The sequence below is a fragment of the Lolium rigidum genome, chromosome 4 (genome assembly GCF_022539505.1).
Source record: "Lolium rigidum isolate FL_2022 chromosome 4, APGP_CSIRO_Lrig_0.1, whole genome shotgun sequence".
NCBI classification, from domain to species: domain Eukaryota; kingdom Viridiplantae; phylum Streptophyta; class Magnoliopsida; order Poales; family Poaceae; genus Lolium; species Lolium rigidum.
Window position 1 is genome coordinate 110,771,200 of NC_061511.1, and position 72,089 is coordinate 110,843,288.

The 72,089-nt window shown below is 44.2% G+C and overlaps 1 protein-coding gene and 1 long non-coding RNA gene across 3 annotated transcripts; one reads left to right on the forward strand and one right to left on the reverse strand.

Moving 5' to 3' along the window:
- Positions 1-15,453: 15,453 nt before the first annotated feature.
- Positions 15,454-16,331, reverse strand: LOC124705537. The gene is made up of 3 exons (XR_007004061.1): positions 16,221-16,331; positions 15,748-16,005; positions 15,454-15,629 (listed from the first exon to the last, which is right to left on the reverse strand). It is a non-coding gene; the product is annotated as an uncharacterized LOC124705537 (long non-coding RNA).
- A 14,066-nt stretch (positions 16,332-30,397) lies between these two features.
- On the forward strand, positions 30,398-39,586 carry LOC124650436 (ABC transporter G family member 25-like). Of its 2 annotated transcripts, XM_047189961.1 has the most exons (15): positions 30,398-30,723; positions 30,829-30,905; positions 32,453-32,707; positions 33,025-33,088; positions 33,192-33,335; positions 33,414-33,448; positions 33,849-33,922; positions 34,421-35,145; positions 35,626-35,922; positions 36,286-36,732; positions 36,809-36,957; positions 37,961-38,250; positions 38,338-38,462; positions 39,057-39,209; positions 39,289-39,586. In XM_047189961.1, exons 1-14 carry the CDS (start codon positions 30,506-30,508, stop codon positions 39,205-39,207), a joined length of 3,051 nt encoding a protein of 1,016 aa, XP_047045917.1. In that variant the 5' UTR covers positions 30,398-30,505; the 3' UTR covers positions 39,208-39,209; positions 39,289-39,586. The 2 variants fall into 2 exon arrangements, with proteins under 2 accessions (XP_047045917.1, XP_047045918.1); XM_047189962.1 differs by lacking the exons at positions 30,398-30,723; positions 30,829-30,905 and adding an exon at positions 32,017-32,085.
- The last annotated feature ends 32,503 nt before the right edge of the window (positions 39,587-72,089 follow it).

The following is a 72,089-nucleotide window of genomic DNA, read 5'->3' on the forward strand; positions in this document are numbered from 1 at the left end:
CCTCGTGATGTCCGGGATCCCATCCGGGACTTCGAACAATACTTCGAACTCCATTCCATATTCAAGTTCTACTATTACAACATCAAACCTTAAGTGTGTCACCCTACGGTTCGTGAACTATGTAGACATGGTTGAGATCTCTCTCCGACCAATAACCAATAGCGGGATCTGGAGATCCATAATGGCTCCCACATATTCAACGATGACTTAGTGATCGAATGAACCATTCACATACGATACCAATTCCCTTTGTCACGCGATATTTTACTTGTACGAGGTTTGATCATCGGTATCTCTCTATACCTTGTTCAACCTCGTCTCCTGACAAGTACTCTTTACTCGTACTGTGGTATGTAGTCTCTTATGAACTTATTCATATGCTTGCAAGTTAATTAGACGACATTCCACCGAGAGTGCCCAGAGTATATCTATCCGTCATCGGGATGGACAAATCCCACTGTTGATCCATATGCCTCAACTCATACTTTCCGGATACTTAATCCCACCTTTATAACCACCCATTTACGCAGTGGCGTTTGATGTAATCAAAGTACCTTTCCAGCATAAGTGATTTACATGATCTCATGGTCGAAAGGACTAGGTAACTATGTATCGAAAGCTTTATAGCAAATAACTTAATGACGTGATCTTATGCTACGCTTAATTGGGTGTGTCCATTACATCATTCATATAATGATATAACCTTGTTATTAATAACATCCAATGTTCATGATTATGATCAACTAATCATCTATTAATCAACAAGCTAGTTAAGAGGCTTACTAGGGACTCATTGTTGTTTACATAACACACATGTATCAATGTTTCGGTTAATACAATTATAGCATGGTATATAAACTTTTATCATAAACATAAAGATGTATAATAACCACTTTTATTATTGCCTCTTGGGCATATCTCCAACAATTAAAACTTGAAGCTTCTATCCCTAGGAAGTTGGAAGATGGTTGGGAGCCCATCATTAAGATGAAAGTCAATGATTTTGATTGTAATGCTTTATGTGATCTTGGTGCAAGTATTTTCTATTATGCCTAAGAAACTTTATGATATGCTTGACTTGCCACCTTTAGAATGTTGTTATTTGGATGTTAATCTTGCTGATAATTCTATAAAGAGACCTTTGGGAAGAATTGACAATGTTCACATTACGGTTAACAATAACCTTGTCCCCGTTGATTTTGTTGTCTTGGATATTGAATGCAATGCATTTTGTCCTATTATTTTGGGAAGACCCTTTCTTCGAACTATTGGTGCTATTATTGATATAAAAGAAGGAAATATTAAATATCAATTCCCTCTTAAGAAAGGTATGGAACACTTCCCTAGAAAGAGAATGAAGTTGCCTTTTGATTCTATTATTAGAACAAACTATGATGTTGATGCTTCTTCTCTTGATGTTACTTGATTTATACTTTCTGCGCCTAGCTGAAAGGCGTTAAAGAAAAGCACTTCTTGGAAGATAACCCATGTTTTTATTTTGCTACTGTTTTGTTGTGTCTTGGAAGTTGTTACTACTGTAGCAACCTCTCCTTATCATGTTTATTTCATTGATGTGCCAAGTAAAGTCTCTAATAGGAAGTTGATACTAGATTTGGATTTCTGCGCAGAAACAGATTTTTAGCTGTCACGAATTCGTGTTTTTCTCGCTGTAGGAAATTCGTAAAATCCTGAAAAAATTCATGCGTGATCCTCATATATGTACGCAACTTTCATTAGTTTTGAGTTTTCTGATCTGAGCAAGTTAAGTGCCTCGAAAGAATTCTTCTTTACGGACTGTTCTATTTTGACAGATTCTGCCTTTTATTTCGCATTGCCTCTTTTACTGTGTTGAGCGGATTTCTTTGCTCCATTAACTTTCAGTAGCCTTGGGTAATATCCAGAAGTGTTGGGAATGATTGTGTCCTCGCTGAACATGTGAATTTTTGATTATGCACTAACCCTCTAATGAGATTGCTTTGAGTTTGGTGTGGAGGAAGTTTTCAAGGATCAAGAGAGGAGGATGATATGATATGATCAAGAAGAGTGAAGAGTCTAAGCTTGGGGATGCCCCATGGTTCATCCCTGCATATTTCAAGAAGACTCAAGCGTCTAAGCTTGGGGATGCCCAAAGCATCCCCTTCTTCATCAACAACTTATCAGGTCACCTCTAGTGAAACTATATTTTTATTCCGTCACATCTTATGTGCTTTACTTGGAGCATCTGTGTGCTTTTATTTTCGTTTTGTTATTTTCATTCTCTGAATAAAATCGGATCCTAAACATCCTTGTGTGGGAGAGAGACACGCTCCGCTTTTTCATATTGAACACTGGTGTTCTTAGTTTTACTTTTAATGTTCATGGTGAAAGTTGAAAGTTGCTTCATTTATTGCTATTTGGTTGGAAACAGAAAATGCTTCATGTGGTAATTGGTATATTGTCTTGAATAATTTGATACTTGGCAATTGTTTTGAGCTCTCAAGTAGATCATGTTTAAGCTCTTGCATCATGTAGTTTAAATCTATTAGTGGAGAACTACCGTAGAGCTTGTTGAAATTTGGTTTGCATGATTGGTCTCTCTAAGGTCTAGATATTTTCCGGTAAAAGTGTTTGAACAACAAGGAAGACAAGTGTAGAGTCTTATAATGCTTGCAATATGTTCTTGTGTAAGTTTTTGTTGTACCGGTTCATACTTGTGTTTGCTTCAAACAACCTTGCTAGCCAAAGCCTTGTACTGAGAGGAAATGCTTCTCGTGCATCCAAAAATCTTGAGCCAAAACCTATGCCATTTGTGTCCACCATAACTACCTACTATGTGGTATTTTTCCGCCATTCCAAAGTAAATTGCTTGCGTGCTACCTTTAAAAATTTCATTCCTTGTCTTTGCAATACATAGCTCATGGGAAAGTAGCCTAAAAAACTATTGTGGTAAAGAATATGTCGTTTATGTATCTTAGTTCTTATAAGTTGCTTGTTGAGCGGTAACCATGTTTCTGGAGACGCCATCAACCTGTCACACCTTTGTTGAATATCATGTGAGTTGCTATGCATGTTCGTCTTGTCTGAAGTAAGGGAGATTTCTCATGATTAAATGGTTTGAGTATGCATATTGTTAGAGAAGAACATTGGGCCGCCAACCAAAGCCATGTATCATGGTGGAAGTTTCAGCTTGGACATTAATCCTCAGAATCTCTTATGAGAATATTATTTGTTGTTGAATGCTTAAAGCATTAAAAAAGAGGAGTCCATTATCTGTTTTCTATGTTGTCCCGGTATGGATGTCCTCAATTTGAGATCTATCAAAATCGAGAAATCAAATGCGATTTATCTCCTTGGACCTTTGTACAGGTGGCATAGAGGTACCCCTTTGTGACACTTGGTTGAAACATATGTAATGCAATGATAATCCATGGAAATCGGAGCTAACTAGGACAAGGTGCGGGCACTATTGGTATTCGATGCATGAGGCTTGCAACTTATAGGAGATTTTATGCATAACACATATGAATTATTACTACCGTTGACAAAATTGTTTCCATGTTTTCAAAATAAAAAGCTCTAGCACATGAGTAATCCCTGCTTCCCTCTGCGAAGGGCCTTTCTTTTACTTTATGTTGAGTCAGTTTACCTACTTCTTTCTATCTTAGAAGCAAACACTTGTGTCAACTGTGTGCATTGATTCTTACATGTTTACTTATTGCACTTATTATATTACTTTGTGTTGACAACTATTCATGAGATATACATGTTGAAAGTTGAAAGCAACTGCTGAAACTTAAATCTTCCTTTGTGTTGCTTCAAAACCTTCTATTAAGAATCTATTGCTTTATGAGTTAACTCTTACGCAAGACTTATTGATACTTGTCTTGAAAGTACTATTCATGAAAAGTCTTTACTATATGATTCAGTTGTTTAGTCATTATCTTTTTGTTAGCAAACTATAAACCATTGCTTTGAATCACTTCATTCATCTCATATGGTTTACAATAGTATTGATCAAGATTGTGATAGTAGCATGTCACTTCAGAAATTATCCTTGTTATCGTTTACCTACTCGAGGGCGAGTAGGAACTAAGCTTGGGGATGCTTGATACGTCTCAAACGTATCTATAATTTCTTATGTTCCATGCTACTTTTATGATGATACTCACATGTTTTATACACACTTTATGTCATTATTATGCATTTTCCGGCACTAACCTATTAACAAGATGCCGAAGCGCCAGTTCCTGTTTTCTGTTGTTTTTGGTTTCAGAAATCCTACACAGGAAATATTCTCGGAATTGGACGAAACAAAAGCCCACGGTCCTATTTTCCACGGAGCCTTCCAGAACACCGAAGAGGAGACGAAGAGGGGACGCGAGGCGGCCACACCATAGGGAGCGCGGCCCCACCTCCTGGCGCGCTGCCCTATGGGGTGGGCCCCTCGAGCGTCCCCCGACTCTGCCCCTTCGCCTATATAATCCTTCCGTCGCGAAAACCCTAGTATCGAGAGCCACGATACGAGAAAAGTTACTGAGACGCCACCGCCGTCAACCCCATCTCGGGGGGTTCTGAAGATCGCCTCTGGCACCCTGCCGGAGAGGGGAATCATCACCGGAGGGCTCTACATCACCATGCCCGCCTCCGGACTGATGCGTGAGTAATTCATCCTTGGACTACGGGTTCATAGCAGTAGCTAGATGGTTGTCTTCTCCTCTTGTGCTATCATGTTTAGATCTTGTGAGCTGCCTATCATGATCAGGATCATCTATTTGTAATGCTACATGTTGTGTTTGTTGGGATCCGATGAATATGGAATACTATGTCAAGTTGATTATTGATCTATCATATATGTGTTATTTATGTTCTTGCATGCTCTCCGTTGCTAGTAGAGGCTCTGGCCAAGTTGATACTTGTGACTCCAAGAGGGAGTATTTATGCTCGATAGTGGGTTCATGTCTCCATTGAATCTGGGAGTGACAGCAACCCCTAAGGTTGTGGATGTGCTGTTGCCACTAGGGATAAAACATCAATGCTTTGTCTAAGGATATTTGTATTGTTTACATTACGCACAGTACTTAATGCAATTGTCTATTGTTTGTAACTTAATACTGGAAGGGGTGCGGATGCTAACCTGAAGGTGGACTTTTTAGGCATAGATGCATGCTGGATGGCGGTCTATGTTCTTTGTCGTAATGCCCTAAGTAAATCCCATAGTAGTCATCATGATATGTATATGCTTCTCAATTGCCCAACTGTAATTTGTTCACCCAACATGCTATTTATCTTATTGGAGAGACACCACTAGTGAAAAGTGGACCCCGGTCCATTCTTTTACATCTGAAATACAACCTACTGCAATCATTGTTCTCTGTTGTTCTTTGCAAACAAACATCATTCTCCACACCATACATTTAATCCTTTGTTTACAGCAAGCCGGTGAGATTGACAACCTCACTGTTAAGTTGGGGCAAAGTATTTTGATTGTGTTGTGCAGGTTCCACATTGGCGCCGGAATCCATGGTGTTGCGCCGCACTACACTCCTTCACCAACACCCTTCACGTGGCCTTCATCTCCTTCACCAACAACTTGCTGCTGTACGCATCACACCTTCCTCTTGAGGTTCCCAACGGACGTGTGCTTCACGCGCCATCAGTGCTGCGTCACCTTTAGTTTTGGGCCAGGCCCTTGTCATTTTCGCAGGAATTAAGTCAGACACTTTTTAGAGTACATATTAAAGGGGGAAAGGCCTTCTAGGGTTTGGTTCGGCCACCATATGTATGGCTGGCCGAAACCCCACCTTTTCCTCCTTTAAATACCCCCATAGCCGTCACGTTTAGACTCAGATTTTGATTAGATTAAAAGTTAGCCAATTGCTGCAACTACGTGTTCTTTTGAGGCCAACGCCCAGAACAAGACCGACTATTCGGAATCCCACCATTATCAATCAAGCTTTCATCTCTATTCGCAATATTCTGATTGCATCGTTAGTTCTTACTTGTTCTCGATTTCAGGTAGGAATTAAGACCCTTACTGGTCAGGCTGATCGTGCTCCCGTAAGATCAGTAACTCCCGGAGATTGTCCTAGCGATTGCATTGGCGCACGAGCTTTGCATGTGTAGTCGGATCGTCAAGCACGAACTCCACCAACAAATCGAATTATCTTCATCTCATCGAAAGATCGGACACTTTTACCCTATCAAAAATATGGAGTAGAACAGGATGTTTGATGCAAAAAAGTTCCACCAGATATAAAAGTCCGATCTGTGCCACAGATTTCACATCAAATGGTCCAGAATACTCAATCCTTCGATCGCACGGTATGCCCAGATCTCATACAAGTGCCCCCCATCAAAAGACAGACTCAACTGGAGATGGAAAAAAAAAACGAACCTAATACTTACGTGACATAAGATGAAAAGACCCAAACGAACCTGTATTGGACGCTAAGGTAGACACAGTAGACGAAATATCACTCAGCCAGATTGCGTGGCGTGTGCGAACAGTTTTCTCAGTATTTTTTTTATCGACCAGGAAGAATCTGACCCGGACTCTGACGAGACAAACCAGATGAACTCGCCGACTTGACAATAGAAAAAAGGTTTCGAACTGCGACTCCAACGACAAACAGACTCAACAGAAAGAAATCTACACACTAGACTCAAAATCGGAAGAAAAGTAACGCAAAAAGACACACGATCAACATCTAAACTAGATGAACAGATGCAATCTAGGGCTATGGGCAGATGTTTTTGTAGGCTTTTTCTGTATAGGACGAAAACAAAAACTAATCTAGGGATAAATTTGGTGGATGCTCACCAAGTAAACCTGAAAATCCGATACCAAGATGATAAGGGGTGGTCCGATCTTCTCGTTGAGCGATGGTAGATGGTGGATCATAACTCGCGAGATGCCCTCGAACTCTCCGGCTGTTCCCCGCTGCCAGTGCAACAGATCTTCAGCCCTACACCACACGCTTGCGCACGTAGCTGCCGACCACGAAGCGGTGATGCAATCTTCTAATTCCCAGTGGAACAGCAGATCACACGAAAACTTTTAGTAGCATAAACATCAGATCGAAACGAATTGGTGCGAATAATTTCAGAGGAATGCGTATAGCAGTTCAACTAAACATATTTTTGTCTAAAATATAATCTCATCCTAATTATACAGTATTGCTGGCTATTTATTGAATAGACTAGACCATGATGGCGCGCGTTGCTGCGCCCGTCCATCTTTTCAATATAACGATAGACATTTTTCCAAATAAAATGTGGCATTAAACATGCTAGAACACATTTTTTTATTAGGAGGATAATACCAAGAAAAGTGCATCCGTGCACATATGTTAGTCACAGAATCTTTGATATCATAGTTGAAAAGATAAGAATATGTCATACCTGAATTTGAACATTTTTATTTAATGAATCTGGATCCTTACATGTAAATAACACATTCGAAATTGAATTAACCTCATGCACGCATTCCATTTTTTCCCATACTGCATGATAATTGTACTTTAATCATGCTTGCTAGTGATAGTATTTTAAATCGAATGCAAGAAACAACAGGTGTTAATAAAGGTTAATTTATAAAAGAGGCATGTTTTCAAGAGACACACCTTCACTACTGCACGATTCCAAAATTGACATGGTCAACTGAAAATGAACCGGTGACATTGAAAGAATAAAACAGTTTTTTTCAACCTATCTTTTGACATCCAGCAAGAGCTTGTCCAGCGAGGAGTATAACAAGCAGAAAACCCCATGCCTTGTAGAGTAAAATTAGTACACAATTAAGCGACATTTGGATTGATGAATGCAAATCTCAAGTGTCCTGTTCGACATATTCACCCAGTTTGGAGAACGAGCACCTACCTGTGCCTGTTCATGTGCTTGTACATGAGTCCCTCCATCATCCCTCCTCAATTGAATTCTGGGTTGCTCCATGGTGGATGCGGCATCAACCCCTAGTCAAGAGTTCAACCGTTCCTGGCATGGTAGGCGTTGAAGACCAACATATAGCCAACAGAAGACATCCAGAGGAGAAAACGAACACGAATAGCACGAAGAGAAAACCTAGGCAAGAAAAATGGATGCCACATGAACCTTTTAGCTACTGATTTAGCCTTGGTTCACAATATTTTTGAACTGTGGATAGCACTGGATTGAACAGAACAAAACCAAGAGCTATTTAGTCGTTAGTACAAAGACCTTTTCAAAGCAAACAATCTGCAAATGATGTAGATGGAGCTCACGCATAATAAGCATGATGATTGTATCTGCATTGCATACCTCCTATAGTCATCGGAAAAGTAGATGTTGACCACTTGAGTAACCAAAAATATAATAGCTAATCAAAGGCATGTGAGATTGTGAGTGTGCAAAAAAGTGCTGGTAAATGGACAAACATACATGTTCCCTATTGCATTCACAAAAAGTACTTAGAGAATCACTATTGCAAAAATATAATCTAGATAACATATGCACATGTGGCTGGGATTTAGTAGCTTCTCAATCTCAATGTAACAAGCCATAAAAATTACTGGTCTTGGCTCGCTTATGGACAGAACAGAATGTGACACCAAGGCGCCCCCACTACAATCTGATTACCTCTGCGCATTATACTGTACTGTTCATGTAATCTGTTGCATACAACAAACATAGCATGAAAGATACATATACATAATCTAACCAATCATACGTAAATACACATGGATACTAAAGCATGAAAACATAAGGCATGGCACTCCAAGCAGAATGAAAGATACATATACATAATCTAACCAATAACACGTAAATACACATGGATACTAAAGCATGAAAACATAAGGCATGACACTCCAAGCAGAATAACTTGGCCGACAGCTATAAGGAGCCAGGTCAAGATATCCCCAATCCAATATATCAGCCCAGCCTCCAAGTCCTAGATTTTTCTGAATGAATTGAGCGGAGCCAGGTCAAGATATCCCCAATCCAAAAAAAAAATCGACAACGAGCATATATTAATATCGAAGATACCAATTACACCCAGCATCTGCAACAACGCATTGACCTAGCGGTCTTACGGATGCACACAGTAAAAAAAGAATTACATGAAAAAAGAAAAGTCACACTACGGTAGTTTAAACATTGAAACAATAGCACTAACACCACCAAGACAGCACCATAAGTTCAACTTCTTCAAAAGAGGCGCCTCCAATGTCGTCGCCCGATTAAAGATCCGGGTTTTCACCCTGAAGAAGGTCCTCACTCTCAAAACAATGTCTTCAACAAGGCCATTGCCAGGCACAAGCAATTAAGACCAGACCTTGGATTTTCACCCTGAAAGATAAGACTTTGGTCTTCTCCTGTGCAGTCATCCCCACTTGCATGCCGCTGCTCCAAGTGACGAAACACCAAGCCAACTCCTCCTCCCCCCAAAGAACGGATCCTCCATTGCTAGTCCTCAGATCTCGGCCTTCATGACATTCTTAGCACCATGGAATGAGAACATGCCCCATGATATTAACAGCCAGCAGAGCTTCGAAGCGCTCCCTCTGAAACCAAACGGCCAGAGTAAAACATGGGTGCGCACGACCGAGTCCCAGCCGATCCAGCAGTCTCCAGGCGTGAATCGCCCATGGAAGATCGCCGGTGGGGCCTCCAGGAACCCGTCAATCTAGCCAAATCAATGGGGACACAGCTCTAGCAGATCAACATCTTGCCACAAAAAGGAATCCTAGGACCGCCGCCTTTATTCAGGTCGCGGCCCCACGCTGGCGACCATCCCGGGCCGACCAAGGTTGCCGCCGGATACACCAAGCACAGATCGCGTTGTCCGAAGACATCGCACACGCCTGGGCACCGCCGCAGCCGAACGCCAGCCCACCACCGGCGACATTAGCCGTCGCTGGCTTCCATGCCTCTCCACCTCGCCGCCGGAACGCGATGACAGATCGAAAGATCCAGCACCACCATCCCCAGGCCGACCCTCTCCGGCGAAGAAGAGAGCCGCCTCCACCGTCGAACCCAAGGCTGCTGCCCCGGGCGACCTCGTGTCGCGGAAGAAGCCCGAGAGCATCTCCACGCACCGGTGAGAGGCTGGGGGAAAATGGCGCAGACCATGGGCCTGGCCGCCGCCCACCACTAGCCCCTGTCGGCGTGCTGCAGGGGGAGCCGACGGGAGGAAGGGGCCGCAGCGCAGAACACCGCCACCGCCCATCACCATCCGCGCCGCCCGCTCGCAGGGTCGAGGAGGAGGGGTCCCGTCCGCCGTCCGCCGCGCTTCAACGAGGAAGGGCCCCCGCCGCCGCCACGCCCCACGGTCTTTGCCCCGGCGGCGCTACCGGCGGCGGCGGCGGTGGCAACGATGGTTAGGGTTGGGAGGGGTGCGGGAGAGAAAGGTACGTGGAGCCTCCTGATCACGAGCACGCGAAACAACCTCCCATATCCCCAATCCAATATATCAGCACAACCTCCAAGTCCAAGATTTTCCTGAACGAATTGACCGGAGCCAGCATGACACAACATGGGAGACCGGAGAGATAACAAATTACAGTAGAACAGCTAAGAGAAGGACGTGAACCCTAGCTCCTCGAGGATCTGCAGCCGGAGGGGAGAACAAGGCGACAATGCATGCACGAACACTTGAACTAAAAAATAGATGTAGGCAGTGCAGACTTAACGTACATCCAACTTGAGCACCCTACCTCAAAAAAAAAAACTTGAGCACCCGGCGAGTGGCACACTTTAGTCACCATTAGTGGCTTCCACCAACTGACTCTTCACTGCTGGTTCCAACACACCGGCGGATCGGCTTCAGTCAGTCACGACGCACCATTGAACACCTGCAGCGCCCCTCCTCATCTCTCTCCCGCAAGAAATAGAATAAAAACGGCAAGCTGCAGCCTGCAGGAGTTCGTACCTACCGGCTACCGTCACTGTTTCTTCGGGAGTGGGACCGAGTCATCGTTTCTTCGGTCCATCGCTGCCTTACTCGTCGGCGGCGCGGAACCTACACGAAACGATTGTTTATCTGGTTTTTGAATTGCTAATCGAGCACACCGCTCGATAAAAACCTACACGAAACGAGAAGATGGAAGGAGCCTGTTTTTCTTATCTTGACCGGTACGTGAGGAAACCTGCCTAGGCCCGTTTGACAGTTTCGGGGCCCAACAAACCCGGTGCAACCTAACTCAACGTCGGGAGTAGCAGCCCTGTAAACGAAAGCTGGCCTTTTTAACGACCGATCGATGAAACAGCCTGCTAATTGATAGTTCGGGAATGCTGGCTGGCTACACACCGTTAGATGTCGAGATCGAACGGCCAAAAACGTGAAAACGCTGTGATGACTCCTAGCTAGTTCCATTTTACTGTTACTTAACTAGACCATGATAGCGCGCGTTGCCACGCCCGTCCAGTTTGGTGGGATTTGTTCTAATAATATAGCAGCAGAAACATGAATGTTGAGATGTTGTGTGTTCTTTACCGCCTTTTAGGGTTATCAAGGTCTCAATCTTTCAATCTCAGTATATATAGAGAAGTGAAGTGTCAACATGAAGATGCAATCCCAAGGAAATAAATTTGTTGTTTGTGTGTCAATATGCTCATAACAAAGATGGAAAGTACAAAGAGTACTCACGAAAACATTATCTCCTTTTATCACTTGGCATATAAATTCACCTAAAACAATTTTACAATTTTAGTATTGTTAAGTTATCGCTTGAAATGGATCTTGATTATGTCAAACACATAGTTTGGGGGCTGGAGCATTGAAACACAAGTTGGAACTCTTCACTTGAACAAATTATGGTTTTTTAGACAGGAAATACAAGCTGTATTTAACCCTTCTTGCATGCGAGTGGTAAATGCATAAACATATGGTCCATTTGTATTACTGAAGCAAATAATTGAACTCCTAAAAAATCCATGTTAGCATGCACAATTTTTAAGTCTGATCACAATCATTGGTATAAGTACAGTTAAGGGGTATGGGACTTGGGAAGAAGGGTAGGGAGGCTAACAATTGACGCTCACGACCTCACATCCACTTACAGTTGTGTTCTGGGTCATTTTCACAACATGAGCTCATAGACATTTGGTTTTGCATGTGTCCTAACTCTTTGTGTGATGCCACCAATGTGCTCCACTTTAAAAGCTACCCCCTGCTTTGTTTGCCCTGGTGGCTAGTCCATTTTGTCAATATCACAGCGAAGAAATGTCCATTCAATAGCTCAAGATACGACCTGTGCAACACAAATCATAACAGTTATTTTATAGAAATTTCCTTGCAAAGAAAAGAGTATAAGAGCTGATCAAGGCCACAATTGAGATTTCTACTATTATCACAACAAGTCAACAATCATCCCAATACGACACTCTAGTGCTCTCTGTTGCATTGACAATGACAAAATGGATTATTTTGTCACCAACAAAACAAAACAGTAAAAAATATGCACACCTGATAAAACCCATTGCTGTACCATAACTGAGAAGAGCAGAAATGTAGAAATATCTTGTCGCTAACAAAGGATTTGAAAGATACATGAAAGAAATGTAGAAACCCATTGCTGTTGGATCTACGGAACTGTCCACCAAGCATTGTTAATATAGCAGGAAGACAATTCAACTAAAAAAAACTAATTATGCAAGTATAGATGAATTCTTAGACCCGAGAACCATAATTTCTTCTGTTAATACACCTAAAAACTATGAGCGTACTAAAGTATCATGTGCAACCTACATGATGTATTATAATTTCCCTACAAATACTTGCATGGAAGTGTGTCGTGTTCTTGTACGTTACACAATTATCGGGTACATCGAATAATTGTAGAATCACCATCCATAACACTTAACTTATCAAAGTAAGTTCCAAATACCTCTATTTTCATTGGCATGTCATCTTATCAAACATTCTTATATTTCCTAATCACTTCATCACGCCTTGCAAACAAATTCCAGTTTTTTCTGCAACAAAAGGCTGTCTCATGGTGTAATGGTGAAGATAACTTATTTTGTTCCTGAAGATAGAGATATTTTTCCTCAAATGCAAACTTGTTATTACATTCAACAATAGTACCGAAGATATATGGAACATATATGTGCGTTCTTTGTTTATAAAAGAATATTATGTGATGCATAGGCTTCTCTCCCGGTCGAGTATCTTCCTGTCTCTGTCCCTAACTCTCTTTGTCACTTTGTAAGGCAAGAATACTTATAAGATCCAGGTTGATTAAGATTATTTATCACTATGCAAGGCACAAATACTTATAACAAGATGTAGTTCATAGATCGTATCTAAGAAAACAGAGAAGATAAATAAGACTGAAATTTAAGACGGTCTGCCTTTAAATTTGAGGCCAAGTGATCATTCCCTTCAAGATCTTTCAAACATACATTCGGCACAAACTTGGTAAGCCAAATTACTGCATCAAGATCTATTTCACAATCAAAGCAAAACTTACTAACAACTTTTCAGATACCATTTAACTATAAAATTTAATAACCAAAGCATGTGTTTCCTAGTTCGTACAAGGAAAATTAGCCACAAATTCAGCAATGAAATGAAGGAGCAACATGGCTGGCAATTTTGGATCCACCTTGCAACCTGTATTTGGTCATTCGGGATGAGGAGCCAAGCATTTGACGGACTCCTTGGGTGATGAGATGGCAACGGGAAGGAGTGACATGGCTGGAAGGTTTGCATCATGTATCTGGTCGCTGAGGTTGCAGAGGATGAGAAGCATGACAATGGACGTAGCATTGGGGTGTGTATTCGGAGCACTCGGGGGAAGATGGGGAGCATGTGGTTGTGGGTTGTCGGCGGAGCACTCAGGGGAAGATGGGGAGCATGTGGTTGTGGGTTGCCGGCGGTGCAAATAGGGTTTGTTGTCCGCTGCCGGGAACATCGATGCGAAGGGGAAATGGAAAGGAGAGCCAGACGGGTGGGGAGAAATTGTAAGGGGCCAGGCTCACCTCCGCTAGAGGCTAACGACTTCCTGACCATCGTCGACATGGTGGCGAAGCTAGCCCTCCCAATCAGCACCTGGAATCCTGGCATGAGATCAATCTTGGTGACCGAGGCGGAGATACCGTCATGGCGGCACAAATCTGTGCATGTAGGTAGTGAGCCGGTGGTCGATATTTCGTTTAAACGAATTAGCATGAATGGAAACGCATCCGCGCCGACGACTTATATGGAGGCAGATAAAGTGTAACACATCTCCACTCCGTAGTTACGGGAGGAACAAAGTCAAGTTTCATCGCCATTATTTCACCTCCACCAACCTGAGGGTGCACCAAAACAGAAGCTGCTAGGCGAGCCCTTCACGGTGTGCCGAGCGGCAGGCCCACTAAACGAGAAGCTGCCCCTCGTGGCCGTACAATCCACTGCGTTTTGGCTTGGTTCACCAAAAGTCATCGAGGTAGAATTTCAGAGTAGATTCCCTTGTATATTGGCTGGCCGTGGAGCGGGGATATAGTGCGGTGAAAACGACCTAGCGCGTGCACGGGATGATAAGAAGATCTGGTGTGTTAAACAGCTTGATCCGATGGTCCAGGATGTAAAATCGCTGTTGTGGCTCCTAGCTATGTGAGTTTTACTTGTCTATTGATTAAAAAAGAACAAATAATAAAAGTATATAGCTAGGTTACTAATAAGAATAGGTGTTGAAGCTAATAAAATCACTGGTTAATCTGCAGAGGTGAGCTCTATACAATTGTCATGTTGATGTGGAAAGTAACCTCCACTCCGGTACACATCTAGCATAATTCAAAATCACCATATGCATTGGTAAGCTCACACATCCTACTACTCTCGTTTTCCACCACTCCACCAGAATGATCATGCAAGTAATTAGAAGGAAGTCCTCTTTAATGTTAGTGCATACCCCAAAGGACACTCAACAAAAAGGCAGCGCAAGTAGCCATCATAAAAGAAAAACAACGTGTTTTGCAGGAAATCCAAGGGTAAATTCAATTCATAGGGTCATCTGCCTGCAAGACAATTTGGTAGGCCTTCCAAACAATGGGAAGAACAATAGTAGAATAGAAATTGAATACACCGAGAGGCTCAAGATTCTACAGGATAGGTTTATTAATCATACAAATTAAACCAAACAACACCAAAGCATGAATCGTCCAACTGAAAGCACGAAAAGATTTCTAAGGGATGTGCACATCTAAACTTCTTGGGCAAGTCTAGTAAACCAGGATGAGCAATACATGTGTAACAGAAACTCCTTCTACAAATAATATGCTCAGATGGCCCAATCAAATTAATAACCAATACATGTGTAACATAAATTCCTTCCACAAATGATATGCTCAGATAGCCCAATCAAATATAGCAATGCCAAGATGAAAACAAGAAAAAATGTCTATTTCTATAATAGCAATTAGGCATAAGACTAAACTTACAGTGCTAGGACGATCTAGAGCATTGGCCATTGGGTTGTAGGATCAAACATCGAAGGCTTCAAATGGCTGTGGTGGCTCCTATGTTGTTGGGGTATATTTTCTCTTGATGTCCAGGACTGAATAACTCCATTTAGTATCATAAATTCCGAATGCAACAGATGATATGGAATAAGAACCATACTAACTCAACAGCAACAAAGATCATTGGTTGTTTGCACGGCGCATCATATCTTCCTTCCATCAAGCAGCTGAAACAAATATATGTGTCAAAGTTGTGTGCATAAGGAGAACTGTTCTGAGTGTTGCATATTATCCTGCAAAACATGACATGTGCTATATCCAGGAAAGCAATGAAACATATCTTACCTTGTCACTCCTCTTCTCCAATGCACTACATCACTTTTTTTAAGGAACTTGAGAAATCTGTATCCTTTGGATTTCCTAGTCACATGATATATGCCATATTACTTTCAATGTGTGACACATCCATAAAAGAGGAAAACATCTAATCAGCTCAAACCCAAAATATGGTCAAAACAGATAGGTTAGCACTTCAGGTAACACTTCCATCCTGGAGAATACATCATTCTGTGCACTTTGTTGGTTTCATAGGATAGGACATACCTGCAACTCAACGGAAGAAATAGCAGGTCATCAAAAAATCTTGAACTATAAATAAGCAATACTACTGGAATGTTCAATGTTATGTAAATTCTTCCTAAAATTATTTTAAAAGCGACCCTGTTTTAAATTGGAGACAATCTTTGTATTTGTGTGAGCGTAGGGGCCCATAGATTTAAGAGTGGCAACATAACTTTCATGCAAACAACTCAAGTTACCTTCCTCCAACTCAAGTATGTTGCAGCAATAACGTTGGATATCATGCTTGCAGGGGTGGGAAATTCTTGACTTTTATTTACTGATACTTTTTGCTGAATGCCTTAAGGAATAATCACCCCGGAACAATAAGCGAAGGAGAAGAAATTAATATTTAATACCGTCGGAACTAATTTCTAGTAGCACAACATCAATGTGTATTTCATGGCTACCTTGATCGTTCTTCTTATCAAATTCCTCAAAAAAGCATATGACTCTATTAGAAAAACCAGTGCACCTAACTCAAGTGTATATCCCTTTAAACTGCTGCTGCAGAGAGTCGAACAACCACAAGTTCAATTTCTAGTTGTGTACACAGCTCTGTGGCGTGTTTTCTCAAGATACCTGCAATAGAACAGTTAGGATTGCTCTAAAAGGAACTGATAAAATATATACTCCCTCCTTTTCATACTTCAATATAAGAAACAATCGTACACACATAAAACCAGTATCATATGTGCCACAAAAAGAACCCTCACAAAAAATACCATATAAAAAAATTTGCACCGTCGTTGTTCCAGATTAGTTGCTCAGTATTGACAGTACGTACATAGTCTTCAGCTAAATATATCAATTTGCGATCTGAGAGGAAGTCCATCAGATCTCCAACCCAGCAGGGTATTTGGATCCAAGCAACAAAAGACTTGGCCAGGACTTGAATAAAAGGTTTATATAGTAAATCTTAATACTGGCAACCAATTTAGAGCACGAGGAGAAAGAAGCACGTGGATTACCAGCCGATTGGAACCGTGGCATGGGACAACTCCTTTCTCCTCAATTCCGAATCACCAGTAATACAAATAATCCCCAAATCAGTAAGGAATCATAAGCCTACGCATCGAGGAAGCCCTTGTAGCCAGCGCACCATCCTCTGTACGCCGACGCCAGAGAAGAAGGGCACGAACGTCGGCACCTGAAAACAAGGGCACAAACTCTGCAGTGGGTATCTATATCCAGACAAAATCGCGAAACCAGAAATAATTCCGCGGTGGTTGCCTCGCCTTCAGTTTCTTGGCAGGCGCCAATCGCACATGGAGGAGGGATGGGAAACGACGGACAATGGGAAAAATAATATGGAAAGGAAAGAAATGTCATCCGTGTGTTCGTTTTTTTATGTTTTTTTAGGGGACGTGTGTTCCTTTTTTTTATGTGAGGCCTCCGGTGCGGAAGAAAGAGGCCATGATCCGTATGAAGTTTTGTGGCCCAATTAACCAGAATTCGCCTAATTTAACTTCCGGAGTAGCAGCCCTGAGACGATAGGCCGGCCCATTTAACGCTAATCGATGAAGGAAACGAGGTTAGCGATGCCGCGGGAATACATGGACGATCTGAAGCGTTGGGTGGTTGGATCCAACGGAAGAGGGCTTCAAATGGCTGTGATTGCCCCTAGCTAGTTCCATTATACTGTTAACTAATGTCCATGAACACCGCAGTCGTTCACGCCAAGTCGGTTGGCTTATGGACCTTATCTTTATGTGGGCCTCGGGTCAAACAGTCGCGCCAATGCACAAGTGCAGGTGCACGTGCATGAACTGCCGGCCCAATTCTTGGCCTCCTCTTGGCTGCTATCCATCGATTCCATAGGCAGTGAAGAACCCAATGAATGAATTACGTGAATACATGTGCTCATACCACATGGCTGGGCCCCATATTGGTTACGTACATGCATGCTGAATTTGCACTTCTTGGACAGTATATATGCATGAGCGTCACTGCACCAAGTATAACATACATATCTCGTGCTAGTACTTTCAAGAATCAATCTCCGGCCGCCTTTTTATTTGTTGGTTGCCTTCCATCTGTTGGTCGCCTTCCTCCCTCTCCTCCCGCTGGCGCCATTTCGATAAATCTCAAATCTAGTCAAATAATAATACAAAGATTAAGGTTGTATATTATTCTCAGATATCAAAGTATTATTTTCAGCCAGAAAGGAATTAACCTGGTAAGAATCATCAGTTGGACTTGATATTTCCTTCCAGCTCAAACATGTAGAATCACCATATTGCATGATTATATCCTCATCAGTTCTAATTAGGAGAGCAAAAATAAATTTTAAAAGTTTCTCGATTCCTCATTATCAGTTCTAGAAAATAGAGTATGCTTTGCATTTTTTTGTTCTCAAGTATATTATATTGACATGGAACAAGTTGGCTACTCTTAATTTTGCTCTCAAACATGAACTTGCTATGACCATTGCACTTGATCAAATCCATTGATCTGTTGAATAGAGCAGTAGAACTGCTACTATAATCCCGTAGCACTTTTGCCGCCCCTAAGAGCAAGAGATATTTCCTTTTGGTGGAGGGACTGTCTCAAATCCTTGGACATCTACAAGAACTTGGTCTCCTGTTCTTTACAGAATGGTCGGTCTATCATGTTTTGGACTGATAAATGGGGGCCAGAGATATTGGCACATAAATGGCAGTTTCTTTTCACCTTTGCTAAGAATGTGTCTCTTTCGGTTTGGGATGTTATAAATTCTTTTGACATGGCTGAGTTATTTCATCTGCCCTTATCAGTACAAGCTATGACTGAATATAATGCTCTACTTCACTTGGTGCACACAACACAACTATCCCAGGATAAGGACAGCTGGAATGTTAGTGATAATGGACCAGGCTATAAAGTTTCCTCAGCATATAGATCTTTAACCAAACATGATCCTGTTATTCCAGCCTTCAGATGGCTTTGGAAAAGTTGCTGCCAAGATAAACATCGAGTGTTTTTTTGGCTATTGATCCACAATCGTTTAAACACAAGAGCACTCTTGCAAAGGAAGAATTTCTATATGACTGACTATACATGCATCATGTGTAATCAAGCAGTTACTGAGACCGAGACGATCATCTGTTTTTTACTTGCCCATTTGCGCAACATTGTTGGCAGTATATGTGCCCTCACTGGAATCTTGCTCAAGTTACTATGCCAAATGATATTCAGAATTATATACAGAGTATCAAAGCACATATTCGGCAGCCTTTTTTCATGGAAATTATAATTCTCATTTGCTGGTCGATTTGGACGACGCGAAATGATGGCATTTTCAAAGGATTGACTCCTAGTCTCTACAGAACCAGGCGAAAACTAAAGGATGAACTGTCTCTCCTTATTCACAAGGCCAAGAGGAAGTCCTATGCGGGACTGCAGGTTTGGGTAGAAAACTTTGTATAGTTCTGTAGGAGCTTTTTTTCCCTTTTATCTCAGTGCTTTTCTCTAGCACTGTTTGTACAGCTCTTTATTTTAATAAAATATAAAAATATGCAGTGAGGAAACTCACTGTTCAGCTTCAAAAAAAAAATAATCCCGTAGCACACAAAGAACAAGTTAGTTTTCAGTAATAGCAAACTCTGAAATCTTTGTTTATGGCATGTCCTGGCCCCTGACACTATCGTATGTCTATGTATGTCACACAAACAACAAGTCAGTTTTCAGTTTACAGTCAAGTTCTGAAGAAATTGTGTGTGTCCCGTCCTGATCAACGATTAATTGTGTCATGATGCCATTGTTTCTTCACACCGAAGAGCGATCTGAATCCTTGGAAACGACCACACCGAACATCATTTAGAAGGAGGTCTTTAGCACTAGAAGTCGGTGCACCAAAGTTGGAACGAGATCCTCTGACGTAGAATGAAAAACTGCCGAGGGAAGTAGTTGGTTATCGTTCGCTCATCTCCCATCTGACGGCAGCAACTCGAAGCGGTGGAGAAACCGGCTCCGGCTGAGGAAAAGACGCGAGAGAAGGAATTCGCTAGAACCTGGAAGCTAGACATGCTCTTCTCGTCAATGCGCTGCAATTCTAAGCAACATTTGGCATTCAGTTTATCCCAGAATTCAAATACACTAATGTCCAAATTCAGTTAAAGATGAGCGCGGGTTGTGCAGCCTACTTCGTCCGTGGAGCTGAGTGTGCAAGCGGCATTTCCACCGGGACGACGCATTTCGAACAGTCAAAAGATCTGTTCGCGTCCGTAGTCTAAATGGTCAAAATTGACTGTGCGTCCGTTTGTGCCGGGTACCCAGCGGCACGACGCATTTTTTTGAGTTTTGCTTTTTTTCAACATAAAACATAATTTACATAGTGAAGAACGGAAAATATAAAATATAAAACAACACGAAGCCTGCGTCTACTCCTCCTCGTCGTCGAGCATGCCGAAATCCGGTATCTGCCACGACTAGTTGGCAACCGGCAGAACATACGCCGGTGCCGCCGGCGGTGGAGGTGGAGGTGGAGGTGGAGCAGCCCACGGATTGAACGACGGAGGTGGAGGCGGCGGTTGCGGGGCCGAGTTCTGGAGCGCCCGTTGTAGAGCCTCTTCCTCCGTGAGGTTCGGCGGCATGATGGCGGCGGCATATCAGGAGAGCGGTGGCTGCACCGGTCGATCGACCTCCGAGATGAGGACGCCAAGCATGTCGATCTTGTCGTCGGTCATCGTCGGCGGGAAGTTGAACTTCTGGCCCTTCGCAATGGCCGCCTGCCAGTCGTGGTAGACGCAGGCGAGAAAGTCGTCTGAGTCGTCCTTGGCCTCCTCTTTGTGGTAGGCTAGCACGTCGTAGTCCTTGTCGTCGTCGTCCGGTGGAGAAGCCGGTGGCTGCCATGTTCGACGACGAGGCAGCGGTTGTCGCTCAAACGGGAAGTCCCGGTTGCCGAGGTAGCCTGCCTTCCTCCTCGGCCTCGCGCCTGCCGTGCCAGTTGTTGGAGTTGATGGCGAAGGCGGGATCAACGCGGAGGTCCGGCGGCAGGTACCGCCGCCTGCGCCGGATCTCGGCGCTCCTCTCTGGCTCCCGCAGAGGCAGGGGTGGGACAGGCACCCGGAGGTGGCTGAGCCGCCAGCCTCCACCAGGCAGTGCACGTCCCGCCAGGTGTGACACGGTGTCCGGCTCTGGTGAATGAGTCATTCCACCTCGATGGGCAGCTGCATCCTGTTCGTCCGCTCCGCCTTCTTGGTGGCGCTGCCAGATACCTCGGAGTCGTGGTTCTTCTTTCACATGGTTATGCGGTGGCGTGCGGCGGTGAGGGTGGGAGTGGAGGCGTGGTGGTGTGGGCAATGGTATAACGACGCCGATCGACTTTTAAAAGCCGGACGCGCGCGGGACACGATGCCATTAATAACGGTGCAGAAATCCAGCCGTCGCACGCTAGTCCTGGTGCGAAAGGACGTGACGCCATTGATGGCAAAGACCGCGGCGCAGACGCGGAAGCGATGGCCGTGGAAGCGATACGATCGATACGGCTCGCTGCGAGGCGGACCCGTTGGAAAAGCGAGCGGTCACTTTGCGCGTCCGCGTAGGGTCCGCCGCGACGCATCCGAAACGCAAATATGCGTCGCGTTTGCATCTTCGCGGATGACTCAGTCACTCTACGTCACTTCGCTAGACCTATTTCTTAATATACTTTAGCACCGCGCGACCGTTTGCGTCGCCCCATTGAACATACCTAGTGGCGACGGCGAACAGGGGGAGTCCGGGGAATGAGATGTTCTTTCGGTTGCCTCTTCTTTGAACTGGGCTTGGGGACGGCTGTGTCTCTATGTTTCGACCGCGCTTCAAGTTGTTGCCGTCAGATGGGGAGATGAGCGGCTGAGAACCAGCTACTTCCCTCTGCGTCGGAGGATCTCGTTCCACAAAGTTGTGTAGCTTCCTTAAAGATTTTTTTGTACTACATTTTATATTGTTTGCATTTTATATTTAAGGCACCGTGGCAACGTACGGGCATTCAACTAGTTTATTTTATATTGTGTGATTGTATGAATAATCAAAATACTATATGAATAATTTATGCTATTGATATGTTGTTTTAAAATATTATAAAATAGAACAAAAGTTTTTGGGGCTGCCGTTTAGAGGCGTCGGTGTGGAAACAACATCTTCAAATGGGGGATGTAGTGCCGGCGCCCCTCCATAAGGCTTTTTTTTTCGAAATGGGGAGTATGACCCCGGCTTCTGCATCATGATGATGCACACGGCCTTTTATTAATAGAGTATCATAACAAGGTTAATACAATTCAGGCATCGCCTAGGATTGATACAAGAATCAACCAGCGAAAGAAAACAAGAGAAAACGGACTACACTTCATTGTAACCGTCTAGTGTGACGCCAGCCAGCCTGGCACAAGATATCCTGAGCGACCATCTGGAGCCGTGTGCATCCAGTAGCCATAGCATCCCGCTGTCCTTCCGGTGACAGAAGAGCCCACAACTGGACCCAGTGTGACACCATATGGATAACCTGCAAAAAGTGAAAGGAAGGTTTCTTGTTAAAAATAATATCATTCCTTGTCCTCCAGATAGACCAACATAAGGCAGAGACCCCAATACGGATGAAAGCCTTTGATTGTCTATCAACTCCATGCAACCAATTACCAAACATATTGGTAATATTGGATGGAGGTGGGAGAGCAAAAGTAAAATTGATCGTACGCCAAAGAATTTTAGCTAAAGGACAAGTGATGAACAAATGCTCAATAGTCTCTTGTTCGCCACAAAAAACGCATTTTGTACAACCGTTCCATCTTCTTTTGGTTAAATTATCCTTAGTAAGTAGAACTTTATTGCTTAAGAACCACATAAAATTTTTTATCTTTAGGGGAACTTTAACTTTCCAAAGGTATTTTCGTAAGAAAGGGGTATGGTCATTCATGAGATCCTCATACATAGATTTCACGGTAAACACACCATTTGTTGTCAATTTCCAAACAAATTGATCTTTCTCATCGGATAAATTAATCCTCATAAGTTTCCTGCATAATTGTAACCATAGAGACCATTTATTTCCCAATAACAACCTTCTGAAACTGATATTCATGGGTGTTTGGGCTAACACATGAGCTACTGTTACATTCTTATGATGCACAATACTATATAAGGATGGATATTGTTGAGCTAATGGTGTATTTCCTAACCATGTATCTTCCCAAAAACGGATATGAGTGCCATTACCGATCTTAAAAAAACCTCTGTTAAAAAAATCCTCTTTAACCCTCATCAATCCCTTCCAAAAGGGAGAGTCTGTAGGTTTAGCTTGTACCTCTGATAGTGTCTTTTGTCTTAGGTATTTGTTGTGCAGCAGTTCTTGCCATACCCCATCCTCGCTAAGAAGTTTATAAAGCCACTTACTCAATAAACATCTATTTTTCAATTCAATGACCTCGATACCAAGACCCCCTTGATCCTTAGGTCCGCAAACGATATTCCACTTGGTGAGCCTATATTTTCTTTTGTTTTCCTCAGATTGCCAGAAGAAACGAGACCTATAAAAATCCAGTCTTTTCCTTACCCCAACGGGTATTTCTAGGAAAGACAACATGAACATCGGTAAGCTAGTTAACACTGAATTGATAAGGACTAGTCTGTCACCATAGGACAATAAACGGCCCTTCCAAGCATCCCAATTTGCTCTCAAATCGGGTCTCCACTGGATACCAATCAGATATTCTAAGCTTTCTAAAGTGTATAGGAATACCTAAATATTTAAAAGGTAAGGACCCGACGTCACATCCAAAGATCCGTTTATACTTGGTCCACTTCCTCCTTTGCCTTCCCAAAACAAAAGATCTCGCTCTTATGGAAATTGATTTTAAGCCCGGATAACTCTTCGAAAAGGCATAGAATCAGTTTCATATTTACTGCTTTTTGTAAATCATGTTCCAGGAAAAGGATAGTGTCATCCGCGTACTGTAGGATAGAGATCCCCCCTTCGACAAGGTGAGGAATGAGTCCACCTACTTGACCGTCATTTTTTGCTCTCTCAATTAAGATAGCAAGCATGTCCGCCACAATATTAAATAGAATAGGTGACAAAGGATCACCTTGTCTCAGCCCTTTTTTAGTTTGGAAATAATGACCAATGTCATCATTTACCTTAACTCCTACACTACCCCCTTGGACAAATTGATTGATCATCCTACACCATTCGAGGGCAAACCCCTTCATCCTCAAAGTCTGTTGTAAAAATGACCATTTCACTTTATCGTATGCCTTTTCGAAATCAATCTTGAATAAAACCCCATCTAATTTCTTATTATGTAACTCATGAATAGTTTCATGTAGAATGACCACCCCTTCTAAAATATTTCTGCCAGGCATGAAAGCGGATTGAGTTGGTCTTATAACTCGTGGTGCAATTCCCGTAATCCGATTTGTACCAGCTTTGGTAAAGATTTTGAAACACACATTCAGAAGACATATAGGTCTATATTGTTGTATTTGCACTGCATCCTCTTTCTTTGGTAATAAAGTTATGACGCCGAAATTCAATTTGTAGAGAGGCAAATCCCTAATACTAAATTGATTGAACAGCGCCATCAAATCATCTTTTATTACTTCCCAAAATTTCTGATAAAACTCAGCTGGGAAGCCATCAGGTCCTGGCGCTTTGTTACCCTCCATCATAAAAAGTGCATCATGAACCTCCTCCTCAGAGAAAGAAGCAGTCAAGATCGCATTCTCGACAGTCGATATCTGAGGAATATCTTGCACCTCTTCCTCAACCAAGGAGACGTTATTAGATACCGGAGCCCCAAAAAGTTTTTTATAAAACTCCGTAATGTATACTTTCAAATTATCTTCCCCAACAATAGTTCCCTCCTGTTGTTCTAATTGAAAAATTTCTTTCTCCTGTGCTTCCCATTTGCAATCAAATGAAAGTATCTCGTATTGCTCCCCCCTTCCTGTATATGCTTAACCTTAGCTCGCTGCGCCCACTTAGCCTCCTCCTCTCTTCGCAATCTATTCAGTTTCTCATTTGCATCTTTAAGCGATTCTCTCTCAACCGTCGACAAACTGTTTGATTCGGCCTTCAAATCTAACCCATCGATAATACCTATTAACCTATCCCTTTCTTTTTTATATTTCCCACTTTGGTTCTTTGCCCATCCTTTAAGGAATCTTCTTATATGCCTCAATTTATTCAACCATACATCCATTGGATTTAATCCCACTAGTACCGACTTCCACTCCTTTGCAATCATATCAAAGAATCCTTCTTGTCGCAGCCAATGCAACTCAAAGGAGAACTTTGGTTTATTACCCAAGTGTGCTTTCACCCCTGAGTCGATAAGAATCGGAGTATGGTCAGATTCCGCTCTTGTCAATGCCCGCACAGTGACAAGGGGGAATTTTTGTTCCCAAGAAATAGAAGCCAGCACTCTATCCAATTTCTCATAGGTTGGTACCTCCCTACGATTTGCCCACGTAAACTGTCTTCCGGAAAGCACAATTTCCCGCAGGTTCAAATGCTCAATAATGGCATTAAAAACAAAAGGCCAACGAGCGTTAAAATTATCATTATTCTTTTCATCACGTTTTCGAATGATGTTGAAATCACCACCTACCAACATAGGTAATGTTTCAGTCTCACAAATACGTACAAGTTCCGCTAAAAACTCAGCCTCATGCGCATCTTGGGCAGACCCATAGACAGGCACAAGTATCCATTCAAAACCATCTCTTTTACACTTAATATGCAATTTCACACAAAAATCTCCAGTACTCACTTTGAGCACTTCGAGCGTGTCCGAATTAATACCAACTAAAATGCCCCCAGAACGACCATGTGGTGGCAAACAAAACCAAGAGAAGCTATATCCCGCAGCCAACTGATTTAAAAAAGGAATAGAGAAATTAGACCTTCCAGTCTCCAATAAGGCTACAAAATCTAATTTGTGTTCCCTAATTGCCTCTTTTACAAACAGGTGCTTAGCAGTATCCCCAAAACCCCCAGGATTCCAGTTTATACCTTTAATATTCTGCATTATGAAAATTGCCTTTTAATTCTTCTCCTTGTACTTTTACGGATATTGGTAGTATCATAGACTTTCCTTACCCTAGACCTCTTTTCCTTAATCACCGGATCTAGATGTTCCAAATGATCATCTAAATCCAGTGGGATGCAATCATCCTCCACCAGGTCACTACATAAAGTAGAGACTTTAGACATAACAAGATTTGATGGATCATCCTCCTTATTTATATATTCATCTATATTTTTTTGCAGCATAGTTAATATCCGTTCCTCTTCTAACAGTTTAATACCTCTAATGGATTTTACTACCTCTCCTTCAGAATGACCTAAAGAAATCCCCAACCGTTCCGCCTTATGCATAATCTCATCATCTGGCATATTGACAATAGAAAGTTTAGAAGATAGAGACTTACCTACACCCGAGGCATCCCTCGACTGTGCAATCCTCATAGCCTTGTTCATTTGAAGCATATCTCCATCGGGCTGCCCAGCCAGCCTAGTACTAGACCTCACCCCAATAGAAGGCTTCGGAATCCCACCAAAAGCAATGACCTCCTCCGTAGTGGGTCGAACTGCCGAGATGTGGACAGAATTATCAATAAGTTCTAAACTCACACTAGATTTCACCTTCTCAGAACAGGATACAGTAGAATCTAAGGGCTTACCAACATGTACTGAAGATGAGGCAACCCCCATCGCTTCTTTCGTGGCACCTAAGCCAACCCCCTTAGCCATTGCAAAAACGTCGGCAGTAGTACGTCCCTTAGACTGTTCCAACGAACCCCCTGATCCCACTCCTACATTGTCACAAATATGCATATCATGTACAGAATCAGAAGACCAATTAAGATCAAAACGCTGCGAAACACCGAAGTTTAGATCATTTAAATTATTTGCCAAACACTCACCATCAGGCACACCAAGGACCCTAGCAAAATGCTGCACAGCCAATCCATCATGCATGGCGCCAATCATTGGCGTCTGATTGACCTCGCGAGACGCGCGCAGCTCTGGCTGGCTAACCGCCACCGCCTGGATCTTCTGCGGCGCGATGTGCTTCACCGCAACCGGCGAAGTGCTTCGTCCAGGCGCAGACAATCCCGCCTCGGCCACCGCACGCCCACTTGCCACCGTCTGCAGCGAACCAGCCAACGGCTTGGCAGCCAACGGCTTGGCAGCAGCATGCGGCGAACCAGCAGCTCCGCTCGTCTCCCGGGGTGTGGCGACAGCAGCGGCAGCAGCAAGCTGTCGGCCAGCTGGCGGCTCACCACTGGCACCATGCGTGCCAGACGCAACAGCAGGCCGATCCTGCCCAATGGCAGGTTGTCTGCTCAGTGCACTGCTCCCTGTACACAGCAATCCCGGAGTAGCAACTCTGTTCAGCATATCTACATCGGAAAACGTGCAAAGCTTGTCATTTTGTGCCAAAGAATTGGAATTAGATGTATGTAATAAAAAAGGGACAGAACAGCTCGATTTTTTTACCACACTCTGGTTACCTGGAGAGACACACTTAACCTCCACAGACCCAAACTGAATATCCTCTAGAAAATCACCTTGTTCTTGCATAACATCTCCTCCTTTATTAGAATTTGAGCCAACTTGATCATTACCTTTAGATGCCCCTTCTAAGCCCTTATCCCTACCATCCATGTCCATATCATGTGCTTCTCCATTCTTCTCTTCACCTTGATTATCTCCATTATTTCCATCAGAGCCATTATTTGCCTCCACCATAGTAACCTCATGAGACTCAACCTCAAGCTCAACTTCAAAATGTAGCTTATAAAAACCTCTCCTTATGAACATGTCACTATCTGCAGGAATCAGCCTATGATCAAGACACCCAATCTTGGTTCTTAGCACTTTATTCTTGCGAGTATAAGCCATATCCACGTCTAGAGTTTTTCCAAATAAAGTTCCCACTCCCCATAGAGTTAAATAGTCCGATCTAACATCCGATGGCAACCCTGAAACACGAACCCAAACCTCTGGAAGCATGTGTAAGGGCTCCTCCACAGAGGACCATGAGTCAAAAGCCAGACAAGCCTCCTTGTCAGTGCAAATGTATGTGCCAAAATTCTTCAATCGTTGGACCTCTAACTTACTGGGAAGTTTAACTCTATAAATGTTATCCTTAAAATGAAAAACCTCCCAAACAAACTTTTCCGAAGGAACAATCTTCTTAAGCTGTTCAATAATTTCTGGAATGGTCAAAGTAATACCTTCAACAGTTACCTTTGCCAGTTTTGGATTTTCTGCCTTAGCCTTGAATACCCCACAAGCAAGCTCAAAAAACATAAGCCCCTCATTTGCATAACCATGAAGGATAGCAGTTGGTTTAGGAGCATTTAAAAGATGACAGGCAGATGTGATATGATGAATAGACTCACAAATATCGCAGAAAGGAGTAGGGCAATCATCAATATAATGCCCTGGCTTCTTGCACCGAAAGCAACCAGCCTTCTCCTCCTTTTTCTTCTTAGATGCACCTTGACCGTCACTCTCTTTGTCAATAGCCTCAGGCCCAGAAGGTTGGGGAGCACTCTGTGCCGTCCCCAATGGTAGTGTCACCGATGACATAGGTTCCGCAACCGGATCCTCAACCACACTAGTAACCCCAGCCGCCGGTTCAGAAGGGTGCACCGCCAAGATAGGTTGATCAGCCACCACCTCCTTGGGTTTTGTAGCAGCTGTCACAGCCGCCACCACCGCCTCAACAGTCTGCTGCAAGAGAGCGGCGTCAATACCTCCACGAACAGCACCATCCGAGACCTGCCCCCTACTCTGATTTGCCATGGCGCCACCCCGTCCATTGTTCCACCGATTCTGATTACCTCCATATCGCGAATTCTCTCTGTTTCCACCATAATTCGAACCAGCCGAGCCGCTTGATTCACCTTGCACAAAGTTTCGATTTCCCCCGCCGACACCAAAACCATGGCCCTGCTGACCACGCCCCGTGCCATAGCCAGAGTAATCACGACCAGCACCTTGAGCAAATCTCCCTCTCGGACCATAGTCTGACCGATTGTTGCCGTAGCCACCACGGCCAGCGCCATAGCTAGCCCGACCGGCAGCATAGTTGCCACGCCCGCCGCCGAAGCCGTGGTCACCACGGCCTCCACCAAAATCGCCGCGGCCACCACCGAACTCCCCACGGCCGCCGTAGTTTCCACGACCACCTCCAAAACCTCCGCGCCCCGCGTTGAAACCACCTCGCCCAGGGTTGAACCCACCCCGGCCTCCGTCTCCACTCATGGCGATCTCGACAGTACGACGCCGGATGACCGGAGCCGCCGCCGAACTTTTCTTCCAGGTTAAGCCAAGAAATTTGCGAAAGGCAAATCCGATCGACGCCTCGCCCACCTTGGCTACCCTCGGGACACGATCGCCTTCCAAACGAACGCGAGGTTGATTTGCCTGCCTAAACTTTGGGCCCAAACAGCGCCCGAGTCTCTGTGTCCCGGCCCGCAACCGAGCCTGGTCCACAGTCAACGTTTTTGAAATTTCCGTCAACCCCGGATCACGGTTCCCTGACATGGACGCCGGCGACCAACGCCGCCGATGAACCATCGTCCAACCTCCATCGTCATCGTCCACAAAGACTGACGGCTCGAGCACCGGCAATTTTATGTGATCCAACGATCTAACTTTCTTGACCAGAACCGGAGAGGATGAAAGATCCGTACCTGCGCTTGAAGAGAAGAAGATCGCCGCTCTGGTAGCTAGACGCTGAGCATCCCGCCGCCGTAACCTCTTCATATGCCTCTGGTTAAGCTCAGCAGTATCTTCGGAAAGATCTGCATTTTGCGACGGCGAAGGAGTACGGCAAAGGTAGGATGCCAGACTAACTCCTTCTCTGACCGGCGATTCCTCATCTCCAGATGCGCCAAACTCCTCGTCGTCACTCTCGTCACCTTCTTCGCCCGATTGCAACGCCCAGAAACAACTCCCGAAGGATCGCTCCGATGAATAGCCCGCAACCTCCACAGGCACGACCGAAGAGAGGGCCGACGGCCTCTCCTCCGGCTCCTTGGATGTCGCCGGACCACACCGCAGCGCTCCTGAAGACTATGCCGATGACTCTATAAGGCTATGCCGATGACTCTATCGACGCCTATTTAGAGGGCATCGGTGAAGATGGTGTAAGAAGCCAGAGCTGCGCTGAAAAAGAGTCAAATGTCGACGCTGTAGACAAAGTTGTAGACACTTGAGCAGCCGCCAGCCCAGCTAGTCAGCTACCCACCCACCCCTGGGCCCCGGTGTGCGTCGCTTTGTTCAGCTTGAGCGCAGGGCCAGGTCGGGTCAACCGCAGCGGCGTCATTAGTGACAGAAACTTGGCACCGAACACGCGCGCTCGTTCGCGCTCTGACCATGTCCATTGCCTCCAACAAAAGCCAGGTCTTTCAAGTAAGTAATCCCCTCCCGGCAACAGCCAACAGCTGACTAATAACATATGGCCGTGTGATCTTTCTCAACGAAGCCTCGACGAAGCTGATCAGCTCCATGCCGTCCAACCCGCTCCCCGCCGCGCTGCTCCTCCTCCTCGTCCTCGCCCTGCTCCCGGCCGGCGGACGATGTCAGCCGGGCGATGGCAACATCGGCGCGCTGCCGCCGTCGCCCGCCACCCAGTCCAAGGAGATGCTCGCCGCCAGGATTGCCACCGTCAGCAGCGAGCTCACCGGCGAGGTGCAGAGCAAGTACGGCTTCTGCATGTCCAACGTGTATGTCATCTCGCCCTCCGCTGCCCGCTCGGCGTGCTTGTTTCTGTTTATTTTGCAGCTTCGGTGTGCTGTTTCGTGAGCTGAAAGAAAAGAGGGATTTTGCAGGGATAATGATCTCAACCAGACGTTCAACTTCAACTCGGACCCGAGCTTCATCTCGGACTGCATGGAGCAAACCAAAGGTACAGATAACACAGATGACAACACAAGTCCACCGGCAATTTTCTCTTGCGCTACAGTTTTCTTTATGAACAAAGTTGCTACCTAGCTTTAGAACCTGGAGGAAGACAACACAAGTCTCCTAGCTTCTAGGTCAAATGGTCAATCCTTGGTTGAGCATCGTTGTTCCGTGCTCTCACATACAGTGGTAAATCACATGTCCCGTCTCTAGGTGGGGTGGTACTCCCTCTGTTTTTATTTTATTTTATTCGCATTCCAGGCTTACTTAGGCTTTCGTCCCGCTATATCAATATAGTAACTACATGATACAACAAGTATAGGGGTGGAGCACAGAGAAGACCAAAAGAAACAACACAGAAAGAATAGAAGAAACAAATGCCATCGACGAGAACGAACACGACCTGCAACCGCTGCGACGAAGTCCCACCATTCTCCTAGCACACCGAAGCGTCGCATTCCAAGCAACATATTCAAAAAGAAACATGACGCCGACGCTGCTGCTGCCCAGACTAATCCTAAGGTTTCCCTCGATATGCGGAGGGGGTTGGGGAGGAGGTACACCCGATGCCCTTCATGAAGGCAGGGCGGTACGCAAGCGTCACCGCGTCGGTGCCAGACATGCCAACAAGGATTTTTCCCGACCACCAAACCGACCACCCCGGATGATCTGAAGTGCTCCACCTAACCTATCGGCCACCAGCAGATGCCATCACGGTCTTGGAGCCATTCTCGCCGTCTCATTGTGCTCATCGACGTAGGGCCTAGAAGATGAAAAGGGAGGCAACACGTCGAGGGTAGCAACATCGCACCTGTCCGGGAGGGAATTACCTCCACCGCCTTCACGGTAGCCAACCAAACATGGTAACAAGGAAAACTAGGCTCTTACTGGCACGATGGGGCCCACACTGGCCCGCAAAGTCCTCGCCGCCCAACCACCGCCGTCTAGGGTTTTGTCAAATTTAACTAAAAATGTTCCCCACAATTGGTGCCAAACACACACAATACAAAAATGCCAAACGCGCTGACGCCTGTCAACCCATTCGACGGCGCCGGCGCCCTCCGGAGCCGGGGTCGGGTCGTGCGGAGGCTCGAGTCCAAGCCGTCCCACCCCACTCTCCCTTCGCCTGCCGCGCCATGGTCGTGATGAAGAGCAGGGCAGGCCAGGGCTCCTCGCATGCCGCGGTAAACTTGATCCATCTCCGCGTTTTTGGTCCGGGGAAATTCCGCGGAGATACCGTAGCTTCGTCGAGTCATTTCTTGTTTTGTGGGTGGAAGCGATGGTAGATCAATGCGTCCGTAGAGTCCATAGATCAATGCGATCGGAAATCCTCTTGTCTACTTGTCATGATGTTTCAGTGAACCCTGATGCTTTCTGTAAGAACTAGAGCTAGAGTTGAAGTACATGCCTACATAAGTACTCCCTCTGTTCCTTTTTAATTGACTCGGATTTAGTACAAATTTGTACTAAATTCGAGTCAATTAAAAAAGAACGGAGGGAGTACATATTAGTTTTGTGAAGAAAATTCCTCATAATTTGTCATGTATGCAGGGCAAATGGTTACAATGCTGTGCAGCAAAGCTGAAATGGAGCTATATCTCAGCAGCTTGGGGAGCAAGCGGGTTGGAAGGATTAGTAGGAACTGCAACCAGAGCTCATGGGCAACTGGTTGCCAATCTGGCTGGGCTTGCTCAACGCTGGATCCCAATGTCACCTCAGTTGCTAAATCAGTTCCACTCAGAGCAGAGAGTTGCAGGCCATGCTGCCCAGGTTTCTTCTGTCCTCTTGGCCTGACCTGCATGATGCGTAAGTGTATCTTTCCAAACAAATTACCCCCAAGAGACTATATTAAATTTCTATAAAATCAATAGCATTATATTCCCTGTATGTGCAATCGTTTTCAAAATTTGCTAAAAAGTCTGAATGCCAAATACGCGAAGAGTTCTTGAAATTGTCTAATTTAAAACGTTTAGCAGTACCTGATAGAAAGGTTTTCGGAACTTGTTAACTTTTCTCAAGATTAAATATCCTTTATAGTCCTTGGTCCTCCTTTTTCCTTGGTGGTATTCAGTATTCACAGTGTAACTATTTACTTGCTCTAAATTTATTCTTCCTTTTTCCAGCTTGCCCTTTGGGTGCTTATTGTCCTCTTGGGACACTCAATGAAACCAGCAACCTTTGTGACCCGTAAGAGTAAATTTACACTTTTCGTGCTTCATTTACCATGTAAAAACTCTTCACAAGAATTTCATAGCACATGACTGTTTCTTTGTTTTCGAATATATGTCAGGTATTCTTACCAAATAACTCCTGGATCCAACAGTACATGCGGCAGTGCAGATTCTTGGGCTGATGTGATTACTACTGATGATGTCTTCTGCCCTCCAGGGAACCACTGTCCAAGCACTGTGCAGAAATTGAACTGTAGCAAGGGGTACTATCTTAGCCTTTTCTTTTTCTGATTTGTTGTTCTGTCTGTAATGATTATTCATCACAGACTTTGTATTTTCAGGTCCTATTGCAGGAAAGGTTCCACTGATGAAAGTGGTATGCATCTCTTATTTTCAGAACTACCTCCCTTGCGAAGCATGAATCAGAAATAGTACTACTTATCGAATAACTGGTGCTTTCTAGCTCAATTTCCGTACGATTTGTCAAGACCCTGACATGATTGTAACACTTCAGTTTTTTCTTCTGGAGTTGAACAATCCTTCAAATCTTAACCACTAGTTTTAATGCCTGCTAAAGATAATATTCCAGAACTTTCAATGCTTAACATACCTTCTAAGCTGAAAGGTAACATCCTAAAGAAGTTGTTTTGGTCAAAGTAGGGGGCTAGGTCAAAGTACCTACAGGCACGTATGTTGGAATGTTTAATAACAAGCTGCACAAGTTTAAAGTAGCAATCATCTACACTTTATCTCAGTAATTTCATATAATGTTGCAGATTGTATCTGGAAAAGCAGATGTAAGGAAAATTCAACAAAAGAAGATCTCGCTTTGTTTGGTGGTATGTTGATTGTAAGTATCCTAGTTTCTCTCAGATGTCAGTTCGTAGAAAACCACACAACTTAAATGGGAGCATCTAAATTATTATCAATATCAATCTACTTAGAGCATGTTAAGTTTCATACACCAACTGGTAGAACCAAAAATCCGAACTGATGGAGAAGGTCCGGGAATCCACATATACTAAAATACCCCCCATCACGTGTGACTCGATAAGGCCTAAATGTGGCAGAAAGGGGGCCGATTTAGTACCATGTGAATCCACTACTAAATTGCGAAGTAGGCAATTTTTTTAAATCTAAATTGCGAAGCAGATACTTGAATCCAAGACCTCTGCTCTGATACCATATTTAGTTTGATGGACCAACTGGTAGAACCAAAAGTCTGAACTTATGGAGAAGTTTGGGCAATCCACATACACTCCAACAAAGCCTACCATCTTGTCAACAGTGTTTAATACTGTAATAGTTTTTCAAAAAGGTTAATTTAGCTGTGATATGTTTTTTGCAGGTTATCTTATGTGTTGTTTTACTAGTGGTGTACAACTGCTCTGATCAGATCATTGCAATTCGAGCTAAAGTGTCAGCAAAATCTCGTAAAAGGGCTGCCAAAATTGCACAAGAATCCGCAACAGCACGTGGCAGATGGAAATTAGCAAAAGAACTTGTACTAAGACATGAGGTGGAGATGTATGAGTCTTCTGATACACCTGAGCAATTAGCTACATCTTCGGATGGAATACTGCATGCCAATAAAGGTAACGGTAAGAGGTCCAAAAATCGCAAAAAACTGAATGTTCGCACTGAAAGATTCCGGCGTGCATATAGTCAGATTGACAAGGAAAAAACTCTGCAGTTAGACAAAGACAAATTAACACTCTCTGGAATAGTGTCTAGAGCTGCTGCAAATAGACCACAAAGGCCAATGCTTGAGGTGGCTTTCAAAGGTCTGACGTTATCCATTGGAAAAAAAAAACTTCTGCAATGTGTTACTGGAAAACTTTCACCAGGTAGGATAACTGCCATTATGGGTCCTTCTGGAGCAGGAAAGACCACATTTCTCAACGCTGTGTTAGGTAAAACATCGGGTTATAAGAAGGATGGATTGGTCCTTGTAAATGGAAAATCTGGATCGATGCAGTCTTATAAGAAGATAATTGGTTTTGTGCCACAAGATGATATTGTCCATGGGAACCTGACGGTTGAGGAAAATCTGTGGTTCAGTGGATGCTGCAGGTAGATACATATCAAAGACGACTTCTTTGCTTTTCTAATGGGTTTACTCTAACTGTTTCAATGAGAAATTTTATGAAAATCAGTGACATAGCATTGCAACAGTTCATATACAAAGAATTATCGAGGTTCAGAATTAAAAAATATTATTCTTCATGGCTTCTTCAAATACTATATTGATTTTTTTCCAAATATAGTGCTCCAATGTGATTATTAAAAGTGGTAGATCATTATTTTAATTTCTTTTTTAGATATTGCCTACTTCAGTTGCATGAATTAACCTTATCTCTTATAGTATGTCTTAAGTTATGTGCCTAGATGACTTCTACTCTTCTAGTAGCTGCGGCATATGTTCTTTGCTATGCATGCCAGAAACAAAAGTATATCATATAGTTGATTTCAGCAATTCTTTTGATGATATCCTTATTGCATTTCGCGAGGCAGACATTATCCTCTAACCAACACTATTCTTTTGTGTAACAGGTTAAGCAAAGGCATGTCAAAAGCTGATAAGGTTCTTGTTCTTGAACGAGTTATAGGGTCACTAGGGCTCCAAGAAATCAGAAATTCCCTTGTTGGGACAGTTGAAAAGCGGGGTATTTCTGGTGGACAAAGGAAGCGTGTAAATGTTGGAATTGAAATGGTTATGGAACCATCTCTTCTGATATTAGATGAGCCAACAACAGGCTTAGATAGTGCTTCCTCTCAGCAACTTCTAAGAGCTCTTCGTCATGAAGCATCCCAAGGCGTGAATGTTTGCGCAGTGATTCACCAACCAAGGTTTCCCTGTAAACTTTGAATTCATCATTCGTTTATTTCCTGTCAGAAAGAATCCTTCTTGTGTAATCTTGAGTTGAAATGACTTAACTCATCTGCAAACTATTCGTGCAAATTTTGTAACAAACATGGACTGGTCGACCAGTACACTGCATTATATTGTCCAGGGTCACCTATTAGTTGTGGTTATAGAATTTGATGAAAATAAATTCATTGACGTGCAAAATGATCAGCTTTAATGCATATAACATGTCGTAGAAACAGGACTAATCAGGCAGTCCTGACTGAAATAATCATCAGTACACGCTCTTTTTTTACTTTATTAAATATGAATTTGGATCTAACATGTATTACCATTTTATACAGCTATACTTTGTTCAATATGTTTGATGACTTCGTTCTTTTGGCAAGAGGTGGCCTTATTGCTTACCATGGGCCTATATGTGAAATTGAAAATTACTTCTCAGGCCTGGGGATCAAGGTTCCTGACCGTGAGAATCCTCCAGATTATTATATTGACATCTTAGAGGGAATAGTAAAGACAAAAATGAGAGGACGTGTCACTCCTAAACAGTTGCCACTTCTTTGGATTCTACATAATGGATATGAAGTTCCAGAAGATATGCAGAAGGACCTTGAGGAAATCAATATGATGCATGAGTTATATACTGTTGGATCAATTACTAGAGAAGATTCTTCTGTACAACAGATAGATAATAAAGATTCTGTGCACCAAAATGTCAGGCACACAAACGATTTGCTGGATAGGAAAACACCCGGTGTACTTGCACAATACAAGTACTATTTAGGGAGGTAAATTGATTCCTTAATTTCTCTTACTTGCTATGGTGAACCAGTTCATAACTCCATTGCGAAATTATGTTTTCAGGGTAGCTAAGCAACGCCTGCGTGAAGCTGTGCAACAGGCTGTTGATTACCTAATATTGGGTATTGCTGGCGTATGCATTGGAACCATCACAAAAGTTAACGATGATACACTTGGTGTAGCTTCTTATGGGTATACCATAATTGCAGTTTGTAAGTCAGTATCCTGTGTTATTTTTTACAAATGTCATGATTTCTAAACCATAAAGCAGCAACAGAAAAAAGATAGAAGAAGAAATATTATGTTCCTCATCTTATTAGATTGCAAAATATTGAGAACCACCTCTTTGGTAGGTTGGTGGGGTTGTGGGGTTCCACCCACCAGATTCAAATCCTGGTGCTCACATTTGCACACACACACACACATGGTGTGTTCAGTAGGACTTTAGTGAGACTCATTGACTTACCGCGGCCTCCATCAGTTCTAGCATGTGGTTAGGAGTATGGTTATATGGACGTACGTGTGTGGTGGTGTATGCATCATCCATGCAATCACACATAATAGATTGCAAAAATATCATTGCTCTTAGACAGTAATCCCTCCGTTAACTAATATAAGATGTTTTGGCAAAGTTTGCCAAACGTCTTATATTAGTAAACAGAGGAAGTATCTAGTAATGTGATGTAAAAAACCAATATTTATTGGTAACACTTGGCTTGACCATACACTACCTATCATTTCTATAAGGCTTATATAATATATAGAAAAGTGCTTCCTGTGCCATCTTTGCTGGGATATTAACTTGAGGCGATTGAACAAAGTATGAAAGTTTAATTTGCTCTGAGTAAAACCAATACTGCGTTCTTGGTCAGCACAGAGGAACCATGTTCCATAAATGGATTTTCTTATCTCTGTAGACGTTGCTTCTTTCTAACCTCTATGTGTATGTCTTTTTGTTGTTGTGTTAAATTATAAAGTAGCAATAGATACACCTGACAGCCTTGCACATGTTCGATGAAAAGGAAAATTAAAGAGAATCATACGTTAACTTTTCAATATTACTAGAAGTTTGACTAATATATATTTACCTCAGGATTTTCGTCCCTTAAAATGAAGCTACAATGGGACTGTTCCTTAGATGTTTTTGTTTGAAATGATACTGTTCTAAAAACTTGCAATAGCGTTCTTGTTGACAATAATTTGCTTTTTGTACAGCACTGCTGTGCCAGCTTGCAGCACTGCGATCATTTTCACCAGAAAGATTGCAATACTGGAGAGAGAGAGAATCTGGCATGAGTTCTCTAGCTTACTTCCTTGCAAGAGATACAATTGATCATTTCAACACCGTGGTTAAACCTATTGTCTTCCTCTCAACATTCTATTTCTTCAACAATCCACGGTCTACACTTCGAGACAATTATTTGGTTCTGCTTGCATTAGTTTACTGTGTAACTGGCATAGGTTATACTCTGTCGATTTGGTTTGAGCTAGGATTAGCTCAGTTGGTAAGTAGGCCATCGTCAAAACTTTGTCATGATATTAAAAGTCCAATTAGATGAGATGATTTGGCTTAATGAACTTCGTTCTTGCAGTGTTCTGCATTGCTACCTGTGGTATTGGTCCTGGTTGGCACTGATAAAAAAATTCCACAATTTATTAAAGGATTGTGCTATCCCAAGTGGACACTAGAAGCTTTCATTATAGCTGGAGCAAAGAAGTTAGTAGTTCTCCTTAATTTTTTAATTTCCATTTTCCTTAATGAGCACTTATTAATGGTAAAGGACGAGTTTTTTTTCATTTAATTAAGATTCTCTGCAGAACAAGCTAGGTTATATGAACTCCTAAAAAGTGGCTACACATTGTTTATTTATTCATATAGATGAAAAATATCCAACACTTCATAATAGCTTGAAAATGCTAAAAGCTGTTTGGCACAGTGAGAAAATATAAAATTCTCACATGCGAGTTGTTGCAGTCAAATTGTCAGTCCTGTATATCCTGAAAATTTGTAAAAAATCCTCTTAGTTCTTATTTACTTTATAAATATCAATGTTGATATAGAGGAAATCCTTTTAGCAATATTTTTAGATAATCTATCTGAGTGATAAATTACTAAATTTCATCATAATATCACGAAGTTATGCAGATTCCTCAGTCGGTTGCCCGGTATCAATTTTAGCTTAGCGGTCCGAAAGCTGTATAAGTGTGTCTTCAAGTTTGGCATCTCCAGTGAAAATCGAACTTCTGATAGTCGATAGATCAAACTTGGCTGCTTTTACCCTTTTTCCTAACCCACACTATTACCCTTTAGATATTCTGGCGTATGGCTGATTACTCGATGTGGAGCACTGCTAAAAGGTGGATATGATATCAATTTTTTTGCTCTTTGCATCGGCATTATGATGCTTAATGGGGTACTCTTCCGGTTTGTTGCTCTACTTAGTCTGTTGAAGCTAAAATAGATGTAAGTATGCATATAAATAGGTTTTTGTCAACTTCCTTCTGCTTTTAATTTTACTGACCAAGTTACATAATCTGGATAGGTGTATTACGAAGGTCTTGTCGTCTTGTGGGCTAAAAGAACTATCGGCTGTTCACAAGTTTCAACGGTTGTGGAATTTGCATATATTTTGTCACATTGGTAGTACATATTTAGAATATCTTGTCCATAAGCTCGTTAGACTAGAATATCAACCTTTGTTTTTGGTGAAAACACATCGGTCTACTATACTTAAACTTGTGATTTGCACTATTAGTACTCAACTATACTTAAACTTGTGATTTGCACTATTAGTACTCAACTATACTTAAACTTGTGATTTGCACTATTAGTACTCAACTGCCACTATGAAAGGACGAGATGTCGCCTAGAGAGGGGGTGGGGGCATGATGCTATCCTGAATTTGTGGGACCAAAAAAACTCACAAATACGAGCGATGCATAAAAAGGAACACATTCGTACCCCCAGGGGATTTGACCAAGATTTGAAATCAAGCCAAAGGTGGTTCGAAAAAGGCAATCAAAAAACATGGATTGTTCATCATTTTCTACATAGCTAGGAAAAATACCAGACATGCCACACCAATGTTTTCGAGAAGAACCCTTCAAGTAGTTTGGCACCATGTTGAACTTCGTCCAGCTTAATTTCCTTCTACATGTGAGTTTGGTACTACTACACAAGAACCATGTCAAACTTTTGAATCATGGTCCAGTTTTATGTATATATTTGCAACTTTTCATGCACGCATGAAAACTTTGCAAAATATGTGCATTTTGGGTTGTTGCACATAAATGTGTTTTTACTTGTCTTCCACCAAATTTTCATTCGTGGGGAAACATGACAAGATGGCCATTTCCAAGGTTTCAAAAATTATCTCAATGTGCATTCATATACAATTTTCTTGGGCTAAATCCGCTTAAATGCAATTTTGAACAGTGGGTGGATGAAGTACAATTCAAACAAATAATTGAAAAAATACAACGGTGTGTGACCTGAATTTGTGGAGCCATGGTACAATGTGTAATGGCCAAACGCACGCACCGCATCCTTTACATTGACACGCTCGGCCCGACCATTGTCTTGTCTTTGGTATGCGTCAGATCGCCTATATCCGTGTGGCCGCTGTACAGGGTGAAGATCTGGGCGCATGGCCCGCCGCCGTCCTCAAAAGTGGACTGCAGGAGGGATGTCGTGAAGATGTCTGCCGATGCTTCTAGCAGCATATCGCCGGGCGCTGTCGTGTTTGAGGAGCTCACGTCGTTTCTGGAGGTGCCGGGGCCATACCTGGTTGGCGCTAGATCGACTAAGGAGCTGCGTTTCTACATTCGCATATGCAAGCAGATGTAGCTACTGTTACTTTGTGTAGTTGAAAAAACTATCAATTCATCATGAGGAATGATAAATTTCGCTGCAAAGTACTCTAATAGATTAGAGTGGTCGTACTGCTGCTAATTTTTTTATGGGGTCTTTGTTTCATATTTGTTCCAAACTGTTTGTAGTACTTTTACTTAATAATAATGCAGCCTGGAAGTGAATACTCCTTTTTTTGCGAATTGGAAGTGAATACTCGAACTATATGTAATTGTAACCCCTCCATCTGATTTAGTATAAAACTATGTGCACTTCCAAATCATTTCTTCTAAATTTTTTAGATGTCCTTTCACTTACTACAAAAAACAAAGAAGCACTATAAGGTGCTTAATGCACAATCCCAAAGAGTTCATCACGCAGTCATTCATCATGCAGTTTAACTAACTAATAATCAGATGATCTCAATTTTTGTGTATGTAGTTGTGCCTATTGTAACGGCCCAGGTAGATACCCCTATTAGATTTGTTTGTTCTTTTTTCTTTATGCATCATCATGGCATATGCACCATATCATCCATGCTTTACAAAATAAAATTTATTTTATAAACCCTAGCTATTTTGTTTTCCTCTCGTATGGTTTTATTAACAAAACCTCATCTTTCCTTTTCTTTTTGCAAAACCCTAAAGCCAAACCCTGGGCTCTCTCCCTCTCTCTCTCCAGCCTACCTCCTTCTTCCTTCCCCACTGGCGGCCTAGCTCTTCCAGCCCCCGGCAGCACTTTTTCTTCCCTCCCCCTCTGGCCCGAGTCAGCCCATCCCACTCCCTTGACCCATATCGTTTCGACGAAGGAGAGGCTCTCTTTGCTTGTCCTCTTCCTCGCACGCAAAGAGCGTGCCCCCTTCCCCCCTCCCCTGTCGTTGTCCACCACCGCACCATCCTTCCCCCATGTGAGCCCTCTCCCCTCCTCTGGTTAAAGCAGCCATGCACCCCGCGTGCGAACCCTATCTCATCCTCGCACACACCTCCCCTTCTCTTTCCTATTTCTTCATCCTCACGAAAGAGGCAAAAACCCCACAGCACCGTGAGCTCCTCGCCGCCGCCCGACCATCTCCGTCCACCCCAGGCAGCGCCGCCACTGCCAATCGACGCGCCTTGAACTGCTATACATCCTCGTGCAAAGAATCGAAGAGGGAGGCCCTCAATCGAGCGGAAGATCGCCCTTTCTTCTTCGTCCCCGGCAGAGAAAAACCGTCGTTCCGGCGACCACCGACCTCCTTCGGCCAAACCATCTACATCTCGAGTTTCAGTGTGAGCAGACGCTTATCCTCAACCTTGTCCCGCCACTATCTCCCACTCTAGAGGTTTCCCCTTGTTGATACCGACGCCATGTCTGCAGGTTCCTCGACGCTGGTGACGCTCCGGTAGCCCCCATGTTCTGCGCTGCCTGTTTTTGTCGAGCTCGACCAGGCGCTTCGAACACACACGCTTGCCCGTTTTGGTTCCATCTCCTTCGACGGGAGCTTCATCGACATGCCATCGTCCGCGGTGTCCGTCACCCTCTTCCTTTCTCCGGCGCCCTTTCCTCTTCTCCGTCGGCGTCGAGTCCGCCAACAGCAACCCCGGTGAGCGCCGCACCCTACCCCAACCTCCTCCGCTTGTCTCTGCCGCCGCACACCACCGTTTTCTGACCGCCGTCGGCGAGTTCTCCCCGTGTGCGCAGTGCCTCTTTCAGTTTCGTCAGATAGGAGATTCAGCGGAAGCTTCGCCACGCCGGCCGTCCCACGTAGGCGTCGTGGGCCCCACCATCAGCCTCTCGGGCTAGGCAACCCCGCAGTGCGAAAAACGTCCCAGATTCAGTTTCGGTTGCTTTTGCAGATAGGCCCCCGGTTGCACTTCTATTTCTTGAACCCGCTTTATTTCTATCTGCAGGAACTTTGTGACCAGCCCCTGCATCTCTGGAGATCTAACCCGGGCCCCTTCTGCCTCGTCATCAACCTAGTCAGCACCCCGACCCACATGTCAGCGCCTGTGGCTACATCCTTGTGGGTATGAAACGTTCTTCCCCGTTTTTGTTTTTCAGGAAATTCCAGAAAATGTGATAAACTTGCATAAATCATATCTTTTGAACCGTAAATCAAAATACAAAGTATTTTATATGAAATTTGCTCAGAAAAATGCACTGAACATGAATATGCCATCCATGCATTTGTTTTCATTTCGTATCATGTTGTGTCGTGCTAGTTTGCATTATCACCTAATATGTAACATATGGAATATGTGGGATATTATATAAATGTTGTCCCGGTTCCATTTAACTTTGAGTAGCACACCCCTGCCATGTCTTTCCATGCTAATCAACATTTAATATTACCGGTAGAAAAACAATGCGAACCTAATAATTGTTTATTCGAGGTTCTGATCCCGCTTTATAAATATGGATAAGTTGCATTGCACCATCGTTGTCATGTCATGCATATCATCTTGAGCATGCCGACTCTTTATCCGTAGTAGTAAGATTTGCATCCGTTGATTGTCCAGCATTTGCTTCTTCCCGGATACGCGAAGTGGTGTTGTGAGATACGACAAGTCCTCCGGATGTTCCTCGACAATCTTTAACATGCAAGCATTTCCTAAACTCTTGTCTCTGCAGGAGCCGCTCACCTATTTTATTTTTGCCTTCTCTCTTATGCTAGCCTTGATTGCGTTCTTGTCATGTGTCATATCCACTTGTTACCTCAAGCAGCCCATATTGCCACCACCACCCACCTACAGATGTTGTTTGGTTATCGGGTCTGCCTTGCGAGTCGTAGTACATGCGAGTGCTGTTTATATCTCGTTACCGTTATCGTTATCTTATCGGGTTATCTGTTGGGGAATAATGACACATGGTTTATGGATATATTTGTTGGAGATACACATGCTTTACTTAAGTGTTAACAGCTAAAATTGTAAGCAGAGGCATCAGTGAGCCCCTTTGCGAAAGCATCGGAACTTTGACTCGCTAATGTCCCCTCGGACCCGAGTTTTTGTTATCTGTTCCGAGATTGAGCTCTCTACCCGTACGTGGGGACGATTATCGGGACCCCCCTCACCCATTACCTTTCCTCGAGTATGTTTATTGGGAGCCACAACCTTGGTTTTATTTGCTCATATGCACGATATGCATGATTTACTTCATGTTGCCTTCGGGTGTTTATATTCTGTTCTGTACTGCATAATTGCTAGACGAGTTATCTAGTGCTTGGCCGTTGTGCCCGCACTACAAGAAAAGTTCTGATAGACAACGTCCCAAAATCGTCCACTAAGGGCCATTTTTCGTCGCCTATGGGCCTAACCCGACGATATGGGTTCTGTTGTCGAAACTGCGTCAGGCAAAGTCCTACGACGTTTTTTTCGGTCCGTCGCGCTCGGGCGCCTTCCGCCACGGAAAATCGGACCGTTGCAGAAGTGTTTCCGGGAGCCCGTTGACTGCCGACGTCATGCAACCGACACGTGGCGTACGCCGTTAATCGGCGCTAACGCCGTTAACCGGCTGAAACACCGTGGTAGATGGTAGGCCCACACGAGGCCTGCCACGCCTTAAGCGGGCCGGCCCATTCAGGTTGCGGGCCGGGCCAGCTGACTTAGTTTGACCGGTCAACTATATAGCTAGGCTGGCCCATTAGTTACGTGGGCCGGGCCTAACCTCTAAGGTTGACTGGTCAAAATTTAAATGGGCCGGCCCACTAAGCATGTGGGCCGGGCCGAATGCACTAGTTTGACCGGTCAACATGCAAAAGGGCCGGCCCACAAGACATGTGGGGCACACTTTCCTGTTATCGGGCCGGCCCATTTAACAAGTGGGGTCCACCATAACGCAAGTGGGCCGGCCCAAGAAGTTATTGGGCCGGCCCAATTAGCATGTGGGTCCTACATGTTTTGTTCACATTTTATATCCTTTTGATGCATTTTCCGGAACTAACCTATTGACGAGATGCCGAAGTGCCAGTTCCTGTTTTCTGCTGTTTTTGGTTTCAGAAATCCTAGTAAGGAAATATTCTCGAAATTGGACGAAATCAACGCCCAGTATCTTATTTTTCCACGAAGCTTCCAGAACACCGGAGAGAGACCAGAGGAGAGCCAGGGGCCCCACACGCCAGGGAGGCGCGGCCAAGGGGTGGGGCGCCCCCCCTATTGTGTGGCCCCACCAGGGCCCCTCCGAGGCTGCCCTTCCGCCTACTTAAGGACTCCGTCGCGAAAACCCTAGAGGAATAAGCCACGATACGAGAAAAGTTCCAGAGCCGCCGCCATCGCGAAGCCAAGATTCGGGGGACAGAAGTCTCTGTTCCGACACGCCGCCGGGACGGGGAAGTGCCCCCGGAAGGCATCTCCATCGACACCACCGCCATCTCCATCGACGCTGCTGTCTCCTATGATGAGGAGGGAGTAGTTCTCCCTCGAGGCTAAGGGCTGTACCGGTAGCTATGTGGTTCATCTCTCTCTCCCATGTGATCTTTATGTGATCATGAGCTTTGTGATCTAGTTGAATATCATCTATGTGCTACACTAGTGATGTTATTAAAGTAGTCTATTCCTCCTTCATGATGTAATGGTGACAGTGTGTGCATCGTGTAGTTCTTGGCGTAGGTTATGATTGTGATCTCTTGTAGATTATGAAGTTAACTATTGCTATGATAGTATTGATGTGATCTATTCCCCCTTTCATAGTGTAATGGTGACAGTGTGTGCGCTATGTTAGTTCTCGGTCTAAATTGCAATGATCTATTATGCACTCTAAGGTTATTTAAACATGAACATCGAATGTTGTGGAGCTTGTTAACTCCGGCATTGAGGTGCTCTTGTAGCCCTACACAATGAATGGTGTTTGTCATCCAACAAGAGAGTGTAGAGAAAGTAGTATTTGTTTATTCAGTTATGTGATCAATGTTGAGAGTATCCACTAGTGAAAGTATGATCCCTAGGCCTTGCTTCCGAATAGAAAGTTACACCACAGAGAATTGCTTCCCACGCCAGCAAGCTATTTTCTGGCACCGCTTGTTTACTGTTTTACTGCATCTTTACTTCCTGCAATATTACCACCATGATGAGGATATATTCATGAAATATGATGATTCTACATGTTTGAGCTGGAAGGAAATACTAAGCCAAATTGATGATTATTATCAGGTGAATTTATTCCTAGTCGAAAATAGTACTTTGATATCCGAGAATAATATACTATCTAAATCATTGTATTATTATTTGCCTAGATTTAAGGTCTATCGAAATGGCGCCAGCGGGAGGAGAGGGAGGAAGGCGACCAACATAGAAGACGGCCAAAAGATAAAAAATCACATGCTTTTGAAAAGAAGAACTGCAACAAAGAAAAGAAGAAGTCCAAGTGCTGATTCAGTAAGCATGTACGTGCATGTTCTTATGCATATAAGATTCATGTGTGTCATGGACGTGGGACCTAGCCATGTGGTTCACTAGTATGCAATCAAGGAAGGAAAACATCAACGTGGAGCCAGCCATGGACATGTGATGGACTAGCGACTCAAGACTGGCAGGAGATTGCACGTCTGCTATCAGGATTTATCATATGGGCTTTGGCCTTTCGTTGTCATGCCAGAATAGAAGGTCACAGGTTAGCCCAGCACGGCCGAACGCGCGACGCTTGCCTGCCCGGACGCCTTAATAAATAGATAGTCAGATTGTAGTATTAGGGTTAGACAATGTTTTAGACAAAAATATGTTTAGTTGAATTGCTATACGCAGTCCTCTGAAATTATACTCTCCAATTCGTATCGATTCGGAGTTTTACTGAAAGTATTTGTGTGATCTGCTGTTCCACTGGGAATTAGAAGATTGCAACTTACCGCTTCGTGGTCGGCGGCTACGTGCGCAAGCGTGTGATGTTGCGAATATTCATAGGGTTGAAGATCTGTTGCACTGGCAGCGGGGGAACAACCGGAGAGTTCGAGAGCATCTCGCGAGTTATCATCCACCATCTACCATCGCTCAACGAGAAGATCGGGCCACCCCTTATCATCTTGGTATCAGAGCCAGGTTTACTCGGTGAGCATCCACCAAATTTATCTCTAGATTAGTTTTTGTTTTCGTCCTATACAGAAAAAGCCCCACAAAAATATTGTCATAGCCCTAGATTGCATCTGTTCGTCTAGTTCTAGTCGCTGATCGTACGTAATCTTCTTTTGCGTTGCTTTTGTTCCGATGTTCCGATCTGTTCGTTGCTGTGTCTAGATTTTTATCTTTGCGTCTACTTCTGGGTCGTCGGAGTCCTATTGGAAATCAATCTACAGCTGCTGCTGTGTCGTGCGTGCTCCAAAAGCAAAGAAAAAAAAATCTGCCTGGTAACGTGAAGTGCTTGGACTTGTTCTTTCAGTTTTCGATCTCCGCGTTTGGTCTATGCCTTAGTTCCTTCACGTGGTGTACTGCAGAAGTTGAAATCATAGTTCGGTCGGCCCTCCAAATATTTCTGTACCGAGTCAGTCACTGTCTGAGTCTTTCCTTTGATAAACTTAGGTATCATGTGGTATCAGTTTTCTGGGTTGCTCACGGCGAGGTTTTGTTGATCGATCGCATCTAGATCGGTTTGCATCGGAGAAGGTTGGCTTTGGATCGGAGGAGATTGGCTCTCGGTCAAAGGAGGAAGATTGGAGCTGTTTGGGCGAGGTTTTGCCATTGTTTCGGGTAGTTTCTGCGGGCAGAATCGCGAATTTTCGAGTTTGGAATCGCGAGGAAGAAGAAGATTTCCGTCAGGAGACCAGCACTGCCGGCCTTGACACACCGGCACTGCCGGCCTCGGAACACCGGCACTGCCGGCCTCGCAGATTTTGACAGTTTTCTCTGCCGCGGCAGGATTTCTGCCAGTTTCTCTGCCGCGACAGGAATTTTCTGCCGTGAGCCTGTTTTTGCTGTTTTCTGCTGATTGTTTGTTTCGCGCACAGCTATGGTTTCTTCACGTTTTGGTGGCATTGAAGATAGGAAGGATGATATCTATCATGATTACCTTCGTATTGTGACGGGTTTGCACTTCGATGCATCTACCATCAAGTGGAGGTTGGCTAGTTCTGCGACACCGACGGAATATCAACTTTGGGAATCACACATTGAAGGTGGATTTGCGAGATGCAAGGAGTTTGATAGTTCTTTTGGTGGCCAGACGGAGTTTGCTATTGCATACTGGCGTGTTGATGATGTTGTGGCTGGTTGGTACCGTAATGCTCTTATAGTTCAGGGTATCATTGGTCTACGGTCTAGTTGGGCAGATTTCAAGCAGTTTCTGCGTCATAACTTTCATTTCGCGAGCTTGAGTAAGCCGGTGGTGTGCTCTAACACTACCGTGGAGGAGGATGTTCCAGTGTCGACAGTCATTGAGGAGAGGAAACCTGGCTCTGATACCAAGATGATAAGGGGTGGCCCGATCTTCTCAGCAAGCGACGGGTGGTGATGAACACACGATGGTAGCATCGGATGGAATCAATGATGATGAGGAGGATAACTTGTATGACGCCGACGAAGTCTCTCGATTGATTCGTGATGCCAATGCAACAGCTCTCAACCCTGCAAGATATTCGCAACTCCACACACTTGCGCACGTAGCCGCCGACCACGAAGCGGTAGATTGCAATCTTCTAATCCCAATGGAACAGCAGATCACACAAACTTTCAGTAGCATAAAACTCCAGATCGCAACGAATTGGAGAGTTGGGGAACAATAGTTTTGCTTAGCAAACAACTATGAACTAGGGTTTATCTTAAACGTGGTCTAAAGCAGCTAGGGGGTCGTCCAAGGCACTTATATAGGCGTCCGGGACGAGTTCTGGTCGAAAAGATACAAGAATAACCGACCCAGAATAGATCTGGTCGAGACAGACTCGGACTGGTCCGGTCTGGAATCCGGTCAACCGGGCTGTGGACCGGGCGGGCCGGTCTGTGGTCCGGTCAACCGGGCGGCAACCGGAAACTTCGCAACTTTCCGGTTTTTGCCCGGTACGATAAATCTCATCCGGTTGGCGGCCGGTTGGCGACCGGTCGACCGGGCCAGGGACCGGGCGGTCCGGTCTGGGGGCCGGTCTGACCGGGTTCTGGACCGGCCTGGACGTCGTCTTCTCCTCTCGCGCATGCCTCCCGCTCCTCCCTCGCGCGTCCATGAGATATCTTCATGTCCAGCTCCATGTCCAGCTTCACGGCCATCTTGACATCCGTCTTCATGTCCAGCTGCTCCTCTCCTCGTGTGATGCTCGTCTCCTCTTGATACCTGATGATACATAAGTAATAGGACTTAGGCAGTATAAAGTTCTCATCAATCAAAGTATCGTTTAGAAACAAGTTCACCTGTTGTTTAAGTAGCTTCGCACGAGCTCTTGTAATTGGTCCAATCCAAACTTCATTGGACTTGAGCTTCACAGACGAGGTTCATCTTCATTTGTCAATGACGGAGGTAGTGGTGAAGTAGGGATGTCCTCATCATCTCCCCCTTCAAAAGGCGTCGACCTCGACGCTCCAAGGTCTTCTCCGTCATATGGTGTCAAATCAGCAACATTGAAAGAATTACCGATACCAAACTCATCAACTCGGAAGATCTATCGAGTATGCATTATCATTGATCTTGGCAAGCACTTTGTAAGGACCAGCACCACGAGGCTTCAACTTAGACTTCCGCAGCTTCGGGAACCTATCCTTGCGAAAATGTACCCAGACCATATCACCAGGCTTGAACAACATCTCTTTGCGCTTCTTGTTCATCCTTGCAGCATTGCTCTTGCCTTTCTTTTCTATCAACTCTTTAGTCTTCACATGGATCTTACGCACAAAATCTGCCCTCTTGGATGTCTCCATATTAACTCTCTCATGTATGGGCAAAGGCAACAAGTCAAGTGGAGTAATGGGTTTGAAACCATACACCACCTCAAAAGGACACAGCTCCGTGGTAGAGTGTACCGCCCTGTTGTAAGCAAACTCCACATGCGGCAAACACTCTTCCCACTCCTTCAGGTTCTTCTTGATCATGGATCTCAACAGTTGTGACAAGGTTCGATTCACCACTTCAGTTTGACCATCAGTTTGAGGATGACAAGTAGTACTGAACAGTAGCTTTGTCCCCAGCTTTCCCCAAAGTGTCTTCCAGAAGTAGCTCATGAACTTCACATCACGATCGAAACAATAGTCTTCGGGACTCCATGTAGTCGAACAATCTCCCTGAAAAACAGGTTAGCAATATGCGACGCATCGTCGCTTTTGTGGCAGGCAATAAAGTGTGACATTTTAGAAAATCTGTCCACTACCACAAATATAGAATAATGGCCTCTCTTAGTACGCGGCAAACCCAACACAAAATCCATACTAATATCCTCCCAAGGTGTAGTAGGTGCCGGTAACGGAGTATACAAACCGTGAGGCTTCAGCTTGGACTTGGACTTGTTGCAAGTAATGCACCTCTTCACATACCTGTCCACGTCCCGCCTCATCTTTGGCCAATAAAAGTGATCAGCGAGCATGAGTAGCGTCTTCTCATGCCCAAAGTGACCCATCAAACCTCCAGCATGAGATTCTTGCAATAAGAGCAAACGCACAGACGATTCTGGAACACATAGTTTGTTAGCTCTAAACAAGAACCCATCGTGTATGTGATATTTTTCCCATGCTTTACCAATAACACACAAGCGGTATGGTTCAGCAAAATCATGATCATTCGCATATAAATCACATAGCACCTCTAATCCAGGAATTTTAACATCAAGATGAGTTAACAGCATAGTCTTCCTAGATAAAGCATCAGCAACAATATTATCTTTTCCCTTCTTATGCTTAATAATGTACGGAAAAGACTCAATAAACTCAACCCACCTAGCAAGACGCCTATGCAAAGTAGATTGGGCTTTCAGATATTTCAAAGCTTCATGATCAGAATGTATGATAAATTCTTTTGGCCATAAATAATGTTGCCAAACCTCAAGAACTCTAATTAAAGCATACAATTCTTTATCATATATTGGATAGTTCAACTTAGCACCAGGATAATTTCTCAGAAAAATATGCAATTGGGCGACCCTCTTGCATCAACACACCACCAATTCCAATACCACTAGCATCACATTCAATCTCAAATTGCTTATTGAAATCAGGAAGTGCAAGCAACGGTGCAGAAGTTAACAATCGTTTCAGTTCATCAAATGCATGATCTTGGCCTCTTGGGCTGCGCCCCACTCAAAGACAACACCCTTTTTAGTTAACTCATTCAAAGGTGCCGCAATAGTACTAAAGTTGGGCACAAATCTTCTATAAAACCCAGCTAGACCATGAAAACTTCTAACTTGACTCACATTCATGGGAGTAGGCCAATTTTGAATAGCTTCAATTTTAGACACATCTACTTCTACTCCATGCTTAGAGACAACATAACCCGAAATATGACCTTATCTTTGCAAAATGTGCACTTCTCAAGATTACCATAGAGTTTACTATCACGCAACACTTGCAAAACATGTCGAATATGTATAATATGATCAGATTCATTGCGGCTGTAAATTAATATGTCATCAAAATACACAACCACAAACTTGCCAATAAAATCACGCAAAACATGGTTCATCAGTCTCATGAAAGTGCTAGGTGCATTAGTTAAACCAAAAGGCATTACTAACCACTCATATAAACCAAATTTTGTTTTAAAGGCGGTTTTCCACTCATCCCCTTCTTTCATCCTAATTTGATGATAACCACTACGCAAATCAATTTTAGTGAAAACAGCAGCACCACTCAATTCATCTAGCATATCCTCTAAACGGGGAATAGGATGACAATATCGAATAGTAATGTTGTTTATCGCTCGACAATCTACGCACATACGCCATGTACCATCTTTCTTAGGAACAAGAATAACGAGGAACAGACACAAGGACTAAGGCTTATGCGGATATAACCTTTGTCGAGTAGCGCTTGTACTTGCTTCCGTATCTCCTTCGTCTCTTCGGGATTCGTTCTATATGGCGCCCTATTGGGCAGCGATGCTCCGGGGATCAAGTCAATTTGATGCTCAATACCTCGCAATGGTGGAAGTCCTGCGGGTACCTCTTCCGGAAACACGTCGCTGAATTCCTGCAAAACATTAGAAACACCAAGAGGAAGAGGGGTCATGTCGTTAGAAACCAAAACCGTACCCTTGTACATGAGCACAATAGGCATGGCTGTAGGATCCTCACAAAATTCTCTCATGTCTTGTTTGGTGGCTAATGAGACTAAGGAATTCACTCTCTCACTTTTCGTTATATCACTCACGGCATTACAATTCTCTCTCCTATCTATGGATGCATCCTCCAAGTTTACTTCAATCTTCTGACGAGACTCATTGACAATTTGCTGTGGTGACATAGGCTGTAAGTTAATTTTCTTTCCCTTGAACTCCAAGTGATATGTATTGGCGCGGCCATTGTGTTGCACAGAACGGTCATAGAGCCATGGCCGGCCCAACAGTAGATGGCAAACCGTCATAGGAACCACATCAAAGTCAATGGAATCCTTATACGGTCCAATCTCAAAATCAACTCGCACCATGTGGCTCACCTTCATCTCACCATTATTGCTCAACCACTGAATATAATATGGATGCGGGTGCGGTAGATACTTCGGTTTCAGCTTGGCACATAACTCTTTGCTTGCTAAATTGCGACAACTTCCGCCATCAATAATAACCTTGCAAGCTTTATCAGGACCAACTAGTGCCTTTGTTTGGAACAAATTACAGCGCTGTGTAGATGCACTTGACTGCACATTAAGAACACGCTGCGAGACAACAATAGTTTGAGCTTCAGAAGGAAAAGCATCATAACCATCGCTATCATAATCATCCTCATCGGGAGCATTTGGATCAACATCATCTCCAGTTTCATACTCATTGTCCTCATTAATTATCATAACTTTGCGATTAGGACAATCCTTCTTGAAGTGACCCTTGCCACCACATGTATGACAAACCATATCACGGTTGCGCGCTGTCGACATATTAGAACTAGTTCCACTTGCTGCAGGGACGGGCTTCTTTGTGTTAGACACATTGGAGACCGGCTTGCTAGACGAAGTAGGGACATCCGTGGGGCGCGATGATGGCACCATGGAGGGCGGCGCGCGGGGTGTGTAGCGCCCAGCGCCTGTAGTACGGCCCTTCATTTGCAGTTCTTCAGCCAACTGTGACTCAGCTTCTCTTGCATGATGTAGTAGCTCATTCATAGTAGCGTAGCTGTGATGACGCACAATTCCCTTGATATTAAACCGCAGACCATTCAGAAAACGCTGTAGTGTCATCTCAAGAGACTCACGGACACGAGCACGCTGCATAAGCATCTCCATCTCCATGTAGTAAGCATCAACCGTCAACACACCTTGCTTCAATTGGGTCAACTTGTCAAAGACGGAACGCAAGTAATTGGTAGGCACAAAACGAGCTCTCATTGCCGCCTTCATAGCACGCCAAGTGATAATAGGCAGCTCACCATCTTCTTCGCGAGCACTCACAAGTCCATCCCACCAACGCAATGCATAGCCATCAAACTCGGAGGAAGCAAGTTTGATCTTCCTATCTTCAGTATAGTCAGGATGTAAACGCCATAATCTCTCAATCTTCAGCTCCCATGTAAGATATTCTTCAATATCAGTACCTCCTTCAAATCTGGGAATTGAGAACTTGGGTTTACCCAAACCATCGTCTTGTTGTTGTAGAACACGTTGGGCTCCGACGGGGACAAAACCACGACCACGGAACGCATCACCAACGCCACGTCCAAGACCACGACCAACACCACGCCTTTGAGCATTAGCAGCGTCAGCATTGTCACCTTGCACACTGCCATCTTCATCAGGTGGTGGTTGTTGTTGTTGCACCATTGTACGTATTTCTCCAACGGCGTTTGTCAAAGCTTGTATGGATGCTTGAAGAGTCGTCACCGATGTCTGAACCGTATTAACCGCTGTAGTAGCCTCATAGACCTTCAAGTGAACACCCTGAATTTCCTTGTCCAACACGTCACTAGCAACACAGATTTCACGTTGCATATGATCACGAAGACCCTCATATTCACGCCAAGTAACTGGTGTATCGTCGGGCTTTGTCTGCATCACGTCAAACTCAGAAGAAGACATGATTAGTAGGTTAGTGCACTAAAAAAAATCTTTGGTGGTACTCTCACAACTCACTCAAAACTGATAAGAAAGGTAAATCTTACCGCTCCAAAGTGAATTAGTATTGCTTAGCAACTTGGATTGACGGACTAGTGCACGGATGTAGCAAAGCGAATATCAAGGGTATAAGAACAATCACACGACAAAGCAGGATATATGTGGGGCTGTAGGTAGGCTACCTATTTGCACCAATAACAAGCTCTCGCGCTGACCGTAGACAACCAATGATACTCACACAAGGCGATATAATGGGGCAATGCAACTATATGTGGGAAAAGTTGCAATGCACTAGAGAGACGCTAGCAAAGCTCAACGAGATAGGCACAAGATTGCTCAACTACGGGTGCAGTAAAGTAAACTTAGGCCTTCACTTGATTCAACTAGCACTTCACTTTTCTTTTTGGATTTTTCTTTTTGTATAACACACGCAGCTATATAGCTCTTTTTGCTTATTTTCAATTTTCTCTTTTTTTTTGATATATGACACAACTCCTTGATAACACGGCCAACAGAAATATGCAAAGCACCGATAACCTAACGAGCAGCCTGTCGAGCGGTAAAACTAGTCTCTTCTGGGGAAGTTCCTAGTCACTTATATCGATAGGCTGTGTCTATGGTTGGGAACAAGCACACTGTACGCTATGTGGACTCAGAGTAACAAAAACTGACACACTATGATAAACTAGATGACAGAGAAAACACAAACCCTAACAATTCTACTAGAAGAAAGATAAAGATACGCAAAAACAACTACAAAAAGCAACTAAAACTCGAAATTAGTGCAATCTAAGGCTATGGCAAACCCTAACCCTAACTTTTTATGGCTTTTTCTGGATAGGAAACACTCACAACTCAACTATGGGGTGGATTGTGCATGGCTTACCGAGGAAAACTGGAAATCTGATACCAAGATGATAAGGGGTGGCCCGATCTTCTCAGCAAGCGACGGGTGGTGATGAACACACGATGGTAGCAGCGGATGGAATCAATCGAGAGACTTCGTCGGCGTCATACAAGTTTAGACTAAAGATTAGGGTTTTTCCCCATTGCGTGTGTTCACGTGTATCATCCCTCCGGGGGTACGGCGCTGCCGTTTATCTATTATATCCGCTGCGAAGGTTCTTGTGTTCATCAAGGATTGTCTAGCTCTTGGTTTGAGGCGGTCGTTCATCGATCCGTTGCTTGCTGGATTCGTTCCCTTTTCTCCAGGATGCGTTCATTGCGTTGTTGGGAGGATTCTCTACCCCAGGTTCTCGCTGTGAAAGGTCGGGCATCAACCGTAGGTGGATCCGCTGGGATCCACCGTATCATGTGGTATCAGTTTTCTGGGTTGCTCACAGCGAGGTTTTGTTGATCGATCGCATCTAGATCGGTTTGCATCGGAGAAGGTTGGCTCTGGATCGGAGGATATTGGCTCTCGGTCAAAGGAGGAAGATTGGAGCTGTTTGGGCGAGGTTTTGCCATTGTTTCGGGTAGTTTCTGCGGCCAGAATCGCGAATTTTCGAGTTTGGAATCGCGAGGAAGAAGAAGATTTCCGTCAGTAGACCGGCACTGCCGGCCTTGACACACCGGCACTGCCGGCCATACCGGCACTGCCGGCCTCGGAACACCGGCACTGCCGGCCTCGCAGATTTTGACAGTTTTCTCTGCCGCGGCAGGATTTCTGCCAGTTTCTCTGCCGCGACAGGAATTTTCTGCCGTGAGCCTGTTTTTGCTGTTTTCTGCTGATTGTTTGTTTCGCGCACAGCTATGGTTTCTTCACGTTTTGGTGGCATTGAAGATAGGAAGGATGATATCTATCATGATTACCTTCGTATTGTGACGGGTTTGCACTTCGATGCATCTACCATCAAGTGGAGGTTGGCTAGTTCTGCGACACCGACGGAATATCAACTTTGGGAATCACACATTGAAGGTGGATTTGCGAGATGCAAGGAGTTTGATAGTTCTTTTGGTGGCCGGACGGAGTTTGCTATTGCATACCGGCGTGTTGATGATGTTGTGGCTAGTTGGTACCGTAATGCTCTTATAGTTCGGGGTATCATTGGTCTACGGTCTAGTTGGGCAGATTTCAAGCGGTTTCATGCGTCATAACTTTCATTTTGCGAGCTTGAGTAAGCCGGTGGTGTGCTCTAACACTACCGTGGAGGAGGATGTTCCGGTGTCGACAGTCATTGAGGAGAGGAAACCTGGCTCTGATACCAAGAGCGCTACTGTGACTGTTGAGGAGGACGTACCATTGAGCGGGCTGAATATGCAACTCAAGAAGGTACAAGATGATGCTTGCAAGACAGTTCACAAGGTTCAGCGGTGGAGTTTGTTTCAGACTCAGTGCTTTATCAAGGGCAAGGCTTGCAAGTTGATGATTGATGGTGGTAGCTGTACTAATGGCATTAGCAAGGCGATGGTGGCAGCATTGGGGTTGTCTACATGGCGTCTTCCCGAACCTAAACGTCTTGAGTGGTTGAATAGCTGTGGTATGCTAAAGATTACTCACAAGGTGCGTGTGCCATTTACGGTTGGTGATTATATTGATGAGATCGAGTGCGATGTGTTGCCATTGGAGGTGTGTGGATTGCTACCGGGCGTCCTTGGCGGTATGATCGCAATGTGACACATGCTTGGGCGAGCAAATACATATTCTTTTATGCATGGTGGCAAACAGCGGACTTTGAAGCCTATGGGTGATGATCATATCAAGTCCGATGTGGAGTTAGTGGTGCGTAAAGAGAAGTTGCACAAGCCTAAAGTGCAGCAAGAGGTGCATGATGTTCCGAGCATTGATGTTGGTGATGTTTCAGCCAAGCCTGTAGATGACAAGCCAGTTCTTGTTGGTGACAAGCCGGATGAAGCTACACTTGTTGTTGATGTGGATGTTGCAGCATGTGCTACAGTTCCAGTTTGTGTTGATGCTAGTATGCAGACTGATGATGTTTGTGCTGATGGTGTTTCAGTACATGTGGCGCAGATGCGCGTGGGAGGCGAGCGCGTCAGTGGAGACAGTGGGCAGCGGCACTACCGTGCTAGGAGTACTGCAGTCCAGTTTTCCGCGACACCGCGGATGCATCGAGGCAAGGATGGACGTGTGAGACATCTATGTGGTCCAGGAATTACACATCTTGTGCAGGGTCATGTGCAGCGACACAAGGGTCCATCAAAACCTCGCAAGAAGAAGGAATTGGCGCCGAAGTCCAAGCTCATGTGGAGAAGAAAGGAGGCGCCAAGTGCTGTATCAAGTCAAGCGGGCCGCGAGGGAGGATGTGGTGTGGAAGGCAAGCAAGACTTGAAGACGGCGAGGACGTGTCATGTTCATATCACGTCACCTTTTCCAGAAGACCCTCACGCGTTGGGGACAACGCTTCTTGAAGGGGGGGAGGATGATATGGGCACGGAGGCCTATGTGGATCCCCGATTCAGGACTCCACTAGCTTATTTATCCTAGTTTATGTAATGGTCATATGTGGGCCAATTAGGGTTTTTAATAAATTGAGTCAGTTTGGTTTGGGCCTGTCCAAACCAAGGTAGAGAGGCCCACTAGGGGCTGGCCGGCCACTCCATCCCTCATATAAGGTGGAGGCACGGCTAGGGTTGAGACAGACAAGTTTAGACTAAAGATTAGGGTTTTTCCCCATTGCGTGTGTTCACGTGTATCATCCCTCCGGGGGTACGGCGCTGCCGTTTATCTATTATATCCGCTGCGAAGGTTCTTGTGTTCATCAAGGATTGTCTAGCTCTTGGTTTGAGGCGGTCGTTCATCGATCCGTTGCTTGCTGGATTCGTTCCCTCTTCTCCAGGCTGCGTTCATTGCGTTGTTGGGAGGATTCTCTACCCCAGGTTCTCCCTGTGAAAGATCGGGCATCAACCGTACGTGGATCCGCTGGGATCCACCGTATCACACCATCTATACCACCTGTGTTTTACTATCTCTTCGCCGAACTAGTGCGCCTATACATCTGACAAGTGTATTAGGTGTGTTGGGGACACAAGAGACTTCTTGTATTGTGATTGCAGGGTTGCTTGAGAGGGATATCTTTGACCTCTTCCTCCATGAGTTCGATAAACCTTGGGTGATCCACTTAAGGGAAAACTTGCTGCTGTTCTACAAACCTCTGCTCTTGGAGGCCCAACACTGTCTACAAGAATAGAAGCACACGTAGACATCAAGTTATTTTCTGGCGCCATTGCCGGGGAGGAAAGGTAAAAGGCACTCACACTCCGGTCCCAGGTAACTAAGTTATTTTCTGGTGCCGTTGTAAGTGCTCGAAGCTATTTCCTTTAGATCCTGCAATTGCATCTTTTTGTTTCTTGTTCACTAGTTAGGCATAATGGAAAGCAACTATGAGCTTTTTAAGCTATTTCCTGAGTTAAGACATGGATTGTTTGCTGCGAAAATTAAAAAACCTATGGAATCTTATTTGCATGCTAGTAGCAATGATATTAGTATGAACGCTTTGAACACCATTGTTGCTAATGATATGGAAAATTCTAAGCTTGGGGAAGCTGATTTTGATGAGCATGACATTTTTAGTCCCCCAAGCATTGAGGAGAAAATTTTCTTTGATGATACTTTGCCTCCTATTTATGATGATTATAATGATAGTGGTCTTTTGGTGCCGCCTACTATGGAGAGTAAATTTTATTATGATTATAGTATGCCTCCTACACTTGATGAGAATAATAATGACTAGTTAAATACCCGTGCGTTGCTACGGTATTTGTAGGTTAAATTGACAACATTTAGCAGCTGAATATCTTTCTTTACAAGTCACTCTTGGCCTCGTGCGGAACCGATCACCGTCAATTAAGGTAAAAATTATCGGTACGTATTGGCAAACGTTGTGTGCATTAAGTTTAACCCCTTCTCGAAAAATATACATTGACAATAATGATAATATGTAATTTAGTAACCAAATATATTATATGCAACGTCCCTTAAGTAACTTTCCACATCACTCTAGTGAACACACTTTGAAGACATTTTGCCGACATCCGGTGGAAACACTTTTACATACCGTTCGCACCTCGTCGACGTGCCAGGTGCCCATGTACTCCCTACTTGCCAAAAATGTTGTGCATATGAGTTTTTCAAAAATTTAAGATATGCAATGTTTGACAAAGGATCTAGAATAAAATATCAATATCTAGAATACGAAACCAATACCATTAGATTTATCGTGATTTATATTTTTATATTTTATATATATTTTGTATCGTATATATAGATAATTTCCTCAATAAATTTGATCAAAGTTTCCATCGATTTAACTTTTTTTAAAAATCAAATGAAGGAGTTAGTAGTCTATTAAATAACTAAGGCATATTTGTATGATGGATTATTGATTTCTTAGGAGTGCGTATATAAATTCTTACGTTTGGACAATACAGAGCAAAGCATGCATTCTTCAGTAGTGCTGATGACCGGATCAGCGATTCTTGAAGTTTGCGCCACCATCGCTGCCCGTCATGCAGACCAAAAGGTAGTCTCCGTGTAATTATCGATGATGAAGAAGAGATTAGATTAGCTACATGCCTACCCACATGCCAATTCTCGTACGATGATGTTGAGTTGTTTACCAGTCGATACTGCGTGCGAACCATCTACAAACGAGGCGACGATGTAGGAGCCGAGGCAGAGGCCCCTGTCGAGCGAAGCCCAGCCAGCGCGCAGTGCGTACGTGAGCGCACCAGCGAGAGGGGCCGCTGAGGCTGTCGATCACCGGTCACCGTACCCCCCGCTGGCCTGGCGGAGGCCGTCGAGGAAGGCGGTGCCTGACAGCCGGTGGATTTGGGCGGAATAAATATGGAGGGTGCTGAGCGTCCCCCGGGGGATTTGATCCCCCGATCCCTCGGGTCACCCGCCGCACGATTGAGGCAATCAGAAGCGTTACTGCTGGTCAACGTTCCAACCCAAAAAATAAAAAGGGAAAACAAAACACACCCACGAGGGGATCGTCGTCCTCGACTCCCGTCGCCCGTATCGGAAGCAGAGCTGCCCATGGTCCATACATCGTGGCCTCGCCGGAGAACCCGACGCCGGAGAGCCTCGCCATGTCGTCCCCGTAGAATCACCGCCGTGGCCTCGCAGGAATAGCTCCTCACCGCTCTGGCTTCCCCATCCTTGCACGCAGCCACGCACGCGTCGCTCCTCCGCTGACAAGGGCCATCGCCGGAGAACCTGACTATGCAGCAGCAGCTTGCACCAACGGCGACAGTCGACGGTAGCAGCGCCGGTGTGCCTTAGCAGCCCCGATGTGCCTTTGTAGCAACGTCGGCAGCTGGTGGCAGCAACACCGCCGTGCCATGGTAGCAACGACGGCGCCCCTCGTAGCAAGGCCGGCCACCCTTGGTAGCAAACCAGTCCGCCGCCGGCCAACCCTTGTAGCAAACCAGTCCGCCGCCGGCCTCCCCTTGTAGCAACGTCGGTTGCCCTTCGTAGCAACGCCGTTCGTCCTTCGTACGAACGCCGGCCGCCCTTCGTAGCAAAAGGCCGGTCGCTCCCTGTAGAAAACCAGTCCTTCGATGGCAGCAACCCCATCCTCTGCCGCGAGCAACCGCGAACGCCGCTGGCAGCAAAGCCCACCTCCCACCGCCGACCTCTGCAGCATGTTCCATGGCGGCGACAGCCTGCGCGAGCTATGCGAGGGGGAGCGGGTGAGCCCGGAGATGGGGCACGCCGGCGCGAAGATTGAGAGGAAGCAGCGACCTGGTCCAGCGATTCCCGGCGGGCGACATCGGCAGTAGCAACCTGGTCCAGCGATTCCCGGCGGGCGACATCGGCAGCAACGACCTGGTCCCCAGTCGATGGCTTCCGCGCCAACCAGGCCGTCTCGCGCCTCGCAGCGACAGGGAGCCCAGCTCGATGCGGGCGAGCTCGTGTAGGCAATACACGCGAGCTCTAGGTGGGATACATGCCATATCAGGCGGTGAAGTGGGGGAGTTTCGGGAGGTTGGGGCAGAGGAGCTCCAGGAGCGGGAGGTGCATATGGGCATGCGGAGAAGCGAATTGGGGAAGATTGGAAGAAGAGACGTGGGAGAGGAAGATAAGGTGGGGCTAGGGGGACACGCGTCGCTGCGCGGAGGCGGACGATGGAAGAGCGCGATCCCCCGGGGGAAAGGAAGCATTTTCCAATAAATATTGATGGATTAGTTAGCCAGATTGATTTTTTTTTCTGCGGAACAGATGAAACGTGCACGGCCAGGTTTTCTATTCACGTGGAGGTGAGCCGATCTGACTCACGAGAGAATCGCGTCAGGAGCCGATCTTATCGGTCGAAGTTTGGGACGTACCATCACCAACCATCACCTCCTATTGCAATTTAATAGTAAAGATAGCTACTTTGTTGAATTTGCTCCCACTGCATCTAATAAAATTGATTATGCTTATGTGGAGAGTAATAATTTTATGCATGTGGCTCATGATAAGAATGTTTCATGTGATAGTTATATTGTTGAGTTTGTTCATGATGCTACTGAAAGTTATAATGAGAGAGGGAAACATGGTTATATGCATCTTAATAATATTAAGTTTCCCCTCTTTATGTTGAGAATTTTGAAGTTACTCGTATTTTATCTTCCTATGCTTGTCACTTTGTTCTTCATGAATTTATTTGTGTACAAGATTCCTTTTCATAGGAAGTGGGTTAGACTTAAATGTGTTTTGAATTTGTTTCTTGATGCTCTCTTTTGCTTCAACACTTATTTCTTGCGAGCATCATTAAAATTACTGAGCCCATCTTAATGGCTATAAAGAAAACACTTCTTGGGAGATAACCCATGTCTTTATTTTACTACAGCACTTTTGTTTTATATTTGAGTCTTGGAAGTTGTTACTACTGTAGCAACCTCTCCTTATATTTATTTTATTGCATTGTTGTTCCAAGTAAAGTCTTTGATAGTAGGGTTGATACTAGATTTGGATTACTGCGTAGAAACAGATTTCTTACTGTCACGAAATTGAGCAGCCCCGTCTGTAGGTAACTCAGAAAATTCTGCCAATTTACGTGCGTGATCCTCAGATATGTACGCAACTTTCATTCAATTTGAGCTTTTTCATCTGAGCCTGTTAAGTGCCCCAGAAAAATTCGTCTTTACGGACTGTTCTGTTTTGACAGATTCTGCCTTTTATTTCGCATTGCCTCTTTTGCTATGTTGAATGGATTTCTTTGTTCCATTAACTTTCAGTAACTTTGGGCAATGTCCAGAAGTGTTAAGAATGATTGTGTCATCTCTGAACATGTGAATTTTTGATTATGCACTAACCCTCTAATGAGTTTGTTTTGAGTTTGGTGTGGAGGAAGTTTTCAAGGGTCAAGAGAGGAGGATGATATACTATGATCAAGAAGAGTGAAAAGTCTAAGCTTGAGGATGCCCCCGTGGTTCATCCCTGCATATTTCAAGAAGACTCAAGCATCTAAGCTTGGGGATGCCCAAGACATCCCCTTCTTCATCGACAACTTATCAGGTCACCTCTAGTGAAACTATATTTTTATTCCGTCACATCTTATGTACTTTACTTGGAGCGTCTGTGTGCTTTTATTTTCGTTTTGTTATTTTCATTCTCTGAATAAATTCATGCTTGTGGGGGAGAGAGACACGCTCCGCTTTTTCATATGAACACTAGTGTTCTTCGCTCTTACTTTTAATGTTCAATGGCAAAAGTTGGAAGCTAGTGCACTTATTGTTATTTGGTTGGAAATGGAAAATGGTTCATGTGGTAATTGGTATATTATCTTGGATAATTTGATACTTGGCAATTGTTTTGCTCAAATAGATCATGTTTAAGCTCTTGCATCATGTACTTTGCACCTATTAATGAAGAACTACATAGAGCTTGTTAAAATTTGGTTTGCATGATTGGTCTCTCTAAGTCTAGATATTTTCTGGTTAATGTGTTTGAACAACAAGGAAGACAGTGTAGAGTCTTATAATGCTTGCAATATGTTCTTATGTAAGTTTTTCTGTACCGGTTTATACTTGAGTTTGCTTCAAACAACCTTGCTAGCCTAGCCTTGTATTGAGAGGAATTCTTCTCGTGCATCCAAATCCTTGAGCCAAAAACTATGCCATTTGTGTCCACCATATCTACCTACTATGTGGTATTTCCTGCCATTCCAAGCAAATACTTCATGTGCTACCTTTAAAAAATTCAAAAGCTATTATCTCTTATTTGTGTCAATGTTTTATAGCTCATGAGGAAGTATGTGGTGTTTTATCTTTCGATCTTGTCATTTACTTTTGACAGACTTTCAAAATGGACTAGTGGCTCATCCGCTTATCCAATAATTTTGCAAAAAGAGCTGGCAACGGGGTTCCCAGCCCCAATTAATTAACTTCATTAATAATTCTCTTACATGTTTTGCTCTGATTCATCAGTAAGCAACTTAATTTTGCAAATAGACACTCCTCCATGGTATGTGAAATGTTGGAAGGCACCCGAGGATTCGGTTAGCCATGGCTTGAGAAAGCAAAGGTGGGGAGGAGTGTCATCTAAATAAAACTAAAATAAATAGACACTCCTTCATGGTATGTGATTGTTGGAAGGCACACGAGGATTCGGTTAGCCATGGCTTGTGAAAGCAAAGGTTGGAAGGAGTGTCACCCAAAAATAAAAATAAACTACACTAAAGTACATGTGTAAACAAAAGAGAAGAGGGATGATCTACCTTGGTGGTAGAAACAACGTCCTTCATGGGAGCCGCTCTTGAAAGTCCGGTTGATAAGGTAGTTAGAGTACCCACTACCATTCGTTGACAACAACAAACACCTCTCAAAACTTTACTTTTATGCTCTCTATATGATTTCAAAACTTGAAAAGCTCTAGCACATGATTTAATCCCTGCTTCCCTCTGCGAAGGGCCATTCTTCTACTTTTATGTTGAGTCAGTTTACCTACTTCTTTCTACCTTAGAAGCAAACACTTGTGTTAACTGTGTGCATTGATTCCTACATATTTGCTTATTTGCATTCATCATATTACTTTGTGCTGACAATTATCCATGAGATATGCATGTTGGAAGCTGAAAGCAATTGCTGAAACTTAATCTTCCTTTGTGTTGCTCCGATGCCTTTACTTTGAATCTATTGCTTTATGAGTTAACTCTTATGCAAGACTTCTTGATGCTTGTCTTGAAAGTACTATTCATGAAAAGTCTTTGCTATATTATTCAGTTGTTTAATCATCATCTTTACCATTGCTTTGAATCACTTCATTCATCTCATATGCTTTACAATAGTATGATTAAGATTATGTTGGTAGCATGTCACTTAAGAAATTATCCTTGTTATCGTTTACCTACTCGAGGGCGTGTATGAACTAAGCTTGGGGATGCTTGATACGTCTCAAACGTATCCATAATTTCTTATGTTCCATGCTAGTTTTATGACAATACCTACATGTTTTGTTCACACTTTATATCGTTTTGATGCATTTTACGGAACTAACCTATTGACGAGATGCCGAAGTGCCGGTTCTCGTTTTCTGCTGTTTTTGGTTTCAGAAATCCTAGTAAGGAAATATTCTCGGAATTGGACGAAATCAACGCCCAGTATCTTATTTTTCCACGAAGCTTCCAGAACACCGGAGAGAGACCAGAGGAGAGCCAGGGTGCCCCACACGCCAGGGCGGCGCGGCCAAGGGGTGGGGCGCGCCCCCTATTGTGTGGCCCCGCCAGGGCCCCTCCGAGGCTGCCCTTCCGCCTACTTAAGGACTCCGTCGCGAAAACCCTAGAGGAATAAGCCACGATACGAGAAAAGTTCCAGAGCCGCCGCCATCGCGAAGCCAAGATTTGGGGGACATAAGTCTCTGTTCCGGCACGCCGCCGGGACGGGGAAGTGCCCCCGGAAGGCATCTCCATCGACACCACCGCCATCTCCATTGACGCTGCTGTCTCCTATGATGAGGAGGGAGTAGTTCTCCCTCGAGGCTAAGGGCTGTACCGGTAGCTATGTGGTTCATCTCTCTCTCCCATGTGATCTTTATGTGATCATGAGCTTTGTGATCTAGTTGAATATCATCTATGTGCTACTCTAGTGATGTTATTAAAGTAGTCTATTCCTCCTTCATGATGTAATGGTGACAGTGTGTGCATCGTGTAGTTCTTGGCGTAGGTTATGATTGTGATCTCTTGTAGATTATGAAGTTAACTATTGCTATGATAGTATTGATGTGATCTATTCCCCCTTTCATAGTGTATTGGTGACAGTGTGTGCGCTATGTTAGTTCTCGGTCTAAATTGCAATGATCTATTATGCACTCTAAGGTTATTTAAATATGAACATCGAATGTTGTGGAGCTTGTTAACTCCGGCATTGAGGGGCTCTTGTAGCCCTACACAATGAATGGTGTTTGTCATCCAACAAGAGAGTGTAGAGAAAGTAGTATTTGTTTATTCAGTTATGTGATCAATGTTGAGAGTGTCCACTAGTGAAAGTATGATCCCTAGGCCTTGCTTCCGAATAGAAAGTTACACCACGAGAGAATTGCTTCCCACGCCGACAAGCTATTTTCACGGCACCGCTTGTTTCTTGTTTTTATCGCATCTTTACTTCCTGCAATATTACCACCATCTATACCACCTGTGTTTTACTATCTCTTCGCCGAACTAGTGCGCCTATACATCTGACAAGTGTATTAGGTGTGTTGGGGACACAAGAAACTTCTTGTATTGTGATTGCAGGGTTGCTTGAGAGGGATATCTTTGACCTCTTCCTCCCTGAGTTCGATAAACCTTGGGTGATCCACTTAAGGGAAAACTTGCTGCTGTTCTACAAACCTCTGGTCTTGGAGGCCCAACACTATCTACAAGAATAGAAGCACACGTAGACATCACCTGCTATCGGGCCGGCCCATTTAGTAAGTGGGGTCCACCATAGATCAAATGGGCTGGCCCAACAAGCTAGTGGGCCGGCCCAAAAAACAGGTGGGTCCCACTTTCCTGTTAAAGGGCCGGCCCATTTAGTATGTGGGGTCCACCATATAGCAAGTGGGCTGGCCCAACAAGATAGTGGGCCGGCCCAATAAGCAGGTGGGGCCCACTTTCGTGTAAACGGGCCGGCCCAGTTAGTAAGTGGGGTCCACCATAACGCAAGTGGGCTGGCCCAACAGGTTGGCGGGCCGGCCCAATAATAAAAGTGGGGCCCACTATCGTGTTAACGGGCCGGCCCAGTTAGTAAGTGGGGTCCACCACAAAAGCAATTGGGCTGGCCCACCAAGTTAGTGGGCCGGCCCAATAAGCTTGTGGGGGCCACTATTGTGCTAACGGGCCGGCCCAATTAGTACGTGGGGTCCACCGTATATCAGGTGGGCGGCCCAACCAGTTAGCGGGCCGGCCCAATAAGCTTGTGGGGCCCAGTTTCCTGCTAACGGGCCGGCCCAGTTACCAAATGGGCTGGCCCAATAAGCACGTGGGCCCACTTTTCTGTTACAGGGCTGGCCCAGTTAGTGTGTGGGGTCCACCTTTAAGCAAGTGGGCCGGCCCAATTAGAGGGTGGGGTCCACATTAAAGCAAGTGGGCCAGCCCGTTTAGTTGCTGTTTATATGGCGGCATAATAGGCGCTTTAGGATTTTGCGGGCCAGAACATATGTGATTTCGCTTAATTGGGCCGTTTAAGGGATGGGAATTTGTGATTTAGATACTGAGAATATTTACGCAGCACATGATTTCTTTCGGATAGCGTCACTTACCACAAGCACCATAGAAAAAATGCGCGAAAGAACTATAAAAACTAACTAAATATTACATCAGCTGCAAGACTTTGAAAAAATATTACAGAACCCAGAGAAATTGAATGGTAATTAAACCTAGCAATACAATGAAGCGATTCAGCAATCTTTTAAGTTATCCATGCAGCACCTATATCTGAAACAAAGACATTACAAGTTAAGACAGCAACAATGGAAAGGCAAAGACACTACAATATTGTTTGCCAAAGAATTTGGAACTCATCATTTCGTCGTTATAACAAGATCATTGTAATGCGCACAATAAGCAAACAAAGAGTTCATGCCGCATACCAACAGACCAATATAACGAGACCATGTTAGAATGAAACAACGAGACTTACTACTTGTCGAGTCCCTTGCAAACCAACATGTTCGGGAGTACAAAATTGGCATGAACAACATAGTAGCGAGGCTATAAATTTTGTAACAACGACCGAGCAAGATGAAGTTATGATGGCTACATCTACAGAAGCGGGGAATGTAAACCAAAAATAGAAGTTACGATGGCAAAAGCTAAAGAGGAGGGAATGTGAACCAACATGTGCCAAGTGCAATTACTTCAAATTGGTCGTGAACTAAATAATACTCCTGAACTTATAGTGAAGGGGATGCAAATCAAGATGTTTCGGGATATAAACTTCTAATGAGCAACACATAGAGGATAGTTAATGCTGGAGCTTAGGATGGACCAGATACAGAATATAGTGGGATCACCTGTGAACTTGTATAAGAGGGAATGCAAACCAATATGTTCAGCATTCCATATGTGAGCGTCATGCCAAGTCAGAAAAACAAGTCAATAATGCAGCTTTTGAAGAACAAGATGGAACACAAAATTATTATCTAGTAGTATGACAAGTTTATTTGTACTACAGGCTAGATAGCAGAGTGATAGCATGCCAAACTAAATACTTACTTTGTTAGCTTACAATGAACTAGATACAAAACAATGGCATCACCTGTAGTACAGGGAATGCAAGCCAACATGTTCATGGAGTAAAAAATTGGCACAAACAACATAGTAGCAGGCCATAATTTTTGTAACAATGACTGAGCAAGATAAAGTTATGGTGGCTAGATCTACAGAGTAGGGAATGTAAACCAAATATAGAAGTTACGATGACAAAAGCTATAGAGCAGGGAATGCGAACCAATATGTGCAATTACTTAAAATTGGCCATGAACTATAATAGCAGGATGTTACTATAATAGCTAGGAATAAAACAGATAGGAGTTATAATGGCATCACTCATAAACTTGTAGATAAGGGAAACAAATCAATTTGTTTCGGGATATAAAGTTGTAATGAGCAACACATAGATGATAGTTAATGCTACGGCTTAGGATGGACCGAAACGGAATATAGTGGGATAACTCTGTGAACTTGTAGAAGAGGGAATGCACACCAATATGTTCACCATTCTATATGTGAGCGCCATGCCAATTAAGAGAAACAAGTTAATATTGCAGCTTTTGAAGAATCAGATGGCAGACAAAATTATGATGGAAGTAGCTGCTGTGACGAGTTCAAATAAATTTGTACTGCAGGATGGCAGAGGGATAGCATGCAGGAACTAATAGCAGGAAGTTACTTTGTTAGCTTACGATGAAGTAGATAGAAATAACAATGGCATCACCTGTAATACAGGGAATGCAAACCAACATGTTCAGGGAGAACAATATTGGCATGAACAAAATAGTAGCAGCCTATAATTTTTTTAACAACGACTGAGCAAGATAGAAGTTATGATGGCTACATCTACAGAGCAGGGAATGCAAACCAAAATGTTCAATCGCTTAAAGTTAGCAATGAACTAGAAAATAGAAAGGTGTTACGGTCATAGCTAGGAATGAACTAAAAGAGCTCAAGACAAACAAGCATCTGAACCTAGAACATGGCGCTAAAACAAGGGACTTACATTAGGAGAAACACTCTGTGGGAGTCACAGCAGATCTTCCTGGGGTTGATAGATCCGGTGATGAAGTACACTACATGTGCTACTTGGGGTTGGAGAGACGGCCATTACAATTCATGGTTACTCATCTCATCTGCAAAAACGTAACGACGCATCGTTATCACAAACATGTTCCCCCAAGATTAAACAAGAACTTGCAGACAAGCAATAGGAAAGCGACAGTAGAAGAGTTTGTTGGAGATATGCCCAAGAGGCAATAATAAATTGGTTATTATATATCTTTGTGTTTATGATAGATGTTTATATACCATGCTATAATTGTATTAACCGAAACATTGATACATGTGTGTTATGTAAACAACAAGAAGTCCCTAGTAAGCCTCTTGTGTAACTAGCTTGTTGATTAATAGATGATCATAGTTTCGTGATCATGAACATTGGATGTTATTAATAAGAAGGTTATGTCATTATGTGAATGATGGAATGGACACACCCAATTAAGCGTAGCATAAGATCACGTCATTAAGTTCATTTGCTATAAACTTTCGATACATAGTTACCTAGTCCTTTCGACCATGAGATCATATAAATCACTTATGCCGGAAGGGTACTTTGATTACATCAAACACCACTGCGTAAATGGGTGGTTATAAAGATGGGATTAGGTATCCGGAAAGTATGAGTTGAGGCATATGGATCAACAGTGGGATTTGTCCATCCCGATGACGGATAGATATACTCTGGGCCCTCTCGGTGGAATGTCGTCTCATTAGTTTGCAAACATATGAATGGTTCATAAGAGACCACATACCACGGTACGAGTAAAGAGTACTTTTCACGAGACGAGGTTGAACGAGGTATAGAGATACCGATGATCAAACCTCGGACAAGTAAACTATCGCGTGACAAAGGGAATCAGTATCGTATGTAAATGGTTCATTCGATCACTAAGTCATCATTGAATATGTGGGAGCCATTATGGATCTCCAGATCCCGCTATTGGTTATTGGTCGGAGAGAAGTCTCAACCATGTCCGCATAGTTCGCGAACCGTAGGGTGACACACTTAAGGTTTGATGTCGTTTGAGTAGATATGAAATATGGAGTGGAGTTCGAAGTTTTGTTCGGAGTCTCGGATGGGATCCAGGACATCACGAGGAGTTTCGGAATGGTCCGGAGAATAAGATTCATATATAGGAAGTCATTTTATAAGTTTGAAAATGATCCGGTGCATTTATGGAAGGTTCTAGAAGGTTCTAGAAAAGTCCGGAAGAAAAACACTATGGAAGGTGGAGTCCCGGAGGGACTCCACAAGCTTGGCCGGCCAACCCTAAGGGGAGGAGTCCCAGGTGGGCTCCACCTGAGGTGGCCGGCCACCCTCCCTCAAGGAAAGGTGGGAATCCCACCTTGAGTGGGACTCCCATCTTGAGTAGGTTTCCCACCAAAGGTAGGTTTTGGTGTTGGGGTCTTATTCGAAGACTTGGACTACAACTCTTGGGGCTTCCACCTATATAATGAGGGGCATAGGGGAGGGGCCGGCCACACCTTTGGCCGCACCACCATAACCCCCCTTGAGGCCGGCGCCCATAGCCCCTCTCCCCAAACCCTAGCCACCTCCTCCCCCACATACAACTCCCGCATTGCATAGGCGAAGCCCTGCCGGAGTTCTCCACCACCACCGCCACCACGCCGTCGTGCTACCGGAATTCCGAGGAGGATCTACTACTTCTGCTGCCCGCTGGAACGGGGAGGAGGACGTCGTCTTCATCAACACCGTACGTGTGACCGAGTACGGAGGTGCTGCCCGATTGTAGCACCGTCATGATCTTCTACGCCCTTTTGCAAGCGGCAAGTGATCGACTACATCCACCCCGAGATCTAATCTCGTTAAGCTTTGCGATCTTCGAGGGTTAGTCTCTTTATCTCCTCGTTGCTACCGTCTACTAGATTATATCTTGGCTTGTGTTTTCGTTCTTGCGGTAGGAATTTTTTTGTTTTCTATGCTACGAATCCCATCAGTGGTATCAGAGCCGTGTCTATGCATAGATTGGTTACACGAGTAGAACACAATTGTTTTGTGGGCGTTGATGCTTTGTTGTCTTTAGTTCGAGTACTTTGCATCTTTGTGGCATAGTGGGATGAAGCGGCTCGGGCAAACTTTACATGACCGCGTTCATGAGATTTGCTCCACGCTCGACATGCAACTTGTATTGCACAAGTGGCTTTGCGGGTGTCTGTCTCTCCTACTATAGTGAAGATCCAATTTACTCTTTCTATTGACAACACTAGTATCACCGTTGTGGTTCATGTTCGTAGGTAGATTGGATCTTATGCTATAACCCTAAACCACTTAAAATATGCAAACCAAATTAGAACCGTCTAACTTGTTTTTGCAGGGTTTGGTGATGTGATATGGCCATAATGTGATGATGAATATGTATGAGATGATCATTATTGTATTGTGGCAACCGGCAGGAGCCTTATGGTTGTCTTTAAATTTCATGTTGAGTAGTATTTCAAAGGAGTTGTAATAGTTGCTACATGGGAGAACAATCATGAAGATGGCGCCATGGACCTTGACGCTGCGCCGACGATGATGGAGATCATGCCCATTGATGATGGAGATCAAGTCCGTGCTTTGGAGATGAAGATCAAAGGCGCAAAGACAAAGGGGCCATATCATATCACATATGAATTTCATGTGATGTTAATCCTTTTATGCATCTTATTTTGCTTAGATCACGATGGTAGCGTTATAAGATAATCCCTCTCACTAAATATCAAGATAATAAAGTGTTCATCCTTAGTAGCACCGTTGCTAAGACTTGTCGTTTCGAAGCATCACGTGATGATCGGGTGTGATAGATTCTACATGTGCATACAACGGGTGCAAGCCAGATTTGCACACGCGGATACTAAGGTTGCCTTGACGAGCCTAGCATGTACAGACATGGTCTCGAAACACGGGATACCGAAAGGTAGAGCATGAGTCATATGATTGATATGATGAACACTTTGAGTGTTCGCCATTGAAGTTACATCTTGTCTCGTGATGATCGGACTTGGTGTGGTGGATTTGGTTCGTGTGATCACTAAAGCAATGCGAGGGATATTGTTTTGAGTGGGAGTTCACCTAGTTTTTAATTTTGTTGAATTAAAATTTGAACTCAATTTATCATAAACTTAGTCTAAACTATTGCAAATATATGTTGTAGATCATGGCGTCCCCATCAATCAATTTTAACCAGTTCCTAGAGAAAGAAAAGCTTAAAAGCAATGGTAGCAACTTCACCGACGGGTTCCGTCATGTGAGGATCTTCCTCAATGGCGGAAATCCGCAATATGTGCTTGATGCACAGCTAGGTTCCCCACCACCCCTGCAGTATCCGAGGATGAGAAAAATGTTTACGAGACTCGGGTGACTCGCTACTCTCAAGTTCGGTGTGCCATTCCGTGCAGCCTAGAGGCAGAGCTCCAAAAGCGTTTTGAGCACCATGACCCTTGTGATATGATCAATGAGCTCAAAGTTATCTTTGAAACTCATGCGGCTGTGGAGAGCTATGAGGCCTCGAAATAGTTCTTTGGCTGTATGATGGAAGAGGGTAGCTCCGTTAGTGAGCACATGTTCGCTATGTCCGGACACGCGAAGAAGCTCAGTGACTTGGGGATTATCATCCCCAACCAGCTGGGTATTCATCGTGTTCTCCAATCACTGTCAC

Bases quoted from the DNA above. Each gene is read 5' to 3' on its own strand.
- LOC124650436 (XM_047189961.1), top strand. From the start codon at position 30,506: ATGCCGTCCAACCCGCTCCCCGCCGCGCTGCTCCTCCTCCTCGTCCTC. The intron at 33,336-33,413 runs GTACTATCTTAG...TTGTATTTTCAG, and splicing joins AAATTGAACTGTAGCAAGGG to GTCCTATTGCAGGAAAGGTT. The intron at 33,449-33,848 runs GTATGCATCTCT...ATAATGTTGCAG, and splicing joins AGGTTCCACTGATGAAAGTG to ATTGTATCTGGAAAAGCAGA.